General features: G+C 39.0%; 1 long non-coding RNA gene across 3 annotated transcripts; it reads right to left on the minus strand.

Annotated features, from left to right (window-relative positions):
* Positions 1-8,987: 8,987 nt before the first annotated feature.
* On the minus strand, positions 8,988-51,614 carry LOC128106187 (uncharacterized). Of its 3 annotated transcripts, none has more exons than XR_008216619.1 (5): positions 51,186-51,614; positions 45,269-50,423; positions 33,305-33,426; positions 12,411-12,512; positions 8,988-11,926 (listed from the first exon to the last, which is right to left on the minus strand). It is a non-coding gene; the product is annotated as an uncharacterized LOC128106187 (long non-coding RNA). The 3 variants fall into 3 exon arrangements; XR_008216620.1 differs by having other exon boundaries at positions 45,269-45,375; positions 49,265-51,611; XR_008216618.1 differs by having other exon boundaries at positions 45,269-51,610.
* Positions 51,615-72,089: the final 20,475 nt, after the last annotated feature.

Raw genomic sequence — 72,089 nt, forward strand, 5'->3', positions numbered from 1 at the left:
GGTCTATCTGTGTTTATTTACTTAAGACAGAATCTGGAACTTGCTATATAACCCAGGCTAGCCTTAAAATCATGAAAATCTTCCCAACTTAACTTCCTTAGTGTTAGGATTCCAAATATAAGTCACCACACTAGGTTCTAGGGAAGATAAAACTGGCATTTTCTGAATAGAGGTCATGGGAAGAACTTTCCATTGAATTCAAAGCTAATCCTTAGGGTATGTACGGGCTGCAACTCCCAGAAAAAATGGATTATTCCTATCACTGTCTTCGTTCAAATTTCAGGACAACATTGCTAAGGAAAGCAGAGTCAGGTTCAACAAGTATATTATTAAAAGATCTGTTTACAAGATATGCATTCTTAGTGCAGCAAGTCCTGCCCAACTTGTAGGGAGGACTCAAATATCCCTACACTGTAATGTGAGATACTCCCATCCTCTACAGCCCTCAAAACTCTGCATCCTACAAGGCATCTGGAGGAGTCTGAGTGTATAGTAGGATGGAAGAGGAAAATTTCCCACTACAATCAGCCTTCTCCTCTGATGAATTTGTACCCTGACTGTGAAGACCTGCTTTCCTTTATTGCTCAGAGTGAGTTGTGCACCAGAGCTGGGAGGTGGAAGGAGCTCAGAATGTTGTAGGAGGCACAACAGACAAGTAAGCTAAAGTCCTGACTATTGAGCACAGGAATCTTTGTGTTCCCATTTAGCATGCTGACCTCTACCCAAGAACATTTCCTTTTGAAAGCATATAAATAGATTTAATAGACTCAGAGACAAGGAATATTCTTGAAGCATGACAGTCTCCTTTATCATGATGATTCAAAGGTTTCTTCTTCCCCTCCAAAGCCACACTGGTAGGGTTTGTGTTAGCTCACTGGACTGAAGTTCCTGCTGAAGTTATGCAGGCAATAAAACTATAATAATCATACCAATAGCCTTCATGTAATAAGAGGGAAAATCAAAGAGCATGTCTCTGTACAACACCTTACCTGTGTCTATTTCTGGTGTTACTGACTTGACATGAGACACTTAATAGTTCTGGGTCTATGATCCTCATTCTGTAGCATTAATAACTCAGAAGTGTTGAAAGGCAAGGTCTTTCTCCTATGTAAGGGTCCTCATGTCTATATTCTACCTCCTTTCTTCCATTCAACCCACTGTTCCTCCATCAACTTTCAATGGCAGTAACAATACCTCATTGTATCACTGTATATGCAGCCTCCTTCTACTTACTTCTAACAGTATACTTATGAACTATTTAGCCAAACATATAATCTGCCAAAAATGCAATGTCTAGCCAGATATAAGCAATTTGTTTGAGTCTTTAAGACACAGCAGGCAGACTAATTTGTCTCTGAATCTGTCCATTTATCTTTGAGATCCATGTTATTAGGCCTTATGATATATAACCTCTAGCTGGAGAGTTTTCTTTCTGGGTCCCGCCAAGCCCTGGCAGATCGACAGCCCACTTATAAAATAAACACACAGATGCTTATATTATTTAAACTGCTTTTCCTAATGGCTCAGGCTTCTTGTTAACTGTTCTTATATCTTAAATTAACCCATTTCTATAAATCTATACTTTGTCACATGGCTCGTGGCTTACCGGCATCTTCACATGCTGCTTGTCATGGCGGCGGCTATTAGTGTCTCACTGCCTCAGCCTTCCACTTCCCAGAATTCTCTTCTCTGCTTGTCCCACCTATACTTCCTGCCTGGCTACTGGTCAATCAGTGTTTTATTAATAACCAATCAGAGCAACACATTTGGCATACAAAACATCCCACAGCATTGCATCACTGTATATGCAGCCTCCTTCTACTTACTTCTAACAGTATACTTATGAACTACTTAGCCAAACATATAATCTGCCAAAAATGCAATGTCTAGCCAGATATAAGCAATCTGTTTGAGTCTGTAAGACACAGCAGGCAGACTAATTTGTCTCTGAATCTGTCCATTTATCTTTGAGATCCATGTTATTAGGTCTTATGATATATAACCCCTCTTTCTTTTGATTAGTTAGTATGTTTTTAATCTGTATAATTTCCATATGGAATATATCAGTGTGAAAATGAGTGATGCCAAACCCAAATATAGCTTTATCTGTTTTGATTAGGTCTACTAAGAGCTATCAGGAGGATGATGACTCCACACACTGAAAACACAGAAAGAACTTCAAAATATTTATCATATATCTATCATTTATCTATGCACTATCTATCTATTAAACATCTATCTATCATTTATCTGTCTATCATCTTTCTATTCACCTATCTACAAACCTGTCATATATCATCACTATCTATTTCGTATCATCTACCCATTTACCTCTATCACCACCTATCTATATTTATCTATGCACATCTACCCTCTATCTTTTACCTCTCATCTACCTATTTATCTGTCATTTATCCATAGCATGTCTGTATCATTTATCCATCTACACATCTGTCTGTATCATATATCTGTTCTCTATCATCAATCTACATCTCTCATCTTACTATGTCATCTATCATCTGCTGTCTATCATTTGCCTACCATTTATCATCTATCATCTATTTTTGTCTGTCTCTCAATTTATCTTTATAATATATCTATATGTACTGGTTTTGTAATCTATTTGTCATCTGTTTATCATCTATCTATCATTCATCTCTCTATAATCAACCTATGTATGTTCAGTATCAATACATCACCAATTTATTAATCTATTATCTCTCTAGCTATATCAGTTAATATCTTTATCAATCTATCTATATCATCTTTCAAATTATCGATTTATATGTGTGTATCTGTCAACTATCATCCATTTCTCTATTATCTGTCAATCATCTATCATCTATCTCTTGATCATCTGTATATATATTCATCTGTCTTCCTCATCATCACCATCATTATCATCATCGTCATCATCACTATCTATCATTTTCTCTTCATCTCTGTTACAGAGGTATTTGTAGTGTCTTAGTAGAGTAAGAGTTAGTTACGAAATTGAGTGAATAAATACTCTTTTGTGAGTATACTGGTTAGATATGTAGATTATTTAGATAATTTAATGTTTGACTTTCCAGAATAGATTCAAGCTTAACTATCTGAAAAGAAACTAGAATCTTGTGCTAAGACCTACATTTTTTTTTAGGTCAAAGATTTGGTCATGTAAAACTAACTTAAATATTTAACAATCCTAATAAAAATGCTTTAAAAATTAAACATATTTTCCTTATAATTCAGAAAAAGAATACAGATAGATATCATTGTTAATCACAATAATTTCAGAGAAGAAACGACATTTGTTCAAGACTAGTGAGAACAAATGCACACTATTACCACAGGAGAGGAACAATAGAGCCTTAAATTTCTACAATATGCATGCTATCCTCTGACCTTATCAGTTCTATGAGAGCAGGGAAGAGACCCCCTACATTTCTACATCCAAAAGTATTGACTCAATCATTCAGGAAGATGTGTTAGAGCATCATTTCACAGAATTATTTCAGCGCTACTGATTTCCTTTGTAAATACCTTTTTGTTGTGCCCTTTAACTTTTTACCACATTTGTACATTTTGCAGTAAGGACCAGATATCTTATTAACTACTATATTTCTCAATAAGAAATATAAATAAGTTGAAGCAGACTAATAGATATCAGATGCATTCTTTGTGTCTGCTTTTCTCATTCTCAGTAAAGAGAGCATTATGCTATCCTGTGGATCTGTGAGAAGAGTCACTGTCAATGACATTTATTGATGTTTTGTAAGTGCCTACAAAGGTGCCCCATACATGATAATCACTCAAAAAAAAGAAAAAAGAAGCAGAATAAAACATTATTCCTCCTAAGTCATTTTATACCCAAGAAGAAACTTGGAGATTTCCTATATTTAGAAATTTCTTGCTGTATAAATAAAGAAGTCTTTTCCTAACATCCTGTAGTCAAGCTGTCACCAAATCCAAATGACCATGCCACTCAGGTACTAATTCTTGAAGGTACTAGAATAGTAATCGGTTCCTATGTTTCATCCTTCCTGCCAGCACAGAAAGTCACTGGCATCTTTTCTCCATAGAATACTATATCTGGGTTCATTTTGATGCAAGTTGAAGAAACTATCTTCTAGCTTAAGAAAAAGAAGAGATTTTACTTCACAGTCCCAGAGGCAACTTAGAGCAAATAAGGGCAGCACACATTGCCATTCATAGCAGCTTCAGTAGTCAGAGCTGCCTCTGGAAAGCATGAAGTAAGTCAACTGTTTTCTCTCAGTTGCATGGCCTATGCTTAGTGTTTATTCGAATGCCAAATATAGCATGGAGTGGGTGCTATAAATATTTGAATGATCAAATGAAAGGGTTACCTCTGTCTGTGGAGAAAGATCAGCTACACCAAACAGCTTCTCAGCTGCTTTTCAGAACTGCTGACTCACTAGCTTATCTTTGCTTTACAATTTAAAATTCCTAGGAAAAGAATCTGGTTGACCCAACTCTAGCAGTAGGTTGATTATCTCTCTATTGTCTAATCAACTTTTTCTACATGGCTGGGGTTATATACGCTGAGTGACAAAGGCAGATGACAGGGAAAGGACATTTCTGAGCAGGGTCCAAAGATGTATCTGCTAAAACTGTGATTAAATGCTCACCAAAACTCTTCTAGATATTTAAATCCACAGGCTCTTTTGTAGTGTAATCATGATACTCTTCTCATTAGAAGAGTCCTTTATTGTTGATTATATCTGGGCAGGAATTATGACTTCCTCAGAGTAACTACAGTTTCTAAACCAATATCTCAAGTGGTCTTGAGTATGTTGTCCCATCATTGGAGGAATCTCCTCTACATGTTAGTGCTGTGGGATGTTCTGTATGGCAAATGTGTTGCTAATTAGTCAATAAATAAAACACTGATTGGCCATTGGCTAGGCAGGAAGTGTAGGCGGGACAAGGAGAATAAAGCTGGGAAGTGGAAGGCTGAGTCAGAGAGACACTGCCAGCTGCCACGATGAGAGACAGCACAGCATGTGAAGATGCCGGTAAGCCACGAGCCATGTGGCAAGGTATAGATTAATGGAGATGGATTAATTTAAGCTGTAAGAACAGTTAGCAAGAAGCCTGCCACGGCCATACAGTTTGTAACCAATATAAGTCTCTGTGTTTACTTGGTCGGGTCTGAGCGACTGTGGGACTGGCAGGTGATAGAGATTTGTCCTGACTGTGGGCCAGGCAGGAAAACTCTAGCAACAAATGGCGTCCAATGTGGTGGCAAGAGTTTCCATCTAAAAACTGAGAAAAAAGATTCTAAAACGGAGCTAAAAACAGTTCCTAATTGTCTCTCTCAAATGAGTGGCAGCTGCTGGTTTGAGCTACTTGTGGGTTTCTGGTGTGCGCGCTCGACCTGCCTTATGGCGGGAATGAGGCCTCTGCAAGTGGCACATTAAGCTGTGTGGTGGATTTAGACTTTGCTAGTACAAAACAAAAAAAGAGGTTTCTGGACTACACGCTGCTTGGATAAAAGCATAGACCCACGATAGCTCCCAGAGCTGGTGGTAAACGTAGCCATGCTGGGAAGCTGAGGTGGGCGGAGCCAGCAGCCACAGCTGCTGCAGTTTAAGGCAATAGATTCACAATAAGACAGATTCAGATGTAAGAGTTTACAGTGTGTGTAAAAGATACGTAGGCTTTAAAGAGATAAAAAAAAGGTGATATATACAGTTATAGAAACAAACACATAGTTTTAAAAAATAAAGTCTTTAAAGAGACAGTAAAATTAATATAAAAAATAAGCCACATGAAGATGAATATTACACAGAGAATCTGGATTGTGTTGTTTTTGGGATTTTTAACTGCAGAAAAACATTTGATCATAAAAGATGTTGAGTTAAACCAGTATGTATATTTTAAAGATACCTTGACTTCAAAATTTGGATGTAAGGATGTGTTGCTTTGGAAAAGAGTCTCTGCTTTTGTTTCCACAGAAAGCCAGAGGCTATGGATTTGTTCAAGATTAAGATACATCAGGTTTGACCAGCCAAGACCCCCTGAAAGGTCTCCGAAGACACCATGGCCCAGATGATCCAACATCCAGAACGGTTTGAAGGCATCTGGCTCAGACGATACAGCCTCATGGACTATTCCATAATCCTAAAATTTTCTTTGTTTCCCCATAAGATACAGTGCCCCCCTCCAGCAGGAAGTAGTAAGAGAAGCTACGCCCAAATTCCCAAATTATATGTAATTTTACTTTGTTAAGGTTAAAACCTTCCTTTTTGAAAAAAAAAAAGGGAAGTGCTGTGGGATGTTCTGTATGGCAAATGTGTTGCTAATTAGTCAATAAATAAAACACTGATTGGCCCTTGGCTAGGCAGGAAGTGTAGGCGGGACAAGGAGAATACAACTGGGAAGTGGAAGGCTGAGTCAGAGAGACACTGCCAGCCGCCACGATGAGAGACAGCATGTGAAGATGCCGGTAAGCCACGAGCCATGTGGCAAGGTATAGATTAATGGAGATGGATTAATTTAAGCTGTAAGAACAGTTAGCAAGAAGCCTGCCACGGCCATACAGTTTGTAACCAATATAAGTCTCTGTGTTTACTTGGTCGGGTCTGAGCGACTGTGGGACTGGCAGGTGATAGAGATTTGTCCTGACTGTGGGCCAGGCAGGAAAACTCTAGCAACATGTTAGCTACAGGGAGTCCTAAGTCAGTAAGCAAATATTGCTAAATGTGACAGCAAAGCTCTACTGAATGTTTTGGCCATAGTAGAGCCTCACATGTGAGTGCCCCAAGTAATATCACCAAATGTATAGTAGATACACAAAACAGCTTAGATTTTAGGTCTTTATACTTTGAGGTAACTTATTATGAAGAGATGGATATACAGTTTTCATAAAGTTTAGCAGGTTCTTTTGTTCTTTAATTGCCCAAGAAGATAGTAAAAGTTGCGACTTGAAATGGCGCCAAAGATTTTAATATGTTAACTGCTTACCAAAAAATATTCCAAAGCCAACTAGGCTGAAAAGAGAAAACAATGCCCTGGGAAGGACTTGAAATTCTTCTTAGCATTAGAGTAGAAAATTAGCTGTGCTGTTGTTTAAGCTAATTGACCTCAGTTTAATAAGAACTGAAACACACATATAGAAAGAGTTTGGGGCTGGGCAGTGGTGGTGCAGCCACATTTAATCCTAAAACTCGGGAGGCAGAGGCAAGTGGATCTCTGTGAGTTCAAGGGTACACAGAGAAACCCCACCTTGAAAAAAAAAAGGAAAAGAAAGAAGAAAAAGAAAGAAAGAACATCTTCGGATACCATTTACTGGATAGCATACATGACTATCATTTATTTATTTATTTATTTGCTTATTTTATTTGTTTGTTTGTTTGTGTATGTATATATGTGTGAACCTGCATGTCTGTATGTGGGCCATGCAAATACAGGTGCTGTGGAGGCCAGAACAGGGCATCAAATCCCCTAGAAATAGTCACAGATGGCATGAGCCACCCAATATTGACTGGACTCAGGTCATCTAGAAGAATGTGTGTTCTTTCACCACTAAGACATTGCTGCAGCCCCCCCCCCCATGTATCAGGTTTTTGTGGGAGTTAAATTAAATGCAGTAATTTATAGATAACTGTTATAAAAATCTGTGGTGTAGTGAATGTCCTGTATAAGTCCAAACTTTATTTCTCAAAGAGCAATGTGAAGCTTAATTTGTGGCAAATTTTCCTACTTACTAAGTAGGAAAATTGTAAACACAGCTATGTAAAGAACATCTAAATTAAGACAACACATAGACTTGTGTCTTTTGATCCATACATGCCACCCCAGAAGGTAATTTTGCTCTACCATCCATTCTAGGTGCGTTCTAGCAAGCAGAAGTGGCAGTCCAGCTTTCTCTTCCATAACAGTCTAGCTCTTCTGCCAACTAAGAACCCCAGTCACCATTCTGAGCTGTTCTGGAAAACTCCCATAGTAAAGCTCTTTGACAATGAGGTTTGGTGAAGTGTGGAAATGCTATCAAGCATCATATCTCTGATAGCTGAGCACTTGCTATGGCTTATCTTATTCATCAACTTGATTGGATTGATAAATGCCTAGATTAGTAAAGAGCATCTCTGAGTAAGTCCGCTAGGTGTCTCCAGAGATAACTAGATCTGGAGTTATACGCTAATGTTTTTCCTGGTATGTGCCGAAATGTAAGAGATGGGGCCCAATTGCAGGAAAGTCACCAGGGGCAGCCTCTTGCGTGATATTTCTGGTCCTGGCTCTTTCCTGTATTGCTTCCTGACTGTGTGTCATGTGACTGACACTTCTGAATCCAAGAGCCAAAATTAATCCCACCTCTCTTAAGTTGTTTCTGTCTTTCATCACATAAACAATTAGACTAACTAGTACAGTACTTTATACTAGCATGTTATGGCCTTGAGAAATCATATAATAAAACACACAGAGAGAAAGACACCAACAGCCCTTTTATGTAAATGAGACGTATCTTTTTTTATTGTTGCTTTTTTATTGAAACAGATTTTTTTCATACAATATATTCTGATTATGGTTTCCCCTCCACCAACCTCTCCCAGATCCCCACCCCTCAACTCTCCATCCAAATCCATATCCTTTCTTTCTTTTTCTCATTAAAATACAAATAGACATCTAAAAATATTAATGAAATAAAACAATAAAAAAGAATAGGAGTAACAAACAGAAGAAAAGGAGTCAAAGATAACACACAAGAAACTCCTATAGAGACACGCTTGTTCCCACACACAGAAATCCAATAAAAACCCAATACTAGAACCATAATATATTTAATGAAGTGACTTTCTTTCTTTCTTTCTTTCTTTCTTTCTTTCTTTCTTTCTTTCTTTCTTTCTTTCTTTCCTTTCTTTCTTTCTTTCCTTCCTTCCTTCTTTCTTTTCTTTCTTTCTTTCTTTCTTTCTTTCTTTCTTTCTTTCTTTCTTTCTTTCTTTCTTTCTTCTTTTTCTTTCTTTCTTTCTTCCTTCCTTCCTTCTTTCCTTTCTTCCTTCCTCTCTCTCTCTTTTTCTCTCTCTCTTTCTTTACTTTTTCTTAAATAGAGTCTCATGTACTCCAGGCTGACATCAAACTCCATATAGAGCCAAGGATGATTTGGGTCTTCTCATCTTCCTATCTCTACCATTCTAGTGCTTAGATTACAGATAGGCAGTACCACACCAAGTTTATGTGGTAATGGTGAGCAATCCCAGAGCTTCAGGCAAGGTACACAAGCACTCTGCCAGCTGTCATCTCTAGCCCCAGTATATCCTTTTAGCATGCCACAGAACTAGTGCATATCAGGATTCACAGTGAAAAGTATGGAGGAAAAGTTAGCCTCATACTTCCTTTACTGAAGGAAGATAGCAAGATTCCAGGGGTGCAAGGACTCACAGGCTGTTTCCAAACTTCACTTTGTCATCCAGCTCCTGTTCTATTTCTCCTTTCTTTGTTTTTTCCAGTATAGTGTGTAGATGTAACCAACCATCTTATTAAATAAGAAACACAGAGCCGATTCAGAGAAGAAAGCCAAGAGGTCAGAGCTAAGAGCCTTACCTGCTCAGGGATCCTCTTCAGCCAAGAGAGCTCTCTGAAAGGGACCTACTTTCTGTGTGTTTGTCTTTATATAGTCTTTCTGTTCTGCCTTCTCATTGGTTGTAAACCCAAACACATGACTGCCTCGTCACTGCCTGTCTGTAGAGACTTCCAGGTCTTCTATGGTTGGGACTGAGATTAAAGGTATGTGTCTCCAATGCTGGCTGTATCCTTTTACACACAGAGATCTACCTAGCTCTGTCTACCAAGTGCTGGGATTAAAGGTGTGCACCACCACCGCCACGCTCTTGCTATGGCTCTAATAGCTTTGACCCCCTGGGCAACTTTATTAACATACAATTAAAATCACATTTCAGTACAAATAAAATACCACCATATTTCCCCTTTTCTATTTTATAAAAAGAAAAACAGAAAAAGGTTATAACTAACAAAAGAAAAACTATATACAAAAGTACAATAACTATAAGCAATATATGCAAGTAATAAATACCTAAACAATGTCTGATCCATTTGTAATTGACAAATTCAGAGAAAATAATTTCATTATCTATCCTATTATGTTAAGTCCAAAATGTATCTAATTCACTTTCTATCCTAATTAATCTTCAACTATAACTAACTAACCTTCAATTATAACTAACTAATCTTCAACTCCCTCAGAGACCCAAGAAGGAAATAATATTACCTAATAAAATTAAAAACAGGAAGTACATGCAAGCAACTTCCAAAAAATTTGTGAGTTGACAGAAACACCCAGCTGCCTGGACAGTCACCTGAGGTTTCTCCGCAGTGTTGGGGCATCATCTTCAGCCTATAGGCTTAGTGTATCTGACAGACTCATTTGTGAAGTAGGATGTACACAAGGTCAACAGTTCAACCTCACATTGGGTGAGAGCAGTCCATGTACCAGAAACACCTGAAATCCACTAGTGTCATGTCATGATTCAGGATTTTAAATTCTGGAAATTGTTGATGTCTTTTGAATTCATCTGTCCATTGTTCTTGGCTGTGTATATATGGCTTCATCTCAGCATTCCGTTCTTCTCCACATCCCTTTATCAAAAGCCAGTCTACTTTTGAGAGGCATGAGCTTAGTTACTCTTCAAGAATAACTATTTCAGCTGCTGTTCCATAGCACATCAGAAGCCATTGTCCCACTGCCTTTTCAGCTGCCTTCGAAGAAAAGGGCACTGTACATTTTCCAAATTGAGAAGGCCACTTCAGGGATGGTGCCATATTGTCCTGGCCTCAGAAGATGACTTTTGATAAAGCCATAACCACACTTGTTTTGGAAAGAATCAGTAGTCCTTTGTTTCATGTCCTGTCTGTCCATTTTGTCAGCAGTTGATTCAAGGATACTTTGTTGTCCAGTGGCTAAGTTTTGCCACAATGAAAGTAAACTCCATATGCAGTTTCTTCAATGCCCATATTTTCTCTGAAGAGGATTGGTACTGCCAGGAGCCGACATGTCTCATAAAAGAAAAATTTTCAAAGTTATTAAAACATTTTAAATGCCATATTCTGTAGATCTCTGAAGGGTTTGAAGATGACCTCTCTAAAATATATCTGCTCAATTTTTTAAAACATATCTAATATGACTACAAGTTCTATTGTAATGTCTAACTACTTTCATTTCTTTATATCCTAATAGTTGGTAATAATAACATTCAAGGATCAGAAAATTGCATTGTTAAATGAATGGTATAAGTACAATTAGAAATATACATATAGCATTTTCTAACAATATCAATTTCAATATATATAATTTGTATCCAATATAAAACAATCCAATCCAATGTAAAGTATTTAAAACTAGTAATTGTCTTTTTCTTTTCTTTTTTTTCTCTTTTTTTAAACAAGAACCCTAAATCTAATCTCCTTTGCTTAGCCTTTTTCCTAACCCTTGACAACAACTTGTAACCAACCCCCCTAAACAATGAAAATTATCCCAGACCCCAAACCCATTAAAAAGACCAAAAAAACCACCTGCCCCACACCACCTCATTGGGAATGGGGGCATCGTATTCTTAAAATTGCTTCCTGCTGGGTATGGGCGAAGGTATCTTTATCCTGAAAAGAAAAATTTTAGGTTAATTGTCAAATTCTAGGAAAGGTAACTATATCCTTCGTTATCCAGTCTGTGTATAATGCCAAAGTTCAGGGTTTATCTTGTTCAAGTAGTCTTTGAGACTGGATCATCTCAGCTAGTCATCTCAAAATTTCTCTGAGCACCTTGTAGTTCAAAGCTGATCTGTAGATGATGTTTGTTAGCTTAGTGATATTATTATTTTCCACATGGAATTGTTGTTGTTGTGGGGCCCCATCATCTTCCTGGAGACTTCAGTTGATGTTAGGCCTGGCCGTGATTTCCTGCAGAAAACTGATAAGAGACTCGAACAAAAAGACATATATATGCAGCTAATTGAAGCCTTTTTTCTAGAATTAGTTAGTACTCTATATGACCATTCATATCTTAACAAAGTTTAAAATGTATATATATCTATATATCTATATATATTAATCTTGTAAATTTTGATATAAATTTATACTTTAAGAAAAGTTTAAAGAATCCGAATAGAATCAAAGAGTTGAGATTAGTAATAGAATAGTCCCTTAATTAATTTGGCTTTTCTCCTGTCCCATAGCAGAAGATGGCTTTTTATTCTGGCATGATACAGGGAGTTTGCATTTTCCTTTTAACAACATGCTTGAGTTTAAAGAAGGAGAGAGCCATTCTCCAACTCCAAAGTCAGCTTTAAATTTTAATTGAACTGGGATTATTAGAAGACCAATAGTGTTAAATCTTTAGAGAAAAGCAGAAACAAACATTTAGGAAGACATAAAATGTTTTAGATAATACATACCCATACACCTTTTCTCTCTGCTTCCTGGGATAGATGATTTGTCCCTTTTCTTCAGTTGTCTCATTTGTTCAGTGTTCTTCAGATTCCTTAAACTTCATTCTCCTAAAAGACAAAAACAGCCGGGCGGTGGTGGCGCACGCCTTTAATCCCAGCACTCGGGAGGCAGAGCCAGGCGGATCGCTGTGAGTTCGAGGCCAGCCTGGACTACCAAGTGAGTTCCAGGAAAGGCGCAAAGCTACACAGAGAAACCCTGTCTCGAAAAACCAAAAAAAAAAAAAAAAAAAAAAAAAAAAGACAAAAACAGAAACCTTCCCCCAAGACTAATTTTGGAGATGTTCCTTTTTGGCAAGTTATTATCTGATTAAATGAAAAGGCATGTGTTATTGGTATAAGTAAGTTTAAATTGGATGTTCATGCTGGTTGATGAATTATCACCTCCTCTATTTAAGAGGTTTTTCTTGTTCAAATCGAACCTTTATCAATTTTGATGGTACCCACCATCTTCTCCTGTAGAAACAAAAGCAAAACCTTGTCCCCAACGTAACACATACCCTGGTTTCCATTCTGAGGTCAGCACATCCTTAAAGTATATAGGCTGATTTAATTCTGTAGTTTTTTCTATTATCCAATGTCTCTCTGCAGCTGTTGTTCCTTTTTCATTGGCATTGAGAAAATTCAAAGTTAATAGAGCTTTATGCAGTCTATTTCTGGGTTTTTTTGTTACCCCTTTCTGTTTATTTAGCATATTCTTTAGAGTTCTGTTTGATCTTTCTATAACTGCTTGAACTGTAGGATTATGTGGTATGCCTGTAATATGCTTTATATTGTAATAAGCAAAAAACTGTTTCATTTTAACAGGGACATATGCTGGAGCATTGTCAGTTTTAATTTGTGCAGGTATGCCCATGATGGCCATAACTTCTAGCAAATGAGTGATTACAGAATCAGCTTTTTCAGAACTCAAAGCAGTTGCCCATTGAAATCCTGAATAAGTATCGATGGTATGGTGTACATATTTCAATTTTCCAAATTCTGCAAAATGAAACATGTCCATCTGCCAGATTTCATTTATTTGAGTACTCTTTGGGTTACATCCTGCTGGTAATGGTGTTTGATTGTAGAAGGAACAAGTAGGACATATCTTTACTATTTCTTTGGCTTGTTGCCAGGTAATGGAAAAATCCTTTTTTAAACCTTTACTATTGACATGATGTTTTTATGAAATTCTGAGGCCTCCAGCACATTTCCTATCAATAATTTATCAATCTCATCATCTCCTTGTGCTAGAGGGCCTGGCAGACCAGTATGGGATGGAATGTGAGTTATATATAAAGGATGACTCCTTTTCCTGATTGTATCTTGTAATTGAATAAATAGTGAAGTTAATTCTGAAGAATCAGGGATAAATTCTGCAGTCTTAATATTTAATACTACTCTTTCAGCATACTGAGAGTCAGTTAGTATGTTGAGAGGTTTTAAAAAATCCATTAATACCAACAGAATAGCATACAATTCTGATTTTTGAACTGAATTATGAGGACTTTGAACCACTTTACTTAAATTTTCTGATTTGTAACCTGCCTTTCCTTGTTTGTTGGCATCTGCATAAAATGTATGAACTCCAGATATGGGCTTTTCCCATACAATTCAAGGCAGGATCCAATCAGCTCTCTTTATAAGATCAATTCTATTGCTTTTGGGATATTTGCTGTTAATTTCTCCCAAAAAATTACTGCAAGCTCTTTGCCAAGGTTCACTTTCTGTCCATAATTTTTCAATGTCCTCCTTAGTTAAAGGTACCACAATTTCTGCTGGGTCTATTTCTGCTAATTGACGAAGTCTCAATTTTCCTTTCCAAATCAAGTCAGAGATTTTTTTCCACATAAGTTTTTAAATTTTTATTTGGTTTATTTGGTAAAAATATCCATTCCAATATAATATCTTCCCTCTGCATTAATATTCCTGTAGGAGAATGCCTAGAATGTAAAATAACCAAAATGCAATCCAGCTTTGGATCAATACGATCCATGTACACTCCATGTACTTTCTTTTCTACCAAGGCCAATTCTTTCTCAGCTACAGGTGATAATTCTCTTGGACTATTTAAGTCCTTGTCACCTTCTAAGGTTTTGAACAAATTATGCAGTTCATCATTTTTTATCCAACAATAGTTCTTAGATGAGAAATGTCTCCAAATAATCTTTGAAAGTGATTAAGAGTCTCTAGTCTATCTCTCCTAATTTGCACCTTTTGGGGTCTAATTTTTTGTAACTCTATTTTATATCCTAAATAATTAATAGAATCTCCTCTTTGTATCTTTTCAGGAGCAATTTATAATCCCCAGCAATGCAAAATTTTCTTTACTTCTTCAAACATTCTTTCTAAAGTATCTGCATTTGAGTCAGCTAGAAAAATATCATCCATATAATGATAAATTATAGATTTAGGTAATTTTTTACGTATCACTTCCAATGGCTGTTGTACAAAATATTGGCACAGAGTTGGGCTATTCAACATTCCCTGTAGAAGGACCCTCCATTGAAATCTTTTAACCGGTTGAGAATTATTATAAGTAGGTACTGTGAAAGCAAATCTTTCTCTGTCTTTTTCTTGTAAGGGTATTGAAAAAAACAGTCTTTTAAATCAATAACTATGAGAGGCCATCGTTTTGGTAACAGCGTAGGCGAAGGAATTCCAGATTGTAGAGAGCCCATTGGCTGAATTACTTTGTTAATTGCTCTATGGTCTGCTACCATTCTCCATTTACCAGATTTCTTTTTAATAACAAATACAGGAGAATTCCAAGGGCTGGTTGATTCTTCAATATGCTGAGCATTTAACTGTTCTTCTACCAGCTCTTCTAAAGCCTGGAGTTTCTCTGTTGTTAAAGGCCATTGCTGGACTCATACAGGCTTGTCTGTTAACCATTTTAAAGGTAGAACTGTTGGTGTCTTTTACAAGATCATAAGTTGTTGTGCCCTGTTCTTGAATAATATGGATGGCTGGTGACCAATCAGAATAATGCCTTCTAATACTTCTCTCAGAAACATGTGCTAGTTTATGATTTGTTTCTGAGATTGGAGGGATGTTAATCTGAGCATTCCATTGTTGCAACAGGTCTCGACCCCACAGGTTCATAGCTATGTTAGCCACATATGGTTTTAATTTTCCTCTCTGTCCTTCTGGACCTATACATTCGAGCCATCTTGGACTCTGTTTCACCTGAGATAATGTTCCAATTCCTAACAGTTGAATGTTTACCTCCTGAAGAGACCAAGTTGGATGCCAAAATTATGGTAATATCCACACCTGCGTCTACCAGACCAGAGAACAAAACACCATTTATTTTTATCGTTAATTTTGGTCTTTGTTCATTAATAGAAGTTTGCAAAAAAATTTCCTTTATGTTTTCTCCTGAATTTTCTATTCTCTCTGTTTCATCATCCTGACCAGCATGATTTATTCCATTAGGCATTTTGTTATTTAATTGCTCTGAGTAGGGGTTTCCTCTATGACTGCAGGAAAGGTCTGAACTGGATTTGCTATGGGGGCCTGCATGAGGCCCCTCTGGGAGTTTCCCGAAGACTGAGGCAAAGGATTACCCTGTCTGTCCCTTGTTGATTACATTCGTTGGTCCAGTGTTTTCCCTTACCATACCTTCTGCATACTCCAAAAGGAAGGGGCATTCTGTTGCCAGTGTTCCTTGAAGAAACATTGTTTCTAGGAATGACCTGTTTACAGTCCCCTTTCAAATGTCCTTGCTTTCCACATGGAAAACATCTAACATTCCTCAAACCTTTTGAAATTGCTTCTCCTACCCACATATCATCATGGTCATGAGACTCAACATTAACTGTGTCTCTAATCCAGTCTTCTAAAGGTGCAGATCTTGCCTTTAATGGCCTGATTATTCTTTTGCATGCTGCATTCGCATTCTCAAAGGCCAACAATTCAATTATTATCTGACTAGCTTCTGAATCCGAGACCATTCTCTTTACTGTTGAAGCCAGTCTTTGTAAAAAATCTGTGAAAGATTCTTTTTGGGCCTTGTATAACCTTTGTAAATGACTCGGTTTTTTTTCCTGGTTCCTCAACTCTGTCCCATGCATTCAAGCCTGCTGTTCGACATAAAATTAGGGTTTGGACATCATATAAACATTGTGTTTGTACTGAAGCATATTGACCTTCTCCAATAAGCTGATCCTAGCAGACTTGTATTCCTTTATCCCTCCATTGTTTTTCAATGTTTTTAACTTCATCCTTGAACCAAGTTAGCCACTGAAGCCTTTGAGTGGGTTCAAGAACAGCTTGTTCCAGCTCCCGCCAGTCCTGTGGTACAATCCTATTATATGTTGACCAGGAGTTTAACATTTGCTTTACATACAGGGAATGTATGCCATAAGATACTTTTGCCTCCTTAAACCTTCATATATCTAATATTTCTATTGGAGCCCAAATATTTTGTGTAGTCATTTGATTAGGCAACTGCTGTACAGTTCCTGGACAAATTAAGAGTGACTGTGTGTAAACAGGCTTTCTTTCTGTAACCTTATGATCCAATCTTGAAGCAACTTCACTGTTAATTTCTTCTGTCTGAATTTTTACAGGTTTAACAAGTTTTTCTAAAGCTGTCATCCTGGCACTTAAATTGACTATCTTTTTAAATAGGTAAATGAGGATAAATGTAGTAATAAACTGCATAATTTGATCAACATTAATCTTCTCATATTGTTGTTCCATTGTTAGATTGCCTAAAATTGCAAACAAAGCCCAATTTTCTTCCAATGTACACAGAAAACCCATTTTTTTTAATGTGGAAAAAATTTCTCTTTTAAATAGTTTTCTTTAAAATATCTGATATGTTAAGTGACTTACCAAGTCTGTGTAGAAATCTGAGAGAATTTCAAAACAGTCACCTAGTGTTCGAGGTGTGAATTCAGAGAAAGGGAGAGAGAGAGAGAGAGAGAGAGAGAGAGAGAGAGAGAGAGAGAGAGAGAAATGCAAGAAATCGTAGCCAGCTAAAGCTTAAATCCAGCCACGTGTTCCCTCTTGAGCCGAGTCAAGGCTTGGCTCTGGCTTCCTTAAGCTCCTACCACGTGCATTGGCTTTACAAGCAGGGGCCCTGTTCAGCAGGGCAGGCCTGAGTTGTTTGTAGCACTGGCTTTAAGCTAACCACTTGGGGCTATGGTCAGTCTGGCCTGAGTCCAAGTCAACCTGGGCCTGGGCTAGGGACAGGGCCGCCCAGGTGGGAAACTGGACCTGCCGCCAAGTCAAGTCAAGCAGTTTTTAATGGATTCTTGTCACGTTGGGCGCCAAATGTAGATGTAACCAACTGTCTTATTAAATAAGAAACACAGAACGGATTCATAGAAGAAACCCAAGAGGTCAGAGCTAAGAGCCTTACCTGCTCAGGGATCCTCTTCAGCCAAGAGAGCTCTCTGAAAGGGACCTACTTCCTGTGTGTTTGTCTTTATATAGTCTTTCTGTTCTGCCTTCTCATTGGTTGTAAACCCAAACACATGACTGCCTCGTCACTGCCTGTCTGTAGAGACTTCCAGGTCTTCTATGGTTGGGATTGAGATTAAAGGTGTGTGTCTCCAATGCTGGCTGTATCCTTTTACACACAGAGATCTACCTAGCTCTGTCTACCAAGTGCTGGGATTAAAGGTGTGTGCCATCACCATCACGCTCTTGCTATGGCTCTAATAGCTTTGACCCCTGGGCAACTTTATTAACATACAATTAAAATCACATTTCAGTACAAATAAAATACCACCATAATAGTATTTCTCAGAAACTACCCTGCATTCCATTCCCCCATGTGAAATCATCCTCTTAAGGCATACAAAGGGATTGGTTCATCATTCTGATCTACATGGACAAGCATTGCAGAGCAGCCAGTGACTGACAAGAATGGGCCATTGGCTGTGATGACTCCATCTATCTATGCTAGCAGCTTGAGCCTACTGCCATGTCTTATTAATTACAATCAGGGTGCAGAGGAAACCACAGCCTTCCTCACAGCCTGGGTATTTGCATAAATCCCCAATCTCTCTTAGCAGCAATGCTTTCTTTGGCCCAGCTGGCTTTTCCAAAGCAATCAGACAAGATAAGTTCCTTTAGCCTATTAGACATAAACTAGGAGTGGTAGCTTAGATAAAAAGAGTTTAGGGGATATTTAAAAGGCAGAACTGGGCCAGGCGGTGGTGGCACACGCCTTTAATCCCAGCACTCGGGAGGCAGAGACAGGCGGATCTCTGTGAGTTCGAGGCCAGCCTGGTCTCCAAAGCGAGTTCCAGGAAAGGCGCAAAGCTACACAGAGAAACCCTGTCTCGAAAAACCAAAAAAAAAAAAAAAAAAAAAAAAAAAAGGCAGAACTGGAAAGTGATGAAGCAAGTTCTGAAGTGAGACACACTTAGATTTGAATTTATCTCCATCTGGCACTTGGGCAAGTCACCTACCATTTCTAATCTGTTTCTTCATCTGTGAACTGGAGATCACTAAAGATGTCTACCTCATGCAAAATATAATGCCTAACACAGTATCTAACTCAGCAAATAACAGCCATTGTTATTATTAATGAATTTATTATTGCAAGGAATTTTTAATTTCCATAAACTTTTATTCATTCATTCAACAAATATCTCATTCTTTTCCATGTGCCTGTCATGGTGTTAGATACTGAAAATATGGACAAAGTAATACATTTCCATTCTGTTCAGAGTTTATTTTATACTAAAGATGGAAACAAGTTGACAATACCCCTAGCTGAGTTCAGAGACTCTGACAATGGCGATCTAATTAGAAAAGAATACAGGGTTGCACATGAAGTGGGCAGCTTTCAGAAGATGTGGCTCTGCAAGTGAGTACCTAAAGATTTAGTTTCAGTATAGAGTGATGGTCTGGCAGTGTAGATGGCATTTCATACCTAAAAGTTGTATAGAAGAGAAGAAATTGGCAATTATGCCTTATCAGGGAGACAGTCAGTTTGTGAGAAGAATAAAGTTTAGAAGGACAAGAATGAAGTTGTTTCTACAGCGGGCCAGAGTAAGACTGGGCAGCCACAGAGCCTCAATAAGATGGAGACTTTTATCACATTCAGAAGGGGGGAGCATTTAATTTAAAGGATTATGGAGATTGTTAAAGGATTCTAAACAGGTGCACATTTTGTAAAATGGTTTTTGTAGAAGTACAGAGCTTAAACTGTGAGATGGGCATAGAGATATGAAGCTGAAGTCACATCTCTCCTGAGAAGCCTTCCTAGCATCCAAACGAAGTGACTATTGCACTTCTTTGCTCTTCCACTGGGCTGTAAGCCAAGAGGAATTAACTGACACAAATATATTTTCTACTTCACAGTACTGTGGATAGAATGTTTGTCACCCTACTAGGATGGTTGTTGAATAACTGAAAAGATCCAGTAACACAAGTTTGTCCCATCTTCAGACAACCTCTTTAAACAGAAGTGTGTCACTATCAGTGCTAGCCAATATCTCAAGTTATTGACCACTAAAAATGAAGCAGAAAAAAATAGAATGTCCAATTCTTGAGATGTACTAAAATTATATGTTGTTCATCTGAAATTGTATTTGGCTTGATGGCTTTTATTTTTATTTGTAAAAATCTTCCCAATACTGGCCAAATTATATGCTTTGGTTTTAAAGTATCCTCAAAACTTATGTTAGAACCTAAATTTCCTGTGAATAGTTTTAAAAGGAGGGGGCTTTCAGAGATGTTTGTGATCAGAAGGCTCTGGCATCATGAATGAATCCATGTCCTGATCAGGGAAACAGGTTCTGTTGTAAGAGCAAATTTGGCCCACACTTGCCACCTCACCATTTAATGTCTTCTGCCCACAACATGGAGACATGCTACACTAAGACTGTCACTGGATGTCAATGTTTGATTTCCCAACATTTAGAGCTGTGGGAAAATGTATTTCTGTCCTTTATATATATTTATGGTATTCCACTATAGTAGCACAAAAACTAGGAGACTAAGCAAGAGTGCTGTGCTAATACTGTTTGTCTGAATAAATAGTTCTCACTTTTGTCCTCCTGGATCCTTTATTCTCTCTCCTTTACCCCTGTTCTGAGTGCTTCCTTTCCTACTTCAGAGTGACTAATCTCACATTTCCAGCACTTATCCTGACATGCTACATGGTATGTGAGTTAGAATAGAAGATGTTTTAAGTTATACCATTTAGGAATCTGATATAAGTTTTCTCTGAATGTCATTTCTAGCATTTATAAAATTAGAGCAATATTTCATACAGCTATGGCAAAAATTACAAATAATACAGCAAAAAAACTCATGTGGGAAACAAAATACAGATAATCTATTCAGCTAATGTTTTCCAAACATTTATTCTATGCTATAATGACACTGAGACTTTCTCTATTCTAGTGGAATTTGAGATTTGAAGTACAAATGCTAGGGAAAAGCAAACATGCGCAGACAGTGAAACCATGACACTTGTAAATTATTTGGGCCCTTTGATCACTGAACCTCTGACTTTCCCTCACAGACTCTTGTGCTATTTTTGGATAAACCAATAAATGCTTATATATACACATGCATACATACATGTACCATGGCAGATACAGAAGCTGTAAGGATATAGAGAAACCATGCAGAAAAAAAAAGAGTACATGAAAACAACAGAGGAGGAACCATCTCCCTCATCTTGGTACCCAATTTCCATCTGTCTCCAGCTCTGAGGAATCAGTACTCTGTCCATATTGCTTCCCAAGCATCAGCAGTTTGTGCCTTACCCAGCTCTCCAACACAGTACCAAGCACCATGCTACTGCCTCCTGTGTTATTGCTGTCAGAATGGCATCTTAGTGGCTGGTAGCTCCTGGCACAGGTGGAGGCGTGCAGGCTCCTGACAACGGCCATATATTATTTTCTCACACATCTACCTGGAAGACTGACCTTCTCTTTGGTGTCTTTGTCTGCTCATTCATAAGCTCTCTGGGATCCATGCCCAATTCTGGACCACACTTGATGGAGATAGGAAGGCTGTTGGTGGCTACTGACCTGCTAGCTCAAAATGTCTAAAATCTGTCTTTGTTGATACAAATGCCTCAGGAGCCCTGGCACTGTCTTTTATTGGCTCTAATCACAATCCCTACATGTTTAGCCTTGCTATCTGACCTGTACTTCATTTCCATTCCTAAGTCTGGAATATCGACTACTACCTACTACCCACCTATAGTCTCCAGTCTCGCCTGACTTACCCCTACCATGTAATTTGAATTTCTGTCTTTATTGACAGTTCCTGTTTGAGGTGTCTGATGTGTATCATCATATTCAAGTCTCATCACAACCAAATGAGAGTCTCTTCTATTTCTATAGGAGGAATTAAAGGTTCACAGAGACTAATTATTCCAAATTATAGAACTAGAAATTAGAACCTCAACATCCAAACTCTTTTTCTTTGTGATGAATTTACCTTTGGCTAGCATGCACTTTGGCTAGCATGTATCTTTAATCCCAGCACTCAGGAGGCAGAGGCAGGTGGATCTCTGTGAGTTTGAAGCCAGCCTGGGCAACCAAGTGAGTTCCAGGAAAGGCACAAAGCTACACAGAGAAACCCTGTCTCGAAAAACCAAAAATAAAATAATGTTAAGGAACTGTGGGAAGCAGAAGGCTTTGATTGCAATGTAGCAAGGTAAATAGGACACAGAGAAATTACTATGGTATAAAAATGATTATATAGGACACTTGGGGTCTGACTCATTGGTAAATGGATCCAACCTACAAAATATAGTGCTATTTTCTTTTGAAATTAGCACCAGGAAATGTAGTGCACAGAAGAATTCTTCCTTTGAGTTCATGACAAACTCAATTCCAGAGTTCGTAGTTATATGAAGGTCTCATGCAGTCAAGTCTATAGTTCTTGTGGTGATTAGTCCTGAGCACTAGTACCACAATATGCAGCTTATAGTACTGGACTGCTGCCTGCTCTGCATAGAACAGAGGGTTCTATGAAGGGACACAATTACCATTAGCACTTCAGTGAGACATAGAAATTATGCCCTGAAAAGTTAATTGCCACTTTATTCACTAATCAGCATTATCATAGAGAATATTTAAAGCTGCAGTAGATAGCACAGCAGCCAGGATTAGGAAGCAGTAACTTCTAGAAAGCTACAAAATTGAAGTCTACATACTGTACCTGGCTGAGTTACTACAGACCCTCCCCTGTGGCACCACATAGGGGAAAATAACCACTCTAGTTGGGTTGGTCCTTGAAGAGGTATGTAGAGACCAACAGCTTTTCTGACTCCCCATACCTGAAGTCATCTGAATTAAACTCAATAAACTCAGTTATACTAATAATTAACATTACACACACACACACACACACACACACACACACACACACACACACACAGTCAGCACCACTATAAGGAAGATATAGCCCATGTCTTTGTGGAGTTTTTTGGTGTGTTATCAAGCATCAAAAATTCAAAGATATTTGCTTACAATCAAGGCTTGTTTCAATTCGTGAATCTAGAATTAATAGTAGTTTGTCTTTTGTTAGTTACCCAATTTCTTTGAGTTTCACTTATAAACTCTTTGCAATAAGAATAAGATCATGGAGTCAATAAGAATATCAGAGTATGAAATATATTCATATATGATATCTTAGAGTGTTTGGCATATACTGAGTCTTTGTTAACAGGTTTAAGACAAAGAAAATAAACAACGTGTCATAGGAAAACAAAAATGAAACCCTGAAGAATTTGATAAGAGATGACCTTGCTTTGCAAAGATAAGACAACCTTCCATGTGACACAGACCTGTGAGAGACTTTGGAAATCAGAGGATTTGTTAAAAACATTGCTAAATGATTAGTTAAAGGTGTGATGATGTGAAATTTGTTACAAGAATAGTAGGATTCATATGTCTGAAAAATAATTTAAGAATAAGAAGTTAGAGAAGCCACACTGGACACACAGTTTTGAACATGAACATTGCTTGTGTAGTTGATTCACACATGGCATAGACAGATGAAGCTGTTGAAAATTTGTAAGTGAGGACATGTATGGAGTAGCAGAGGTATAGGAAAGAGACTTGTGTGATGGAAGGTCAGGGGCAGGGACATTAGTGGGGGGAGTGTCTGATAACCCTATTCAGGCAGGAGATAACAAGGCTGACAGCAATAAAGACATAGTCAACAAATGTGAAGATGCTGAGCAATAGACCTGTTAGGCATTAGTAAGCTGGTTATAGAATTAATGTAGTCTCTGGAAGTCCTGTGTGAGTCTTCAATGATGAACAGAAAAAAGAAAAATAACAGCAAGCCACTGGGTAGAAAGCTGTTAGAGAATTATAGCTTTACAGACAAAGAACAGCCTGTTAAGAAATTATTAGGAACCATGCCAGAAAAAGAGTCCCACTGACCTTGAGAATTGAGCATCTTTGTAGGTAGATGCTACCTAAAAATCACCATCACATCAAGGCTGGCCAACCCATTCTGGCAATTTACAGTGTTACCTGAAAATGTGTATTTGAAAAGCTTGGTTTTCAGATGCAGTGCCCCATGTATCAGAGACTTCTGATCACTGAGCATCTGTATCCTCTCAAATGTTCTCAAACAACACAGATCGCTCAATCCAATATAGACTATGAATTCTATGGAAGGTAGGGGAACTGCCTGTCAAGTCCATCATAGCTTACAAATGAAATGCTCAAGATGAGCAATTAAGGGATGGGAGATGAATATAACTTTAATTTTTAATACAAAAGAATTCAGGATAAAAAAAATACTAATATAAAAACCCAATCTAGATGAGGAGCAGTCTCTGCTCTGGAATCTGTATGTCAGAAAAACAATCTTGTACTAAAAGAGTAAGACTTGGTGGGAATTGAAGCAGTGTGATCCAAACTCCAGACTTGCCTTGTGGGATGTTGCCCTTTTTAGTCATTTACTTAGAGCAGCTCTATAAAGTGTTTCTAGATACTGAATGAACTAAACCTTACATGTGCTCCTGGGGCTTGTGAACAATGCCCTCTGAGGAGCTGCAGAGCACAGATAATACAAATAATTTATGAAGTATTCAACTACAAGAAAATGGTACAACTAAGACTTCTCTTATACCTGACATACAGTGTTCAAGAACCGTATAAACAAGTATAATTTGACAACCAAGTCAGACTTGTTAGAAAGCTGGTTAAAACTATTGAATTGTCAAGAAAACTATTTGAATCTTGCATTCACTATAGTTATTAATATTTTTAAGTATATATTGCAAACACAGTTCAAGATTATACTGCATTTTACAGCTCATATTGATACATTCATGGGGGATATAATATTTTTGAGTTTACTCATTATTTGCATAGGTATAATCCAAAAGGCTTGAAAATCACAGTTATCAGTGATTCCTCAAATCTGAGATCTTGCAGTTATTTCGTATTACTGAGGTTGCACTTTTTATATATATTTTTTTATTTTTAAAAAAGATTTTCTTTCCTTCAACACACCAATCCATTCCCCCTCCCTCCTGTTCTCCTGCTCCCCCCCACCTACCCCAATCCCACCCCCTTACCCTCCTCATAGAGTGTAAGGCCTCCCTTGGGTAGTCAACACAGGCTGTTATAACATGATGGGGCTAGACCTAGCCCTTCCCTCCTGCATCAAGGCTGAGTAAGGCTTTGTACCATAGAGAATGGGTTCTAAAAGCCAGTTTGTGTACCTGGGGTAAGTCCTGGTCCCATTGCCAGGGGACCCACAAACACAGCAAGCCACAGAACTTTCACCCACACTTAGAGGGCCTAGTTTTGTCCCATGCAGGCTCCCCAGCTATCAGTCCAGAGTCCATGAGTTCCCATTAGCTTGGGTCAACTATTTCTGTGGTTTTTCCCATCATGATACTGACCCCCCTTGCTTTTAAAACCCTTCCTCCTTCTCTTCAACTGAACTCCAGGATCTTGGCCAAGTGCTTGACTGTGGGTCCCTGCATCTGCTTCAATCAGTCACTGAATGTAGGTTCTATGATGACAATTAGGGTAGACACCAATCTGAGTACAGAGGAAGGCTAGTTCAAGAACCCTCTACCATTGCTATGAATCTTAGCTAGGTACAATCTTGTGAGTTCCTGGGGTTTTCCCTAGCTGCAGATTTCTCCCCATCACCTTAATGGTACAGTCTGTCAAGATATCTTTTTCATTTCTCTCCCTCCCCATCTCTCCCCCATGTCCCCACCTCCTATCCCCTCCCATCCATTCCTCTCTATTCCCCCCTGGAAGTTTGCCCAAGAGATCTTAACCCTTTCCCCTTCCTGGAGCAATCCATGTGTGTCCCTCTTAGTGTACTCCACTTTACCTAGCTTCTCTGGGGTTGTGGGTACTTTCATGAAACAAAATTTTGCTGAAGGGAAAATGGCTGTATAGAAAATATGTGTCATGCAATGGATAAATGAGAAAGGCTTACCATTATTAATATGGTGGGAAAAGAATGCAGAGAGAACTGGAAATAGTGATACTAATGAAATATCATTCTTAATTTTATCCAGGACACCTAAGAGGCAAAGAAGTAATGATCTTTCCTGTTATAACTGAGATGCTTTAACAAGCTGCCCTTTGCTATGGACTACCAGATTCCCTATGCTCTCAAGAGAGTGAGGGCTGGGGAGGAAGTCCTCCAGTGGATGATACTTCAAATGGTGCATCATGCTCTTCTTTTTTACTCCCACAACCCAATAGCTGTTGCGATGGGCACATTTTTAGAATATTTAAAAATAAATTACAGTTAGTGGCAAAATACGTAAGCCAAAGAAATGCTGGGCAAGTGTTTGCTTCAAGCTACACAGTCCAAGGCTTGCTGTGTGTAAAAATACCCATGTCTTCAATCTGACTAAATGGGGCTTTAGCAACTGGTAATTTTTGCATGTCATAGTCACTGCTAATTGTTGAATTAGAACATCTGTCAAAATGGGAATATATTTCCCAGAATACAGAACAGGGGATAAGCTCTTCTTTAGGACTGTGTGGCACAGCACAACTCCCCCCACAGTCAGCGCTAAAGCCCGCTTATTCTGGCCATTGTTTATACACAGTTGGGGCTGCCTTGCAACCTTTCTTAGAAGCAGTCAGGGTATATGTAGACTCTTTGTCTCCTTCCACAGGAATGTCAATTTTAAGTGTGTGATGAAATATATGATTTAAAAGTTGCTTCCTCCAAACAATGGTATGCAGACTGTCCCAGTTGAACATTGCCTCAAGAACCATGAGTTCAGTCCACTGCTTAGCTCCAAGGAGGCAGGGACTGTTACTGTATGTGGCTTTGTGAATGCGTATACCTCAACTGGTCTCAGTTTTTATTTCTATACAATAAAGAGATTGGATGAAACCAGTGCTTTCAAAACTGACTCCTTTGGAACACTGAAGACTCCTCATGGATGTCTGAGATGAGGACCCTTGCCTCTCAGAGAAGGAACAGGACTACAACATCAGAGTGAGTTCTTCTTTTGTCTATGTGCTGGACTTTATTTGGCTCAGAGAAGAAATGATTTCACATGTAAAATACTTAGGACATAAAAGTTCTATAGGAATTTCCTGTAATGGATCAAAGAGTTCCATACAAAAATTAGGCCAGCCAGCATATCACACCATGAGCATATAGATGGACCAGTGTCTCCATACCCAAATCCATACCATCTATCCTTTGGTTTCTTTCATCTTGCTTCTATTATTCCATCTTCTACTCTGTCTGACATAGCATAATGTATGGTGCACATTGACTGCTCAGGGAGTGACAGCAACCACTATCAGCAAGCATAGGGTCTGCATGTCTCATAATCACTGTACATCTGCACAGTGATACCAATATAGTTGGCAATCATCATATTCATTTTGTTTCACAGAGAAAAACTTATTCTGGTGCTCTCTGAGATTCATGTCTCAGAATGACTCAAGAGTAAGTGTGGAATGTAATTATTTAGGGTCTTACCCAAGACATCTGATCTTTTTTGTTGATATTCTGTTGCTTGTTTGCTGGCCATTCTAGAACTAATTCGTTTTTATTCTCTTGTTTCCTACTTCTTTTCTTATTTTATAATTGTCTTTGAATTATGCCTAGAAATGAGAAACACAGAGACTTTGTCACATATGACTTTGTGCTAAAGGTGCAGTGGAGTGTGTGTGTGTGTGTGTGTGTGTGTGTGTGTGTGTGTGTGTGTGTGTGTGTGTGTGTATTTGTGGGGTCTTGAAAAGCAATGTGGATTGAGTTCTGGTAAAAAAAAAAAGTCTTATTTTAAATGCTTAGAAAAAGCTCCATTTAAAAATGCTTCCTCTGGGATGTATTTTATGAAATCTAAATCCACTCCATTCTCTATGTGCTGGTACTTGGATTTTCAAATACATATCTTAATTGGTGTGTTCTAAAGATACATGTTCAAAACTAAATATTTATAGATTATCTGCTATGTATCAAGCATTTGTTGGTGGTGAGCATGCAACACTTGATGGGGTTCACACTCTATTGGGGTAGAGAGAGCAAACTATAATCATAAAATAGCCAATCAATTAGTTACCAGGGTATATGTTATGTACAGGAAAGTATCACGTGTTCAAAAAGTTAGTAAAAGGAAGTCACAGCCTTCTTAGAAGTGTTACAGAGGATAAAGAGTTCTATGTACAGAGAGAGGTGTTAAGGCAGGAATGCAAAAGAAGTGGGACTGGTTGCTGGAAGTATCTGCTTTGGGATGTTCTGTAAGGCAAATGTGTTGCTCTGATTGGTTAGTAAATAAAACACTGATTGGCCAGTAGTTAGGCAGGAGGAAGTATAGGTGGGACAAGGAAGAGAATAATTCTGGGAAGTGGAAGGCTGAGTCAGAGACACTGCCAGCCGCAGCCATGACTAGCAGCATGTGAAGATGCCGGTAAGGCACAAGCCACGTGGCAAGGTATAGATTTATAGAAATGGATTAATTTAAGATATAAGAACAGTTAGCAAGAAGCCTGCCATGGCCATACAATTTGTAAGCAATATAAGTCTCTGTGTTTACTTGGTTGGATCTGAGAGGCTCTGGGACTGGCAGGTGTCAGAGATTTGTCCTGACTGTGGGCCAGGCAGGAAAACTCTAGCTATAAGTGGCACCCAACATGGTGGCAAGAGTTTCCACCTAAAACCTGAGAAAAAAATTCTAAAATAGAGCTAAAAATAGTTCCTAGTTGTCTCTCTCAAGTTTAGCGGCAGCCTGTGTGTTTGAGTTACTATGGTGGGTTCCTGGCGTGTGCGCTCAATCTGTAGTATGGCAGGAATGAGGCCTCTGCAAGTGGCACATTAAGCTGCATGGTGGATTTAGCCTTTGCTAGTACAAAACAAAAAAAAAATAGGTTTCTGGGCTACATGCTGCTTGGATAAAAGCATCGACCCATGATAGCTCCCAGAGCTGGCGGTAAACATACCATGGCCATACACTTTGTAAGCAATATAAGTCTCTGTGTTTACTTGGTTGGATCTGAGAGGCTGTGGGACTGGTGGGTGTCAGAGATTTGTCTTGACTGTGGGCCAGGCAGGAAAACTCTAGCTACAAGTATCAATGAGCCTCACTCACATCTTAGCTCGGCATAGTTCTATCATGAAGCAGTGTCCAGATATTTAAGCCAAACCTCCCCAAACAACATAGGCAATCTATGACAGCTTGGTGTAGCTCCAGCTTGTCCATCATCTAGTTAATGTGCCTGACTAATACAATTCTGGGAAGAACCTCAATGCAAACTTTACCTTTCCATATAGCTCTATTATCAAATAGTAAGTTGTAGGCCAGGACTGATGAAAGCAGCCTACTAGCTGGTACTAATATATTCTAATATTTGGATTTAAATCCATTATCTGGAATGCTATATAAAAATCTGATCTAAATTAGTAAGATAATTTATTTTAATATCCACTTGTCTTAAAACATTTTCTGAGGCCATATAAGATATTTTGAGTTTCATAACCACATATCAGAATTCATAAAATAAGGTGGATGTGGTGATATTTTGTGTATGCTCTAAGAAATAAAGCTTGCCTGAAGACCAGAGGGCAAAGCCAGCCACTAGTTAGCCATAGAGGCCAGGTAGTGGTGGCACACACCTTTAATCCTAGCATGTGGGATCTCATGCCTTTGCTCCAAGTACTTGGGAGGCCCGCAAACCTTTAATCCCAGCACTAGGGAGGTTGAGACAGGAAGTGTGATGGCTGGGTGGAGAAAGGAATATAAGGCGGGAGGAGACAGGAGTTCAGTCTTTTCCATTGAGGAGTTGATGAGGTAAGAGTGACTGTGTTTTGCTCCTTTATTGCTCTCTGATCTTTCAGCACTTGCCCTGATATCTGGCTCTGGGTTTTTATTAAAACCAGTTAGGACTTATGCTACAGAAGGATATTTCTTATTTGTAAATTTATACATTTCTATTTCACATTGAGAGAGAAAAAGCAACCTTTGTTGAGTATGGCACATATGTCTGTGATCTACTTCACACCCTTTGACCTTCTTTCCCACTCTGTGCCCTTGACTATTGGAGCCCTAATTATTTCTTTGGTGATGCTCCGTCTATCTTGTATAGATCACATATTGATTATTCTACACAGGGAGACATGTGACTCAGCTCTGCCCAGTGACATATAAAAGGTTACTTTACTAATAGACAGTGCTGTTTAGAATACAAAGCCAATCTCAGAGAGAATTTTAAGTCTCATTTTTCTTCTTTGCTTTTTGAAAGTCTGGTGCTGTTTAAGTCATTTTGTCATTACAAGTGACCAAAACTAGAATGAGAATGGAAGATAATATCAAAGATTAGTGGGACATAGTTTCCGACATAACTATTGAACAGTTGATTTAAAGTCAACCACTATCATCCTAGGAGTGTTTGTTAAAAAACAATTAGAATCTCATCTGTTGTGGTCTGAATGTTTGGTTTCCTCCAAAGGCCTATGTTGAAATTCTTCCCCATGATGTTGTGAGGAGGAAGGGTCTTTGGGAAAGTAAAAAGGTCAGAAATGAATGTGACTCTTTCATGCATGAGAATAAAGCCCTTCACTCCTTTCAACATGTGAGGATGGAGCAAGAAATAGGAAATAAGCCTCTGCAGACATGTAATCTACTAGGGCACTGATCTTGGCCTTGTTGGTCTCCAGAACTGTGAAAAGTTTCTAATTAAAAGCTATTGGGTCTTGGGTATTTGGTTATAACAATTCAAGGAGACAAAGACATTATTCATTTAAGCTCCTTGTGTCTCTTTTGCTTCTCACTAAAAACATTTAAAAATTACATTTCCACCAACTGGTAGGTGGTTCACATACTATTAGATCCTTTTAATAATAGATCTTCACAACTACTAGCATAGATATTATTAACTGCTTTTATGGCTAAGAGCTTCATCTCATAAATTATGTAAATTCACACAGCTAGAGAATGATAGTAGAGGCACTTGATCCAAGTCCTCTATGAATTAAAAATCCAGAGCTTTTCAACAGCAAGAGTCTGCTTCTATGGCAGAATAAAAGCAAGCTACTTTTAATCATGTAGTTAAAAATCACATTTATCAAGATCATTAAGTCATATGGAAAATATAAAATATAAAATATCATTAATATAAGGAGGAGATGGTCTTGTTTTACCAAAAAAAAATTAATAAAAAGGCTGAGAATCTGAAGCTTCACACTGTTTTCAACCTGGGGGTGAAATTTCACTCTCCTTGCTCTACACAGAGTTCTCACATATATTAGAGCAGCCCTATATTTTAACATGTGAATAAGTATTGTAATTATATCCATTTTACTGATAAGAATACTATGGCTTAGTGAACCTAAAATAACTTTGCTGAGGTTAACTTTACTGGCCTGTCCTTGGAGACAATGATGCTCGTTGTTGTAGGCTCTGTGCATATAACCTGCCATCTCCCCACCCTCAGGCCAGCATTGCTTCTCCACAGCTGCATTTTCCTTAGAGTGCATCACACTACCGTTAGTATTTATGGTAGCAGAAACAAATTTGAATAGTTATTACATAATAAGATTTGGGTTAAAAAGACATGGATTTGAGATTTGATGCTGTCACAACATGACTAACAGGTACTGATATTTACACTAAGAGTCAAGTCCTGTGTCTAAATGCAGGGATGATGATGTTACATGTTATTTTGAAGGTCTGCAAAGATAATGTAATTGAATCATTCCCTCTTCTCACATTCTCTGTATGTGCCATAGCAACTGTATTATCTCTACAGAACTGAAATGCTAAATGTCATCTGTCTTTGTGTATTGAATAGTTATCACAACAACGTAGATTCATGTCTTGCAAACAGCAGAAATTATTTTTCACAGTTTTAGAGGCTGAGCAGTCCAGCGTGGTCATGTTAGGAAGGACCCTTTTGCAGGTAGCAGATAGTCAAATTATCCTTGCATCTCTACATGAAAGATGAGGCAATTTGACTTCCTTAGAACTATTTGATAAAGACTTTGCTCCTCTTGTCCCTGACTAGTAGGCCTACCTCTTTACACCATAGCATTAGTAATTAGGGTGGAACACTAGAACTTGAGGGAACAAAGCTACTCAAAGCAAAACCATCTACCATGTCACCTCAAATTTCATGTCATCCTCAGATGCAAAATATATTAATTCTGTTCTCCACATCTTGACTTGGTTCACCCTCAACTAAAATGTCAAATGTCCAGTCTTACTTAAATTTCATCTTAATCATATGAAGACATGACTCAGGATAAAATTCACTCTGAAACTAATTCCCCTTCATCTGTGAACTTTCTCTGATTGGGAAGGTTTTCCCCAAAACCCTCCTCCTAAAGGCTTGATCCTCATGTTGGTGTTACTGGAAGTGGGTACTGCTGGAAATTGGAAGAGATAGGCCTTATTGTGTGGTCTCTTCCCTTCTTACTTTCTCACCCTTATTCAACATGCTCCAGATAGAGGCCAACTGAAGGTAGAATGGGACCTCCAAGACCATGAGCCATAATATACATTAGTCTTTTTAAGTTGATTATCCCTAATATTACACTAACAGAAAGCTGACTTATGCAGAACTTGTTAAATCAAACAAATTGTGAATTTCTAAAATACAATGGTAGTATAAGCAAAGGAGAGGTGTCACTGTCCAAAAGGAGGAAACATGAAAGAAAGGGGTAGAGAGTCACAAGTAAATCTACAACCCAAATCTGACTCTAATGACCCATTTCTATATATTCTCTGTGGGGCACTTCTGAATATTATTACATTGTCAATAGTTCCTGAGAAGAGAATTTTCAAATTAAAAATATATAGACCACAGCACCTTCTTAAATGTGCAACGTGCAAGAAAGACTATAATTGGTATATGTGCTCCTTGAGTGTGGTTTTCTGTAAACCATACTCTTGAATTTTTTCTGTACACACACACACATAACATACACACACACCCATGCAAACACACACACACATGCAAACACACACACACACACACACACACACACACACACACACACACACACACGAGAGAGAGAGAGAGAGAGAGAGAGAGAGAGAGAGAGAGAGAGAGAGAGAGAGAGAGAGAATAGGCATGGGGGAATGGGAGCCATAAAACAATACAAATGTAAGTAGCAATTGGAAGATGAATACTAAGCTTAGGCTGTTCTTGATTGTCCATGTCTTTGGGTGTTGACAAGGGTCCCTAGCCAAGTGTGTCAAATAAGACTGCACACAGGTGCCATGGAGCCTAAAGCTGTGGTTTACAAATGCCCCAAAATGAAATGACTACAACGAATCCCACGGGAACTAGCTAAAAAGACAAATTTCAGGTGTTGCACTGGAAATGTTAATTTGGGACTTCTAAATCTAGAAATTTTCACAGATATTGTTTTGTGTATGATTTATTAACCAAGCATATTTTGAACATAATTACCTGAATTACAACAACGTTTTTCTTTTGACTCCACCATTATCACTCTGGTAAGTGCATAGTTGTCTAAACATCTCCATATACAGTTGTTTCATGTTTCCTCCAACACCTTCTATAGAAGCATGCTAGAACAGGGAGAGCAAATATTGTTACATGAATGAAAACATTTACAAAATATCAGGAGACCAATAAGACAAATACCATGTGAGCTTTAAAATTGTTGGTACTAATTACCCAATGGTCCTTGCAAACAAAGTAAAATATCCATGAATACAGTATCCAGTTAGAAGGATAACCTATTTACAACCACTACAAAGCCCTTAGGAATCATTGTATATAACCTGTTCACTAGGAGGTAACTATGTTTATGTCTTATTTGAATTTTCTCTATGAAAACAACATCCCAGAATTACTGCCTCACAAAGGAAATTTCACTCTAACAAATACAGAACATGTAAGTTGTGACTGCAACTACAAAGAAACCCCATTAAATGTGCCAAATCCTTGATTTCTGTTTTTATGTTTATCTCCATGTGGCAAAATTACATTTGACTCCAGAATATTCTTAGGTAATGAATTATCACAAAGAACTAAATATATGGAAGGCTAATCAAAAGAAAAGCAACACTGAGTGAAGTAAGTGAAGGGGGCCAAAGTATTCCTCTTTCCCCCAAGTAATTCCCATCATGTCTCAGTATGGAAACAGCTGAAGTGGACCTATCAGCAGCATTTTCATTTCATTTCTCCTGAAATGGCACATTTCTAATCAAATTAATTGGGATCAGCCTGAACTTCCTGTTAGACAGTTCTTCTTCTTTTCTAAAACCTTGGTTCCAACATCTTGGAGAAGTAGTAATGGAACCTATGAAAACATTCACATAATTTCCTATATTATTGTTGTTGAGACAATTTGATAACCATCTCCAGTCCTCATTAAAGCTTTGTCCTTTAATGATGAATCTTTGACCCCACTTCCAAGATTCTTCTTTAATCAGTTCCTAAATCACAGGCCCTAAGAGTGTGGTCCTCAATATAGTGTGTTCAGAAGAGAATTCCCAGGGTATACCCTTGCTTATTAAACCAGAAACCCAGTTGGTATAGCCTAGAATGGCTGTTCTAGTGCACAGAGAAGTTGGGAGCTGTTGCCTAGAATCATGTCCAGCATGGGTTCTCCACACCTGGAAGACAAAACACTTCTCAGCACTGGAGGCCAGCCTGCCAATGTGTTTCCTTTACAGACTTAGTTTGCCTATCATGGATAGATTCCTGTGACCATAGTTGAATCTGAGCATTGGGATAGTGTTTGATCTATCTTCATCCTCTTAGTCCAAAATTATAATACAGTCATTATCTCAGTTTGCTCCACAGCAATGTTCATTCAGTTATCATCAGAGGAGCTTCTTCCTGCAGCTGATGGGAACAAATAGAGAGACTCACAGCCAACCATTATGCAGAGAGTGAAAGACTTTGTAACACTCAGCCCTAAGTGGGATGTCTCCATCTAATCCTTCCCCTCAGAGCTCAAGGAATTCTATAGAATAAGAAGTCAGAGGAAGTGGAAAGAGTGTAAAAACCAGAGGGGATGGAGGACACCAAGAAAACAAGGTTCTCTAAATCAACATAAGCAAAGCTCATATGAACTCACAGACTGAAGGATCATGCACTGGGCCTGCACAGGTCTGCACCAGGTCCTCTGGAGATATGTCATTGCTTCCAGTTTAGTATTTTTATGTGTTCCTACATGTGCAAATGAATGAGTCTCTGATTCTTGTACCTTTTCTTGGGCTCTTTTTCTTCTGTTGGTTTATTCTGTTCAACTTCAATATGATAGTTTTGCTTTATCTTATTATATTTTGTTATATTTTGAAAAAAGAAATGAATGAATAAATGGATGAATGACAACCTAACCACTAAGATAAAGGTTAACAACTAAACTGTCACTTATACCTGCTGGGAGAGGGAAAAGCAATTTCTCCAGTGGAGTGACACTAGGTATATCAACCACTTCCAGACAGACCTCATGTTCAGGAGCAGTTGATCAACACATAATGGACTCCACAAGTTTTTTTGTGGGTGATTTATTTGGTTGTAATTTGTTTTCTTCTTTTTTTCTTTGTGGGTGGTATTTTATTATATTTTCTTGGTTTTGGGGGAGTTTGTTGTTGTATTAGGTTTTTGTTTGTTTCTTGAGAAAGAACTTAAAGTTTGGTGGGTAGGAAGGAGGAGATGTTCTTGAAGGTCTCAGGGGAGGGGAAGAATATGATGAAGATATTTTAAATTTAAAAATTGTTTTAAATAATAAAAAAACATAAATTTAAGAAACAGACTTATGCTCATTAATAATCACTATCATTGAGGTTTAGTTTCCACTAATGTGGTAAAGAAGTCAGCCAATCATTCACCTTCCCATTGTATAGTCAGAGTTAATCATAAAATACATATTTAAAATATTCTGGGAGCTAGAATTACCATGCAAAGAGATGTGTCTTTATTCTTTTAGACTATTATCTGGGGAAAAACTTTACTATTTCTTCAAAACTGAAAAGGTGAATGGATAAGTTCAAAGGTATGTAGATTAGATTTCATGCTGTTTTTGGAATTGATATTCTGCTATTATTATCTCTCACCTGATAATATGAGAAACTGCACAAACTGAAAATATATTTTTCACCTAAGTTTTGTGAGTTTGCAACTTTAATATGAGCTGCAATGTTGCAAATATCTCTGGGTAATCTTAAAGTATAATATTGTGTCTTCAAAGTGAGCTATCATATAAATGTTTGATGAAATTAAGTATCAAACTAGACTTCCTCTGAAAATCTGAGAACAAACAGCTTAAAGATTTAAGTCACAATTGGAGGCTGGGGTTAAATAAGGGAGATGATCTTGATTAGGAGGGAAAGCTCTAGAATTTTTCTATTGGATTTTGTAGAGGAAGAGAACTTTACACCATGTCCCTTTGTTGCCTGTAGAGACCATCAAAGTGTCACCAACATAGTTCTTCACAAAGTGTGTCTCTAAATAATTCTGCAGTTAGTGCCACCTCTGGTGAGAGGAAAGGATGTGCTGTATTCTCTGTTCTAATTCAATCCTGTAAGTATTGATTGAGCTCCTGAGACACATTCAGCCAAGGTTGACCTAACTGGAAGCTGTAGCAGCCAGCTGCCTATACTTTCTGCTTTAGATAAAGCAGCAAAGCTTCTGGGTTCTACATAGCTATCTCCCTCACCTTCCTCTTGCCGATAGCACCTGAAATTCTGCTATCTCCCAAGCTATATAATGCATTCTCCTACAAGATACATTTCATGAGTATATGTCTCAAAAGTGCTCCCAGGTTGGGAAATATGCCCTCTGTACTTCCTCTTAGAGATTTTTTATGTTTGTTAGTACAAAGACTAAGAATGCCTTCTACAATGGGATAGTTTTAGCATTTCCCAGGGTTATTTAGCCATAAATCTCTTCCCCTTCTTCTTAGTTTCTCTTTCCTCTTATATTTTTTGTTTTTCTTTATTATATATATTTTTTGAGGTGGGATTTCACTATGTAACCCTGAATAGCCTCAAACTCTGGGATTAAAGGTGTGTGCCACCACACCTGCCCCCTCTTATATTTAAGTATTGATCCATACTTTGAGCTACAGTTGGGCATAAGAAATATCCAGTTCTACAAGACATAGAATTAACTTTTCTCCCTGTACCAGTCATCAGGAAGCATACAACTGACAATTCTCTTCTAATCATTTACATCAGTCTTGCTTAGAGAACCATGTTATTTAAAGGGCATTCATTTTAGAAACTCAGATAATCCTGGGTTTTATCCTCCTTTATTGGAATGATCCACACTGTCCCCAATCCATGGGAATCAGATTTTAGCACCTGTCTGAACACTTCAAGAGGCTAATCTCTTGAAACCTCAGCATGGAGTCCCAAGGTGCTTTCCTTTTCCCGAGTTCTATCAAATCCACATATTGGATACCTGATCTGATATGTCTATTTTTATATTTCTTACTACAAATGATACATCTTCTGATTGGATTATGAGGTTAACAAAGAAAAAACTTACCTGCATGTTATCTAACATAATGCTTGGAAGAACAAGGAAGCCCAACAGATAATGACTGTTGAATGACTACAGGCGTCCTGGATTCCCTTTACTAGTTTTTCTCTATTTACTTAGTCATGATCTACTTACTGTATGGAGGAGTGGAATCTGTTTGTTGTGGTGAGGAACCCTGAGAAAATGGGACAACCAGGATCTGGCAAGGTTCAAAACTCCCAGAAAGACATCATTTGGAGAAGTAGAAGGTAGCTGTCTTAGAGTACAGAGAGTGAAGGGAGAATAAAGAATGCTACACAATGGGGCAAAATAATATACGTTTTCCAGAGGGGAATGCCATATCAGGACTTAGATGAATCCTTGAACAAGGCTGTGTCAACCCTGGGAGGGCTTATGTCTAGTTTTGAGTCATGGTTTTATGGAATTGGTAATCTAAGCAGTTTGATGTTACAGACAAAGCATAAGCTCTGTTCCCATTTTCACAGGTTCTAACCCACATTCTGCCATAGTGTGCCATATGTGGGATGGCATATAAGAATGAACTTTAAGCTCACTGAGTCTCAATTTCCTTATATAATTTCCTGGGTGTTAATTACACTGTCATATTCTAATTCTGCTGCTATAACAGAATACTGAGGTGATCTAATACTTACATTGGGTAATAACCACATTGCAGAAATTTATTTCTGAAAGTTCTGAAGGCTAGAAAGCATAAGGTCAAGGCACAAGATGTTTGAGTGTCTAGTCAGGGTTTGTTTTCTGCTTTAAAGATGGTGACATCTCTGTCTTATCATGTACTAGAAAGGCAAGCCAGGGATGAAAACTCTAGCCCCTGTATAATACTTGTCTCATTAATAGAGGCACAAGGCTCACAACCTAATCACCTTGAAAGGTCCCAAGCACTTAATATTATCACTTTGAGGTTCATATCCAAGTATGGAATTTCAAAGGCCACATTCATTTGAGCCATGGTGCATACTTACTACATACCCTACTTGTGAATATCAAATGAGCTGATATGCCATATGCTAAGACAAGTATATTCCATATAATGGTCATTCCATAGCCATTATGTGGTATTATATTGCCATTTTGTTTTTATGGTGTTTCCCTTACAACTGTTCATTCACAGTCTCACCTGCCAGTGAGTACAATTGTATGTAGCATGAATCTTAAAGGTACTTATTAATAAAATCAAACCTGAGGCCAGTTATTGGGGTGAATGCTGGAAGATCATAGAAGCAGAACAAGCCACAACTTCTTCACCTTGCCAGTTCCTCAGCTGATTCTGTTTCCTCAGACTGGAAACCTCTGAGTCCTCATCCAGAATGAATCTCAGCTGAACTGCTGCTAAAAGCCTAAAAGCTTAACCAGCTAAATGCTTCTAGTTTCTGGTGTTCATGCCTTATATACCTTTCTGCTTTCTGCCATCACTCCCTTAAATTAAAGGTGTGATTCACCACGCCTGGCTGTTTCTAGTGCGGCCTTGAACTCAGAGATTCAGACGGATTTCTGCCTCTGGAGTGCTAGGATTAAAGGCGTGTGCTACCACTGTGTTTAATATTGTGGTTATTCTGTTCTGTGACCCCAGATTAGTTTATTAGCATGCACAATATTTTGGGGAACACAATACCACTACAGTTGTATGAAAATTACAGAAATGTTCCAAATCCCAATTGCCTGAGATGTCAGTCTCTCGACATAAGAATTGCCATATATTCTCTCATCAATAACTTTTAGGCATAGTAAGAACTAGTTCTTGTATCCCCTTCTTTTTGATAGCTGTTTAACTCTGCGGTTCCTCTGCTCAATAGTGACAGGTTGCTTTGATGCTTCTTTTATAGACCTTTTCTGGACATATGACCCCTGATGTTTTCTACCAGCAGGCAGCAAGTTTCTCTTGCTTCTAGAGAAGAGTACCTATTCTGGATAAGGTCTCAATGATAAGAACTGTGGATTATCCAACAGTGGTTTTTATCTCATATCATCATTATCTCCTTTACCAAACATCTGGACATGAGCCATCAGCATTTCACATACAGCTGTCCTTAGGGCTTAATGTTCAGGAGCTTCAAAATAAAAATCATAGGGATGTTACTCCCATCTGTGTAGATTAAGACCACTACCACTGTTTAAAACCAAACTTGAAGAAAGCTTTAAATACTAGCTAGGTGAATGGGCTCTGGCCAGGTCCATACCCATGTTCCCAGGAAATGTCCCCAAGTCAAGTTTTGCATGGGCTTATGAAGGCAAAATCCATAATTCACTGTATTTTCCATGAGGTCCAATCAGGGGCAAGCATATGTCCTGATGTTCTTTCTGCCTGCATACTTCCTGCCTACACCCAATCAGGGGCAAGCATATGTCCTGACATATTTCCTACCCATATACCTCCCACCTACATGTGTTAAGTGCATATGGTGCATAGCGATCAATCAAACTTGTTTAGGGGAGTGAAAACACGTAGTTTATCATCTTAAACAATGGACTCCAGCATTTCATGAACCATCTGTCCTTACACAAAGGGCTTGCAGATCAAAGGCATTTTGTTTCGTGGATCTCTCAGGCCTAGTAATTAAAACTTAAAACATAGCTTTTGCTCCCACATTTCCCCCTTGAGTTGTATCTTTAGTCAAATCCTTAACTCTGTAATGGGTACCTGTTTATTTTGGGATCAAATAACCATCAGCTTAATGGTACCAGATATCAATTATCATTTAGTTAAGGTATCAATGATGAAAGAGCCAATAGTGATTAGCAGAAGCACAATGGCCAAAGGCCCTGTGATGGCTGACATTAGAATTACTTCCCAGAAGGAGCCTGGAAATGATAGTGGGGACCAGTTATTTGTTTTATTTCAGGTCCTCATTTTTGCAATGTGCTTTTTTAGTATAGCCAGATTATCTCTAATGTTTCCTGACTGGTTTATATAGAAACAATAGAGCAGGTTGAACACCCTATTCCACTATAGAACTATTTAGCTAATGAATCTACAACTTGATAGATCTGGGTCTATTTGGTTTTAACAGATACCTTTCCTGGTATGCCAATAGGCATTATAGGTAGCTACTTTGTCCCCTATGCCAGGGAGTTTCCTTTGATCTAACATCCCAGCCTGTTGGGGGATAAGGGATAACACACTCTTTTCTGTAACTGCTTTCTGCTTAAACCAGGATGTTGTCAGGGCCCAGGAGAGCTGGAATGCTAGTCAAAGATAAGGAGGGAATTCAGACAATGGAGCATTCATCAGAAGCATGTAGTTCACTGATACAGCAGAATAGACAAGGAGAAATCACATTGACTGGACTGGTCCAAATCAGCTTACAGTAAGTCAGGGGTTTGCAGTCATTTGGAACAGATTGTAGTCAGTAGCTGATGCTTGGATGGTGTCTGCCAGCCAACTGGAAATCTTCTGGGAAAGATATAGACTAGGGACAGAAGTTAAAGTTTAGGAACTTAAAGGAAAATCCTCCCTTTGGAAGTTTCAGGCCCATAATCCTAGTAATTGGGGAATGGGAGTAGTTCCAAGACCAGGGGAGAGAAGAGAGATCTCATCCTCAGAAATAGACAGGTGGGAAATCTTAGACTCTACTTATCTGGAGTTCTTTTGACCTGTGAGTGGTGGATCCAAGTTTTATGACTCCCTAGATTCTTTGAATGAAGCTTACATGGATTTTTTTGTTTGGTTTACAAAAAAGACATAAAATTTTTAGATGTATTAGCATTAGCAATCTGTATTGAAATCAACATTGTTGAAAAAGCAGGTAACAGGTGTCTGTAAAACACCTGAAGTAGACTCATACCTTTGAGTCCTAGCAAAAGCTATATATTTGGGTTAAAAAGCATGAATACTTTTCCTCTGTCCAGAGAGCCAGATACCGATTGGACAGAGATGTCTTTAGTCCAACAAGAATCATTAGGTCTATACTTAGAAGATAATCAAAGGAAATTTACACTCTTGAGCTTTTGACTAACCAGTAAGTAGTCACTGCTCTATCAGCTTATCAGAACTTTATTGATCAATATTAAAACTCTGAACTTTTGAAATCTTAGTGTAACAATAGCATAGAGGGGGAAAGAAGTCCAAAACATTTTCTATTTTTCACATACCTTAAATCACTTTCTTATAACTTTACAACTTTCATTTAAGCTTTCACATCCTCAGACCTTTATATATCTTAAGACATTTTCTTAAATCCTCAAAACTTGTGTAGACTTTAACCCTTTTTCTTTCCATCTAATCATTTCTGCCTTTTCTCAACAGGAAAAAGCAAGGCCTAATTTTTACACATGAAATAGTTAGCAAGGTGGCTGCAGCCTTCGGGAAGAACCTGGTTGCTTGATGTTGCTAAGCTGACAAAGCTATAGTTAGCCTAGCTATCAATACTACCAGAGAACTGAGAATGATAAATTATAGCAAGAAATATAATCCAAATGGCCTCTGAAAATGACAGACTAGACCATTGGCCAGATGGTCATTCCAGGCTCCTGTGGTCTCCATGCACTGGTGGGCAGAGGTACCAGGATAAGATCAGAAGTTGGCTGCCAGGCCCAGAAAATGAGATGTTTTCCTATGAAGGAAGAACATGGTGGTGGTGGTGGGGTTTACTGACCTTACTTTGCTTAGGCAAAGTGAGGCAATCAAGTCTCCAGTGTCCTGCTTGTCCGCAGTTTGGGACAGGTCCTGGCAGCAGGTGCAACATTGGGGCAGTCTTGTATTGTATTACCACAATCCATGTGGAATAGTCATGGTGACCCATCATTGTCTTTGGAGACCCCAGGGTCACATCATAGTAAGCTTTTCCCATTAAACCTTTTAAATGCCATATTCATCAGATCTCTGACAAGTTTGAGGACCATTATCTATTAAGTATATCTGAGCTAAACAAACCTAGACTTAACCTTGAAAACACAAATAGGAGGCTAACTAAAGCTTTTTTCTGTAATTAATTACATTAGTACTTAGCATGACTACATTTATAGTTCTGAAGACATTAAAGAATTTGGTCCTTTGGGGTGACTTTAATGGACAGTTATATCTGAAACCTCATTATCTTTTAATATAAAGCCTATTAGCAAAGCAAGCCTGTCTTAATCATCTTTAAAAGTTTACAATAAGTTAGCCTTAAAAATATGACAATTTCTGAACTGAAGTTCCTTTTAGTATCAAAGTGAAATTTTTAACTCATACAGTCCACAGAGACAGAAATTTCCTAATCCTTTTATAGTACACCACTACAGAATATAACAGATTCTTATATGACTCAGTTTATCAAAATAGCTTAAGCTTAACAAAGTTAGCAAAGACAAGAAGGCTAGTTACATATTCTTAAGCATGAATAGACCTTATGTAAGGAGAGACATTCTCTCAGCCAGTAGTTCTCAACCTTCTTAATGCTGTGACCTTTCAACACAGTTCCCCGTGTTGTGGTGACCCCCAACCATAAAATCATTCTTGTTGCTATTTCACAACTATGATTTTGGCAGTGTTTTGCACCTCAGTGTAAACATTCCACATGCAGGTGGTTCTAAGCTACCCCTGTAAAACGGTCTTTCAACCTTCAAAGGGTTGAGACTCATAGGTTGAGAAGATGCTCCAAGTCTTTTGCCAGACCACTTAAGGTATTGTCTTGCTGCATTGTCAGATAGGGACAATGGTGCTCATAGCTATGGCCTTAATTTTAACCTTTTGATTTATTTGTTTTTTTAATTCAAATATTAATAATATAAAACATTTTATAAACTTAAAGTTTATAAAATTTAAATATTTTAAATGCTGTTCCTTAAAAAATCCATTTTTTAAATTTAAATGTTTTTTAAACTTCCAAAATTTCCTCTTAAGAAAGTTTAAAATCTCTCAACTGCTTGTTCCTATAATATTAAAAATAAAGTGCCATTTTTTTACTTCAAGAGGGAAAATGAAGGCACAACAACAGTCTGCACAAGGCAAAACCAAGCACCAACAGTGCAAATAATACAAAGCTCAATATCTGGGACTTATTCACAATTCTTTGTGTTTTCTCAAGGAGCTTAGATCACCTCTTTGGCCCTACCCTTGGCAGCATATACATAATCTGTCTTCCAGGTACCAGCTTGCTCCATTTCATTGTGGCTGGTGCTTCTGATGACTATCACGTGGCACTTTCATTTCCAAAACTGCTAAGGTCCCCCATTGCAACTGGGCTTTCTTTGGGGAAATCCAGCCCTCCCACACACTTGCAAGCCTCAGTTGCCCCTATGACCCCTTCACGTCTTTGACAGCAGTATCACCTAGGTGACTCTTACGTTACAAAGTTTGGCTGCCAGCATATGAAGCTTTAATACCTTATGAGACAAATATTCTTTTTAAATCCTGTCTTTCATAAAACTTGTTTTCAGAATAGAATAGGAATTATCATACAAAAATCCATCCTAAACTAAAATAATTTAGAGACCTGTTGTTGCCTCCTTGATAGGCCCACACCACATGGTCACTTTTAATCAAGATGGTGATGAAGTCACATGACATCCACTCTCTCCAATCCTAGTAAAGATAACTGCCAGTCACACAGCTGCTTGAATATAAGCAATCCACATGTTCTTTAAATCCCAAAATGGAATCATGCCACATGGTTCCTTTAAAATTATCTATGCATAGATTCAATTCCTAGGGTTAATAGTTTTAAATTAACTTTTTTTCATAGATGTCTTAAGGTTTCTATTGTTGTGAAGAGACACCATGACCATGACAACACTTACAAAGAAAACATTTAATTAAGGTTGCTTGCTTACAGTTCAGAGTTTCAGTCCATTATCATCATGGCAGGACCTGGCAGCATGCAGGCAGACATGGTGCTGGAGAAGTAGCTGATATATGTTACCATGCAGGCAACATGAAGTGGTCTGTCACACTGGTCAGTATCTTGAGCATATATGAGACCTTAAAGCCCACCTCCACAGTGACACACTTCCTCCAACAAGACCACATGTACTCCACAGGGCTACCCCCTAATAGTGCCACTCTCTATGAGATTCTTGGGGCCAATTACATTCAAACTACCACAATAAATTTTATATATATATTTGAGACAGGGTTTCTCTGTGTAGCTTTGGAGTCTGTCCCGGAACTCATTTTGGAGCCCAGGCTGGCCTCGAACTCACAGAGATCCGCCTGCCTCTGCCTCCGAGTGCTGGGATTAAAGGCATGTGCCACCACTACCCTGCTTAAATTTTATAGATTTTTAACCATATCCAATAAAATTAATGCATAAATCTTGAGGTGCAATTTGTTCACATAAACCAAGTCTAAATTTTTGGCTGTTCTGCTTTGCTTTCTTTTCCCTGTCACAGGATCAGGTGAATTAACTGACACAGGACATAGAGAAAACTTTTGGGTCTAGAGAATCTCTAGATCCATAATGAAGCTCTAGAGCCAGCTTTCCAATAAAATAGAATAGCATAAAACACCTTTCATGTTATTTACACACAAAAAAAAAAACCATCTGAACTCCTGCTAACTTGAATCTAGTGATCAGAGAGCTCAGAGATAAATTCTGAGCCCCAGCCACAAAAGCAGCCATGGCAGTAGTGGTGACTGACAGCTGGTGGCAGCAGAGACAGCAAAAATATCTGACCCATTTCTTTCCCAGTTCCATGTTTAAACAATACTTACAGACACACCAGGGAACACAGACAGACAAAACTTTCCAAACAACCAGAACCAGGTGGGTGGATGTCATGCTATTTGCCCAGATGGGAGAATACCTGGGTCTTCTCAAACCCTCCATGTCCCAAACAGAGACTGCACAAAACAGAACCAGACTATGACTCACCAGGAGCCCTCTATAGATGCTTGCTAAATTTCTCAGTAAGGCACTTCAGTCTGTGAACTGAAGGTAACATTGGAACCTTGGAATATCTCAAAGTACATACCTCTTGAAGTAGTTCCTCAGCCTGGAGTTCAAGAGTAAAGGTCCAGCTTTAGAATTTGAGTAGGTGGTCTAACTCTCTGTGGGGGTCTCAGAAAATGTTAATCCCATCTGTTGAGAATAAGACAACTACCACAGTTTAAAGTCAAATTTGAAGCAAGCTTTAATTAAATACTAGCAAGGTGGATAGGCTCTGTCCAGACCCATACCCATGTTTCCAGGAAATGGTCCCAAGTCATATTTTGCAGGGGTTTAAGAAGGAAAATACCCATAATTCACCACATTTTTCATGAGGTCCAATCAGGGACAAGCATACATCCTGATATGGTTCCTACTCACATACCTCCTGCCTACATCCAATCAGGGGCAAGGGTACATCCTGACATATTTTCTGCCCATGTACCTCCTACCCACATGTGATCAAGCACACACAGTGCATATGGGTCAAACAAACTTGTTTAGGGAAGTGAAAACACAGAGCTTGTTATCTTACATAAACAATAGCCTCCAGCATTTCAGGAACTAACTGTCCTTGGTCAATGGGCTTGCAGATCAAAGGCATTTTTGTTTCATGGATCTCTTAGACATAGTAACTAAAACTTAAAATGTAACTTTGGCTTGTGGCGATATTTTATTTGTGCTGAAATGTGATATTTTATTTGTATGTTAATAAATAAAGTTTGCCTGGAGATCAGAGGTCATAGAGAGCCATAAATAGAAGTCAGGCAGTGGTAGCACATGCCTTAATCTGATCACATGGCAGGCAGGTCTCTGTGTATTCAAGGACACAGCCAAGCATGATGACACATGCCTTTAATCCCAGTACCAACCATAGAGACCTGGAGGTCTGTATAGACAGGCAGTGATGAGAAAGTGATGTGGCTGGGCTTAGAGCCAATGAGAAGGCAGAACAGAAAGGCAATAAAGGTGCAGGTTAGACAAGAAGAAGCTCTCTTGAGAAGCTACAGCGAGGTGGTAAGCTAAGGTTAGTTGGCGGCTATTGCTCTGATCTCTACAGCTTGCACCCCTGTATTTGGCTCTGTGGTTCTTATTTAATAAGACTGTTTAGAAATTTGTCTACATTGGCTCTTACAGGAACCCAAGGAAAGTTTCCTTTCTTCCCCCCACCATTGTCTTTCCCTCTACATGCCTGAGCTCCACAGAGTATGAAATGAACCAATCTCTATTCCATGTTAAGAAAGTGTGCCTCTCCAGGTACCTATTCTCTCTCTCAAGTGTTTGAGCCCTATACAAACTAGAAAATGGACATCTTCCTCTGTGTCTGTGAATATTCTTTTACTGTAGGAAAGATGGTGACTCAGCATACTGTTCATTGGAGGGGGAAAGTGGTCTACTTACATTGGTGACCATCAATTCAGTCTGCCCATATGCAGGCACTTGAGTGGACCCCACAACAATGAGAGAAAAATATATTTTGAGTTTGTGACTTACCATCTGGCACCTTTGTAATGGCTGACAAGCTTCAGGTTAATGCAAAATAAATGTAGAGATAATAAATAATAAATGAAAAGAAAGAATAAACAGAGAATGGAAGGAGTAAAAGAAATATATTTGAGTCAGATTTTCCAGGGAAGTCTTTTGGGAAGAGGTACACTGTGGGCTATACTTAGGTTTAAAAGAATGATTTTTCTTTAGTATGTAGAGTTATCTTGATTTTTAATCCATTTTTTGTATACCTAAAGAATGAAAAGAAATTATGTCCTTGAGTTAAACAAATTTTTCATTGACATTTGTGACTTTAGGCAATTCTGCCCCAGAGTTATCTCTCCTGTGCTCTGTAGCATATTGGGCTGCTAAAATCTATTTACATTAACAATGCCTCTACAGCCTTAGATTAGCATGTGAATGTAGGGATGGATCAAAAACTGACTACAAACATATCTTAGCACACAATTGCAAATTTTGTGTTAGGAGTCATTCATTCATAAACTATTTACTGAGCATTAATTTGGTATAAACAGTGTATTGTGTAATGGTCACTGAAATGATGAATGAAAAGGTATACATTCTTTCTTCAAGGAGCTTTTATGTAAAATTAAATATGAGACAGTTATTTTATGGATCCATGAGTTAGTAATGAAACACAGGGAAATACATTGAAAATACTTTGCAGAAATATTTCCCTTGTTCACACTAAAGAAAGGACTTCACTACCTTCATCATCAACTCTAGTTACATTCATCCATCATTGATCTGTACTATGTCACATGTTTGACATCAATTAGATGGTTTTAATTTAACACTAACTGGCTAAGAAAGTATCATGCCCATTTTAGATGGAGAAGTGCAGCATTAGGGTGGTTAAGTAACTTTCTCAAGATATTATTGCTACAAGAACCACCTTAAACAGAGAAATCACTGTAAAATACAATTCTTTAATTTACAAATCCTATCACCAATGTCTTTTTGATATTTTTAGCCATATAACACCTAACATACTCCTGTAAGTCACACATGACATCTAGGGTAAAAGAAAAACAGATACTAAGAAGGAATACTTGGGAATTAAAATGATGATGGATGTAGCTGAAAGTTTTCCTATGTTCCACCTGGTCCACAGCCATTCAGACCCAAGTAAACACACAGAAGCTTATATTATTTAAAACTTTTCAGCCTTAAGCTCAGGCTTACTACTGACTAGCTCTTAAACTTAAACTCAGCCCATTTCTGTTAATCTATATGTTGCCACATGTTCCATGGTTTTACCTGTGGGACATTACATGCTGCTCCCTGGATGGTGGGCTGGCATCTCCTGACTCAGCCCTCCTGTTCCCAGAATTCTCCTTATCTGCTTATCCCACCTATACTTCCTTCCTGGCTACTGGCCAAACAGCTTTTTATTAAACCAGTGTACAAAAGCATATGAACAAGATTAAAGATTTAAAAATAGCTGGAAGGTGGTTGTGCATACCTTCAATCCCAGCACTGGGGGGTGGGGGCAGATGTGTAGCACGAATCTTAAAAGGTCTTATTAATAAAAAACAAAATCAGGAGCCAGGTATTTGGGCAAATGCTGAATGATCAGAGAGACAGAACAGGCCACAACTAACCTCACCTCACCAATTCCTCAGCTGATCTCATTTCCTCAAACTGGAAGCCTCTGAGTCCTCATCTGAATGGATCTCAGCTGAACTGCTGCTCAGAAGCCTAAAAGCTTAACAGGCTCTAGTTCCTGGTCCTCATGCCTTATACACCTTTCTACTTCCTGGGATTAAAGGCATGTGTCACCATGCTTGACTGCTTCCAGTGTGGCTTTGAACTCACAGAGATCCGGATGGATCTCTGCCTCCAAAATGCTAGGATTAAAGGTGTGTGTGTGCTACCATTTTCTGGCTCCTACTTCTGTCTAGCAGCTATTCCATTCTCTAACCCCAGATAAGTTTATTAAGGTGCACAATATTTCGGGGAACACACTATCACCACATTTCCCCGTTTTCGTCTAAAATTAGCTTATAACTAATACAAGAAAACTGTACCCAATAAGCATATATAATATATACAGTCAAGAATTACATTAACAATGTCTAGTCTATTACCATTTGATAGATTCAGACAAAAACTGCATTATATACATTAACAATGTCCAGTCCATTATCATTTGACAAATTCAGATAAAAATTTTTCATTACTTATACTATTTAAAACAAATGGTTCCTTTTTTAAAGTAGATTCAATAATCTCCCTTTTTATCTTATCATATCCATATTCTCTTTTTTCTCTTCATAGTAGATTCAATAATCTACCTTTTATCTTATCATTTTTATATCTTCCCTTTTTTTTTTTCAGAGTAGATTCAATGATCTACCTCATATCTATTCTTTTTTTTCTTTTCCTTTCCTTTTTTTAAATGAAAAGCTGGAATCTAATCACTTTGTTTAGCCTTTTTCCTGACCATTAACAATTAACCACTTGTAACCAACCATCATAAACAATAACAATATCCATAACTCATTAAACAACCAAAAGACACCCACCCTACCTCTTGGGAATGTGGGCGTCATGTTCTTAAAATTACTTCCTGCTTTCTGGGGGTGCCAAAGACATCTTTCAGGAATCCTGAAAAAAAATTTTGGGTTAATTGTCATGTCCTGGGAGAGGTAGCTGTATCATTTGTTGTCCAGTCTCTGCATAATGGGATAATGTATGGCTTGTCTCAAGTCCTTGCTTGAGTTGTCTGTGAATCTGGATCATCTCAGCCAGTCATCTCAAAATTGTCCTAAGCAGTTTGTAGTCCAAAGTCAATCTTTGCATGGTGTTAATCAGCTTAATGGCTTTACCATAGTCCATGTGGAATCATCATTGTGGGATCCTGTCATCTTTTTGAAGATTTAAAAATTGCTGTTAGGCATGGTCATGGTTCTCAGCAGATTTTTTGTTTGTTTGTTTGTTTGTTTGCCTCCTCTGTGGTTTGGAGCAATCACAGTCTGATAAACTGATAAATGTCTGTCTCTTGGAACCATGAACGTTCTTCTCTAGAAGAGAAAATCTTCATAGCAATTTCTCCCCACCATTTGTCTTGCCAAACTTTTCCAAACTGACCTTTGCCAATGCTTTCTTGTAACATGATGGTCCTGGCAATCATTCTCTGAAGAAGCAGCAGTAAACCCTTCATCCCAGGTAGCAGCATCACTGCAGTCACCAACAGGATGAGAAGCAGGTCCCACCACTACCGTTTTGGCTGGGCCCCAGCCTCAGCTTCTCCTTAGCAAGCCTCCTAGGCTGGCCTCAAACTCGGGATCCTCCTGCCTCTGCCTCCTTTAGAAAATCCTACAGGCCTGTACCACCACAACTGGCCAAGTGTAGTTTGGGCCTGAGCTGGGGCCCACAAGGCCACAGGAAAGTGGCTTTTTCATGAATTTGTACCATGAACAAAAAGGTATATAAGGCTTGAGGACCAGGAACTAGAACCCCTTAAAACTTTTAGGCTTCTGAGCAGCAGTTCAGCTGAGATTCATTCGGATGAGGACACAGAGACTTCCAGTTTGAGGAAACGAGATCAGCTGAAGAATTGGTGAGGTGAGATTAGCTGTGGCCTGTTATGTCTCTCTGATCCCAGATAAGTTTATTAAGGTACACAATATATTGGGGAACACAATATCACCACACAGATGCAGTGGGATCTCTGTGAGGATAAAGAACTGAGAGATGTGTTAGTATTTTTTATAAACTATTAATGCACAATTAGTGACAAAAAACACCACACAGTAGGTTTAATGTTTACAACACTTTTCACATTATGTAATGGGGACTGTGCTCCTAACATGTGAATGCCTAGTGGCAAATACAACCATCTGAACCACAGAACTTTGATACCACTGGTAGTGTCATGTACCCCTCACCTCATTTAGCTCAAAAATCCAAATAACTGATAGAAAGTTGTTTACTTCAATTCTATTATTAAAAAAATACAATTATAGAAAAGAGGAAAGAAACTTGGCAATAGCATTTATTGTGTTCAGTTACTACACAGTAGTGTTACACTTACTTTACAGTAGTGTTACTACCAGTTGTCAGCTGGTACCCATGTAAAATTTGAGGGTAAGATTTTTGATAGAGTGAATTTAGGTTTCTGGATTTGGAAAATGGAGAAAATTTTAGATTAGGAAATTGGGGAAAATAACATTTTTAATCCATGTCCAAAGGTGGTTTTGGTAGTCATGAGTTTGGAAGTTAATAGTTTTCAAAAGACATAGCAAGAAAGTTTCTTAAAATATTCAGGAATAAAGGCAGATATTCAAGGAGTAAACCTCAATGACATTTGCAGTTAAACTACAAGTTTAGTTTGGGAGACCTTAGTAACTGAATTTACAGGAAAAACAGTTTAAAATGCAAGTCATTACCATTTGTTAACCTGGGTAAAAATATCAAGACATACGCAATAGAGGAGTTGAGAAACTCACCAGTCGTGTGATGAGGTCCTGAGATCCAGCCATTCTGCCCCATATATTCATAATCTATCAATTTGAGAAATTACACAAAATTCTAAACTCTGATAACACCAACTGAGCATGAATCAGGAGAAATTATAATGGCCTTGAACAAAGTCAGATCAAACTATCCAACCAAGCAAACATGGTAGCAGTCCAATTAAAGACCATTTGGAGAGAAGCTGCAGCTCTCTGAGAGTTATGAGCTTTCAGAGACAGGTTCACAGGCTGTAAGGAACAGCAGAGTTTAGACCTTCATAGAACTACCTAAAATTCTGCTTCTGACCCAAATCCCCATGGACAGGTTGTGTCTGCCCAGCAGTAACCTGCTGCTTTTCAGAATGCCATTTCTTCTGCTGCTTTTATCTCACCAGGTACAGTGTCATCACAGAGTTTGAGAGAACAAGAAGCTGAAAATATCCCTTAAGAGCATTTGCAGTGATCAGGACAGATATTTTTAGTAAGCAATTGTCTGTCAAATATGAGTCACATGGCATGTCACCTTAATGATCTGAGAATTTGCAAGTCCCTGAAAAGTGACAGCTGCAAATGACAATTTAGGAGGTTCCACCAAATAAGCAGAACATTGATCAAATATATTGGCCGGAGCCATAATCAAAGCAAAATGTCAGTAGAGACATTTAGAATCCTCTAGGTAATGAAGCAGTTTCTGGCCAGGCATCAGACAGAGCCATTTCTGTAGGACTCTGATTAATGCTGTCAAAAGTAGTAGCCACAATTTTGTTGTTTACTACACTTAAAATAGTTGCCCTCATTATAAATATGTGACTGAATAACATTTTAAAAAATAGATAAAGTGGTCGTCTCTGCAGGTTTCCCCATCATGATCCTGATGCACTTGCTCATAGAATCCCTCTTCTCTCTCTTTGACTGGACTTCTGGAGCTCTGCCTGGCATTTGATTGTATATCTCTGCATCTGCTTTCATCAGCCATTGAAGGAAAGCTCTGTGATGACAGTTAGGGTATTCATTGGGATAGGGATCAGTGGCTGTGGAGTGTGCATGGGACTAGACTAGGTCCTCTGCATGGTAAGACAGTTGTGTAGCTTGATCTGCTTAGGGCCCCCCCTGGCAGTAGGATCAGAATCCATCCCTGGTGCATGAATGATCTTTTTGGAGCCCACTACCTCATGTAGCCTTGAGGCAGAGTGAACGGCTTGTACTTGCCTCTACTGGATGTGCCTCCTCACGGGAGGCCCTTGCCTTCTTGTTGGGAGGAGTTGGGGGTAGGGTGGGAGAGGGAGGCTGGGTAGTGAGAGGAGGGAAGAGAGGGATCTTTGATTGGTGTGTAAAATAAATGAAAAAAATTCTTAATAATAAAAACAAAAAAATAGATAAAATGATAAGTAGATAAAATGTGAATTTTTGTATGCTATGTTCTTTATAAAAAATTAAATGGAAGTTCCTGGTTTATCTATGCTCATTTGCCATTGACATCCTGCATTACCCACTAGAGGTGCTCCCCACTCCCCTTGTCCTGTCTTATTCCTGTGACATTGCTCATGTGGCTGGTTACCCACAGTCTTAAAACAAGATTTCTTGTTATCCATACAGACATGTGGAGAAGTTTCCCTGGAAAATCTGCCTGAGGCTGGTTCTGTTTGATGAGGATATGGTTGACTGGGTCAAGACTGACAATGGGAGGCCGGCCCCCAGCTCCCATCTTGCTCCGGACTTCCCTTTTGGAACACTGGTGAGTACCCTCCCTTGCCCCAGACCCCATCCCTGGGCACCAGCCACTCCAGGGAAGACCTGCCCAACTCGGCCCTAGGTTCTGGCCACCGGGCAGGTTCCCTGCTAGCCCCACGGGGAAGGATCCCCTTCTCCAAGACCCCTGGCAGACCCTGCAGTCTCCACGCCCTGCCCCCACGCCCATCTGCCTGAACCCCAAGCCTCTTCCTGAGACTTAGAGGCCGGCCCCCAGCTCCCATCTTGCTCCGGACTTCCCTTTTGGAACACTGACTTCCCTTTTGGAACACTGGTCTGTCTGAACCAAGTGTGCGGATAAGGCCAAGAACGAACCACAAGGAGATGGGCAGACGTCAAGGCAGAAACATATACAACAAAATGAATAGCAATACAGCATCACCAGGCCCTAGCCCTCCTCCAACACCTAGACCTGAACATCAGAAATTGGAAGAAGCAGAAGAAAACAGCTTTATGAATGACATCATGAAGAAGCTAGAGGCTTGTGTAGAGGAAAAGACAAAAAAATGTGAAGAACGCTGTAAACAACTAGAGGAAAAGGCAAACAAATTAGAAGAAATCAATAAAGTCCTGGAAGAAAACAATAAAATACTGAGAGAAAATCAAGAAAAATCAATGAAACAAATGAAGGAAACAGTCCAAGACCTGAAAAGGGAAATAGAAAAAATGAAGAAGACACAAACAGAGGGAATGCTGGAAATAGAAAATCTGAGAAAACGATTGGGAACTTCAGATGCAAGTATAATCAACAGAATGCAAGAGATGGAAGAGAGGATCTCTAGCGTTGAAGATACAGTAGAAGAAATACATTCATCAGTCAAAGAAAACACTAAAGCCAACAAAGTCATGAACCAAAATGTCCAAGAAATTTGGGACACCATGAAAAGACCAAACCTAAGAATAATAGGGGTCGAAGAAGGAGAAGAATACCAACTCAAGGGCACAGAAAATATATTCAACAAGATCATAGAAGAAAACTTTCCCAACTTAAAGAAGGAAATGCCTATGAAGATACAAGAAGCTTATAGAACACCAAACAGACTAGACCCCCCAAAAAAGTCCCCTCGCCACATAATAGTTAAACAACTAAACGTACAGAATAAAGAAAGAATATTAAGAGCAGCAAAGGAAAAAGGCCAAGTGACATATAAAGGCAAACCCATCAGAATAACACCCGATTTCTCAATGGAGACTTTGAAAGCCAGAAGAACCTGGACAGATGTAATGCAGACACTAAGAGACCATGGATGTCAGCCTAGACTAATATACCCAGCAAAACTTTCAATCACCATAGATGGAGTGAACAAGACATTCCATGACAAAGCCAGATTTAAACAATACTTATCCACAAACCCAGCCCTACAGAAAGCACTAGAAGGAAAATTCCAACCTAAGGAAGTCAGATACACCCTCGAAAACACAGGCAACAGATAAAGCCACAGCAGTAAACCCCAACGTATAGAAGTACCCACACATCACCACCAAAAAATAACAGGAATGAACAATCACTGGTCATTAATTTCCCTCAATATCAATGGACTTAATTCACCTATAAAAAGACATAGGCTTACAGAATGGATACGAAAGCAGGACCCATCTTTCTGCTGCATACAAGAAACACATCTCAAATTCAAAGATAGACACTACCTAAAAATAAAAGGCTGGGAAAAGACTTTCCAATCAAACGGTCTTAAGAAACAAGCGGGTGTAGCCATCCTGATATCCAGCAAAATAGACTTCAAACTAAAATCAATCAAAAGAGATCAAGAAGGGCATTACATACTCATCACAGGAAAGATCCACCAAGATGAAGTCTCAATTCTGAATATTTATGCCCCAAACACAAGGGCACCCACATATGTAAAAGAAACATTACTAAAGCTTAAATCACATATAAAACCCCACACATTAATAGTGGGAGACCTCAACACCCCACTTTCACCACTGGACAGATCTCCCAAATTGAAACTTAACAGAGAAATAAAGGACTTAACTGATGTCATGACTCAAATGGACTTAATCGATATCTACAGAACATTCCATCCTAACAAAAAAGAATATACCTTCTTCTCAGCACCCCATGGAACCTTCTCTAAAATTGACCACATACTTGGCCACAAAACAAATCTAAACAGATACAAAACAATTGGAATAACCTCCTGTGTTCTATCAGACCACCATGGTCTAAAGTTGGATTTCAACAACAACAAAAACTACAGAAAACCTGCAATCTCATGGAAACTGAATAATACCCAACTGAATCACCAATGGGTTAAGGAAGAAATAAAGAAAGAAATTAAAGACTTCCTAGAGATCAATGAAAATGAAGACACCACATATCCAAATTTATGGGACACTATGAAAGCAGTACTAAGAGGGAAATTCATAGCACTAAATGCCCACATAAATAAGTTGGAGAAATCTCACACTAGAGACTTAACAGCATACCTGAAAGCTCTAGAACAAGAAGAAGCACAGTCTCCCAGGAAAAATAGACGCCAGGAAATTATCAAAGTGAGAGCTGAAATCAATAAAATAGAAACAAAGAGAACAATACAAAAAATTAATGAAACAAAGAGTTGGTTCTTTGAGAAAATCAACAAGATAGACAAGCCCTTATCCAAACTAACCAAAAGACAGAGAGAGAGCATCCAAATCAACAAAATCAGAAATGAAAAGGGGGACATAACAACAGACATTGAGGAAATCCAGAGAATCATCAGGTCATACTTCAAAAACCTCTATTCCACAAAACTGGAAAACCTAAAAGAAATGGATAACTTTCTGGATAGGTACCACATACCTAAGTTAAATCAAGACCAGATAAACTATTTAAATAGTCCAATAACCCCTAACGAAATAGAAACAGTCATTAAAAGTCTCCCAACCAAAAAAAGCCCAGGACCAGATGGTTTCAGCGCAGAATTCTACCAGATCTTCAAAGAAGAGTTAATACCAATACTCTCTAAATTGTTCCACACAATAGAAACAGAAGGAACATTACCAAACTCCTTCTACGAGGCTACAATTACCCTAATTCCTAAACCAAACAAGGATACAACAAAGAAAGAGAACTACAGACCGATCTCCCTCATGAACATTGATGCAAAAATACTCAATAAAATACTGGCAAACAGACTCCAAGAACACATCAAAACAATTATCCACCATGATCAAGTAGGATTCATTCCAGGGATGCAAGGGTGGTTCAACATACGAAAGTCCGTCAATGTAATACACCATATAAACAAACTCAAAGAAAAAAACCATATGATCATCTCACTGGATGCAGAAAAGGCATTTGACAAAATCCAACACCCCTTCATGATAAAGGTATTGGAGCGGTCAGGAATACAGGGAACATACCTAAACATAATAAAGGCAATTTACAGCAAGCCAACAGCCAACATCAAATTAAATGGAGAGAAACTCAAAGCAATTCCACTAAAATCAGGAACGAGGCAAGGCTGTCCACTCTCCCCATACTTATTCAATACAGTACTTGAAGTTCTAGCCAGAGCAATAAGACAACATAAGGAGATTAAGGGGATACAAATTGGAAAGGAAGAAGTCAAGCTTTCCCTATTTGCAGATGACATGATAGTATACTTGAGCGACCCCAAAGATTCCACCAAGGAACTGATACAGCTTATAAACACCTTCAGCAACATAGCAGGATACAAGATCAACTCAAAAAAATCAGTAGCCCTCCTATATACAAGGGACAAAGAAGCGGAGAAGGAAATCAGAGATACATCACCCTTTACTATAGCCACAAATGACATAAAATACCTTGGGGTAACACTAACCAAGCAAGTGAAGGACCTATATGACAAGAACTTTAAGTCCCTGAAAAAAGAAATTGAAGAAGATGTCAGAAAATGGAAAGATCTCCCATGCTCATGGATAGGCAGGACTAACATAGTAAAAATGGCAATCTTACCAAAAGCAATCTACAGATTCAATGCAATCCCCATCAAAATACCAACACAATTCTTCACAGACCTGGAAAAAATAATACTCAACTTCATATTGAAAAACAAAAAACCCAGGATAGCCAAAGGAATCCTGTACAATAACACAACTTCTGGAGGCATCACGATCCCTGACTTCAAGCTCTACTATAGAGCTACAGTAATAAAAACAGCTTGGTACTGGCATAAAAACCGACATGTGGACCAATGGAATCGAATTGAAGACCCTGACATTAATCCGCACACCTATGAACATATAATTTTTGACAAAGAAGCCAAAAGTGCACAATGAAAAAAAGAAAGCATCTTCAACAAATGGTGCTGGCATAACTGGATATCAACATGTAGAAGGCTGCAAATAGATCCATATCTATCACTGTGTACAAAACTTAAGTCCAAGTGGATCAAGGACCTCAACATAAATCCAGCTACTCTGAACCTGCTAGAAGAGAAAGTAGGAAGTAGTCTTGAATGCATTGGCATAGGAGACTACTTCCTAAATAGAACACCAGTAGCACAGACTCTGAGAGAAACAATCAATCAATGGGACCTCTTGAAACTGAGAAGCTTTTGTAGAGCAAAGGATGCGGTCAACAAGGCAAAGCGACAGCCTACAGAATGGGAAAAGATCTTCACCAACCCCACATCTGACAGAGGACTGATATCCAGAATATATAAGGAATTCAAGAAATTAGACATCAAAATGCCCAACAGTCCAATTAAGAAATGGGCTATAGAACTAAACAGAGAATTCTCAACAGAGGAAACTCAAATGGCCGAAAGACATTTAAGGAACTGCTCAACATCCCTAATCATCAGGGAAATGCAAATCAAAACAACTCTGAGATACCACCTTTCGCCTGTCAGAATGGCTAAGATCAAAAACACTGAAGACACCTTATGCTGGAGAGGATGTGGAGGTAGGGGAACTCTCCTCCACTGCTGGTGGGAATGCAAGCTTGTACAACCACTTTGGAAATCAATATGGCGCTTTCTTAGAAAATTGGGAATCAATCTCCCCCAAGATCCAGCTATACCACTCTTGGGCATATACCCAAGAAATGCTCAACCACACCATAAGAGCACTTGTTCAGCTATGTTCATATCAGCATTGTTTGTAATAGCCAGAACATGGAAACAACCCAGATGCCCTTCAACTGAAGAATGGATAAACAAAATGTGGTACATATACACAATGGAATACTACTCAGCAGAGAAAAACAATGGCATCATGAGGTTTGCAGACAAATGGATGGATCTAGAAAAAAATCATCCTGAGTGAGGTAACCCAGACTCAGAAAGACAAACATGGTATGTACTCACTCATAGCAGGATACTAGACATGAAACAAGGATGACTTGTCTGCTACTCACATCACCAGGGAGGCTACCTGGAAAACAGGACCCCAAGAAAGACACAGGGATCGCCCAATGACAGAGAAATGGAATGAGATCTACATGAACAGCCTGGACATAAGTGGGGGTAATGAAAAGCGAGGGTTGAGGGAAAGAGAGCTTGGGGGAGCGGGAGATCCCAGCTGGATCAACAACAGAGAGGGAGAACAAGGAATAGGAGACCATGGTAAATGAAGACCACATGAGAATAGGAAGAAGCAAAGTGCTAGAGAGGCCCACAGGAATCCACAAAGATACCCCCACAACAGACTGCTGGCAATGGTCGAGAGACAGCCCGAACTGACCTACTCTGGTGATGGGATGGCCAAACACCCTAATTGTTGTGCTAGAAACCTCATCCAACTACTGAGGGATCTGGATGCAGTGATCCATGACTAGGCCCCAGGTGGATCTCTGGGAGTCCAATTAGCGAGAATGAGGAGGGTTTATATGAGCGAGAATTGTTGAGACCAAGGTTGGATAAAGCACAGGGACAAATAGCCAAATGAATGGAAACACATGAACTATGAACCAATGGCTGAGGGGTCCCCACTGGATCAGGCCCTCCGAATGGGTGAGACAGTTGATTGGGTTGATCTGTTTGGGAGGCATCCAGGCAGTGGGACCAGATCTTGTGCTCATTGCATGAGTTGGCTGTTTGAAACCTGGGGCCTATGCAGGATTGTTTGGCTCGGACTGGGAGGAGGGGACTAGACCTACCTGGACTGAGTCTACCAGGTTGACCTCAGTCTGTGGGGAAGGCTTTACCCTGGAGGAGATGGGAATGGGGGGTGGTTGGGGGGAAGGTGAGGGGGATGGGAGGGGGGAGAACAAGGGAATCCATGGCTGATATGTAGAACTGAATTGTATTGCAAAATAAATTAAAAAAAAAAAAAAAAAAGAAAAGCAGTTAAATGCTTTAAGTGGGGCTTAATGAGCCAAACTAGTGGAAGCCTGGAAGACAATGGTGCTTAGGGTAATTTGAACTGTGGGCTTGGCTCAAGAGGTTTCAGAGGAGAAGAGTTTCAGTATGTTGCCTAGAGATCATTCTTGTGATATTTTGGTGACGAATATGGCTGCTTTTTGCCCTTGTCCAAAGAGTCTGCCTGAGGCTAAAGTGAAGAGATTTGGATTAATTCTGTTGGCAGAGGAAATCTCAAAATTGCCCAGTATAGACTGTCATGTGGTTGGTTATTAGCGGTAACTCTAATGAAAATTTATAATGAAAAGAAACAAACTGAGCAAGTAAAATTATAAAATGTACAGATTGAGGAGAAAATGTGTATCAGAAAGTGGAATGGAGCCAAGTCCCATGTTCAAGGAGATAAACAGATTAAAGAAGAACAGGATGTTAAATGGAATAAAGGGAGTGGTGACCTCAGGGCAGACTCCATCCAGCTAAGCTTCCAACTTGTGATAGGGAATTAAAGAAAAGCTTAGAGCCAGGTATTGTGGTACACACCTTTAAACCCAATACTCAGAAGGCAGAGGCTGGCAGATCTAAGTTCAAGACCAGTTTAGTCTACAGAGCAAGTTCCAGAGCAGTCAAGTTTAGGCAGTAAAGGAACCCACTGAAAACAGAAGAGCTGGTGAAGATGTAATTGAATGAGGAGGCCATGTTCCAGTCAAAGCAAGCAGCAGAAATAGTTAGCTTTGGCCTTGTGGTTCTGGTTTTAGAGTCAAGGATAGAAGAAAGAGGTTATGAAATCTCTCTCCATAACTAAGGAAAGCCACTAAGGCCAGACATGTGTCAGGAGTGTCCCTGAATGTGTGAAGCTGTGAAGTTGAAGCCTGGATTGCCTTGGAGACTCCAAAATGTTAAGAAATGCCAGAATCATGGGATAGAACCAGCTCAAGAGAAAGAAGTGTACTGCAGCCAACAAAGATAAAAGGAGTTGGAGATCTGAAGAGAGTTTTGACATCAGACATACAGATGCAGAATTTCGAGTTTGGTCAGCTGGTTTTCGATCTTGCTTTGGTTCAGTATTTGCTTATTGTCCTCCCTTTCCTCCATTTTGGAACAGTTATATATATATATATATATATATATATATATATATATATATATATATATATATATATATATATATATATATACTGTGCCATTATATGTTAGAAGTATATGATCTTTTTTTTATTTTATATAGATTACAATTAAGAGATTGCATGAGTCTCAGAAGATATTTGAACTTTGAAGTTTAGAACAAGTTTGAGACTGTTATAGACTATGGAGATTTTTGAAGCTGGATTAAATGGATTTTGCATTATTTTATGGCTACAAGCCTATGGGGGTCAGGGAGTGGAATGTGGTGGTTTGAATAGTTATGGCCCCCATAGACTCATGTGTTTGAATGTCTGGCCCATAATGGCCCATAGGTGGTAGCATTATTAGGAGGTGTGGCCTTGTTGGAGGAAGTATGTCACTGTGGGGGTGGGCTTTTGAGTAATATATGCTGAAGCTACATCTAGTGTCACAGTTCAATTCCTGTTGCCTGTGGAACAAGATGTAGAACTCTCAGCTCCTCCTCCAGCACCATGTCTGCCTGCATGCCACCATGTCCCACCATGATGATAATAGACTGAACTTCTGAAACTGTAAGCTACCCCCAATTAAATGTTTTCTTTTATAAGAAAAAAAAAAAGACTGACAATGAATAGCCTTGGATATAAAGCTCTGTCCTATGTTTTGGTTATCCCAAAAGGCAGTAAAATGATGTTAGAATTACAACAGCACAATTGTGGAGGAATACACTTGATCTATATTCCCTTTTTATTCAACTACACAATGCAATGCTGCTAACTAGTTTTTGCTTCAGTATTTATCATCTTTGGTTCTTGGATCTACCTACAATTATATCAAATTCCCACAGATTCTGCCTAGCTTTCTTCCTCTAACTTGGTTTTACTATCTTATCTTGTAGGGTTTGTAGATGTAACCAACGGTCTTATTAAATAAGAAACACAGAGCCAATTCAGAGAAGAAAGCCAAGAGGTCAGAGCTAAGAGCCTCACCCTTCCTGATTCAGGGATCCTCTTCAGCCAAGAGAGCTCTCCAAAAAGGACCTACTTCCTGTGTGTATGTCTTTAAAGTCTTCCTGTTCTGCCTTCTCATTGGTTGTAAACCCAAACATGTGACTGCCTCGTCACTGCCTGAATGTACCGTCCTCCAGGTCCTTAAAGGCATGCTCCACCGCCGCCATGCACTTGCTATGGCTCTAATAGCTCTGACCCCCAGACAACTTTATTTATTAACATACAATTAAAATCACATTTCAGTACAAGTAAAATACCACCACAAGGGTTATATAAGTGGTTCTATCCAGAAATCTGGTTTCAAGTAGCCCTCTTCAAACCCACTGGACAAATATCTCTGCAGAATTCTTACCACTGACTCATTACCCTGTCATTGTGGTGGATCTCCTAGTAGTAAACATTTTCTGAAGCTCCTATTGATAGTTATTGCTTATACAAAATGATTTTCTAGACAAGCATATTAAGGAGGTGTACTTGCTACTTAAAGTAACATTAAAATTATATAGCATTTCCAACAAGGCATTCATACATTGAAAGTATGCAATTATTTCCACAAAAAAGGGATTACTGTCCATCCTATCATTTTCTAGAACTCTTAATTATATCTGAAATATTAGAACATAGGTTTATAAAAAGCTTAATTACTGGAATTGTTATAGAGCACACTTATCAACACTCAGCATATGTGAACTGTTGAGAGTTCCTAATGGTCCCTAGGCCTTCTTGGTTAAAAATTCAAAAACACACAGCATGTGAACTGCATTGAGATGCTGGTAATTCCCAATGGTCCCTAGGCCTTCAGGGATAGACATTCAGGATCTGGCTTCTCCTGATATCCTGGGCTATAGGAAAAAATTCTTAATTTTTTTTCCTTCCCTCAGATTTTTCAAATGAGATCTTTCTTTGCATTTTTGAAATACTTGTTTCACACAAAGAATGCATAGGCGAAAATCCCCTCTGACTCCCCTATAACTTGCTCCTGTGTCCACACTGCTATTGCCTAGTTCAAAAAGGAATATTCATACTTAGTGTTTGGGAGGCCCAATTAGCTATGGAATCACAAAATCCACATTACAACCCAGGTTCTATAGCAAGTGTCCCTGATCACTGCACCTCTGACCCTGAACAACCCTGAACCCCCAAGTTTACTTTTTCTGTTCTTTAGGTTTTCCTTAGACTCCATTTCTGATCCCTTTTTCTCTCCCTGCCTATGACTCCATGGGGCCCATGAAATTAAATCCCATCAATGTAACCAGAGAGATATACTACTATTTAGTAACAGGAGTAACTACAAACTGGAGAAAGGTTTAACAAGAGAATCACACAGAGCATGTTGGTGCCCTCTCTGCAAGCATGGGCACATATCTGGAGATCATTTTATTTCTCTTTCATCATGAAGTCAAGGTATCTGAGAAGATAAACTTGTTTGTTTTTTGAATATTTTTATTCTTTGATAATTTCATACATGTAAAAAATCTTGTTCATTTTTATCCCTATTACCCTCTCTCAGCTGTATGTAACTGACTGAATTTAATTTTTTGTGCTTACATGAACATGGACAGGTGGGGTGCTATCTACTAGAGTATAACCAAATTACTGGTGGCTATATCGCTGAGGAAAATCAGTCCCTCCAGTCCCAGCAATTAACTGCTAATAGTTCCTCAGAGAGGGATGGATTCTCATGATCCTTTCCTCCATCCATAATGAATTGTAGATGGTCCCAATGTTGTGGAATATTACTTGGTCAAAGATGTGTTATATTTGCTTATGCTGAAGAATATTACTTTAACTGTATAAGGGTGTATTACATATGTTTATACTGCAATTGTTTAATGATATAAGCATGTGTGTTTAATTATGTAAAGATGTGTTGCATCTGTTTCACCTTTTCTGCCTAAGGTACCTGATTGGTCCAATGAAGAGCTAAATGGCCAGTATCTAGGCAGAGAAAGGATAGGTAGGGCTGGTGGGCAGAGAGAATAAGAAGGAGGAGAATAGGAGGCTAGAGAAGAGAAAAGGAGAAATGAGAGAAGAATGAAGAGAGAACAAGGAACACACACCCTGGTCAAGAAGCCAGGCAGTCATGAGAAGAAGTGAAAGTAAGATATACAGAAAGAAAGAAAAGTAAAAATGTCCAAGGCAAAATGTAGATAAAGAGAAATAGGTATTTTAATTTTAAAGAGCTAGCCAGAAACATGCCTAAGCTGGGCTAAGCATTCAAAACTAATAATAAGTCTCTGTGTCACGACTTGGGAAATGGTTGTGGCCCAAAAGAAAAAAACCTGTAACATCCCAATCTTATGCAAGTTTTGTGCAAATTACCATAGGTGCTGTGAGTTGGTGAGTGTAACACCTATATCATGTCCTCAAAACAGCATTTCATAGGACTACTTATAGCTAGAGTTTTCCTGCCTGGCCCACAGTCAGGACAAATCTCTGTCACCCGCCAGTCCCACAGCCGCTCAGACCCAACCAAGTAAACACAGAGACTTATATTGGTTACAAACTGTATGGCCGTGGCAGGCTTCTTGCTAACTGTTCTTATATCTTAAATTAATCCATTTCTATAAATCTATACCTTGCCACGTCGTAGCTCATGGCTTACCGGCATCTTCACATGTTGTTTGTCATGGCGGCGGCTGACAGTGTCTCCCTCCTCCTTCCTGTTCTCTCAATTCTCCTCTCTGTTAGTCCCAGCTATACTTCCTGTCTGGCTACTGGCCAATCAGTGTTTTATTTATTGACCAATCAGAGCAACACAATTGACATACAGACCATCCCACAGCTTTTTTTTTTTTTTTTTGCTTAATAATATAAGTGTCTGTGTGTTTATTATAAATGGGCTGTCAGACTGCCGGGGCTTGGTGGGACCCAGAGAGAAAACTCTAGCTACAACTACTCCCCAACTTCTGGCTCTTACTTTCTTTTTGTCCTTCTTTTCCCTTGAAAGGGTAAACAAATTTATTTAAAGGTCAAGGATGATGATGTGAAATCAACATCCAGGAAGCAGTATTTCAGATGGAAAACAATTTCAGTTATCTGAAGCTCAGAGGAGAGCAAATAAACCACATCCAAAGAGCTTGCTCCTGAATACAGCTTCACAGCTTTGTAACAGGTTGGCATTTATCATTCTACCCTTTCCATGTGGCTTCTTCATTCTGCATGTTTTTAGGTGATTCATAATTTCCTACAGTTTTTTTTTTTTAAATCAGGAATGGCAATGGCACAGGCTGAACTGCTAAAGCAGTGTTAAGTCCTATAATCCAGTTCACAATTTAATTCACTAGGAAGATTTCTAGGAGTTACCTTTTAAAGCACTTGAGAACTCAGTGCTTAAGAGAAAAACTTCTTTTGGATTTTCAACTAACATAAGATGAAAGAGGAATGTAATGTCTATGGATAAATTTTGGTCTTTCATTGGAGCAGAAGAAAGAGGTATAAGTTGAAAAGTATGTCAAAAGATTAATTCCTACAGCTACATTTAAAATTGTTTTAGAAAGAAAAGGAAGGGTAGGCCTAGATGAGCATTCACAACTTTTAAATTAGAAGCTGTCCTTTTCTCCTACATAAAGTTCTTTAGACATTTTCTTGCTACAAAGCTTCATTTAACAACAGGAATCTTGGCAGCAGGTGGACTTTCAGGGTAATATTAATAAGCAGTAACAAGCCACAAGCTATTTTACATAGCTGGGTCAGCCTCCATGTTTCAGAGACAACACATTTTCCTCTTTGAATTTTATAACAGACACATGAAGGGATGAAGCAATTTGAGGAACTTGATCAAACAATTCCTCTTTTTGAATAGTACAGTGACAGTTGCTAAGCACAAAGAACTGAGCTTATTAAAATGAAGGAAGAATGTTTGCCAATAAATGCATCAGAATTTATCAGTTGGCTTGGGAAGGAATAGCACACCAGAATCAAGCTTCTTGTCATCAGTTTTCTAGCTTTGTAAACACACGAGTCATTCCATCACATAATTCATGTGAATGCTGAGTTGTAAGAATTTCTGGAAGTTTGGAGATGACAGTAGATAAGGAGAGGAAGTCAGAGCTGCAACAGCACACAGGGGTATTGATCTATGTTCTTCTGAGACAATCATCTAAGTAATGTGGTCAAATGTAGAGCAAGAACTAGGTTTTGAGATAACTCAGCTAGGCATACAAGAGACCAGATCTGGTTCTCAGAGACAGAGTCTGTCAAAGTTCTGATCACGTACAGAAAATTTGTGCTGGGGGAAAGGTGAGGGGGTGGGAGGGGGGAGAACAAGGGAATCCGTGGCTGATATGTAGAACTGAATTGTATTGCATTCTGTACCATCCAGGGTACAGAAAAGAACACCACATGTGGGGCTGACAGAAGGACTAGAGAACTAACAGGCTGAATGACAACATTCATTAGTTCTTAGGATCTACTAAACACTCACTACGTTTTGATGGAAATTTATAGCACTGAACATTGATCTCTATCCTGATATTACAACTGATTCCATAGCAAGTTCTGTCACGGCTGTGGGCTCTAAATGAGCTGCAGTGAGGCAAAAGGTGAAAACAACCTTCTCTTCATTACCAGTCTGAGGAAATTTTCAGTGTCTCTATAAATTGACATGATAGTATTGACTAGCAAGTGCTGGCTCTACTTAACTTTGCATTTTGACCATTTTAATTTATTATCTTATGCTCACAACTCCACAGACTGTTTATCATAATGTCTAGTTTTTTATCTTAGGGAAGTGAAACAAAGGTTAAGTGATTAACCCAAGGATAAGAGGTGAGGCCTCAGAACATGAATATTCTAACTAGAAACTAGGCAAAATCACTATATGATGAACCGCTACAACTAGATACATATCAAAATGACAAAGGGAATAGCTATTCTTTTTTTTTAATTTTTATTTTTATTTTGCAATACAATTCAGTTCTACATATCAGCCACGGATTCCCTTGTTCTCCCCCCTCCCACCCCCTCACCTTTCCCCCAGCACAGCCCCCATTACCACCTCCTCCAGGGCAAAGCCTCCCCCACGGACTGAGATCAACCTGGTAGACTCAGTCCAGACAGGTCCAGTTCCCTCCTCCCAGGCCGAGTCAAGCGATCCTGCATAGGCCCCAGGTTTCAAACAGCCAACTCATGCAATTAGCACAGGACCCAGTCCCACTGGCTGGATGCCTCCCAAACAGATCAACCCAATCAACTGTCTCATCCATTCGGAGGGCCTGATCCTAGTTGGGGACCCCTCAGCCATTGGTTCATAGTTCATGTGTTTCCATTCCTTTGGCTATTTGTCCCTGTGCTTTATCCAACCTTGGTCTCAACAATTCTCGCTCATATAAACCCTCCTCATTCTTGCTAATTGGACTCCCAGAGATCCACCTGGGGCCTAGTCATGGATCTCTGCATCCAGATCCCTCAGTCCTTGGATGGGGTTTCTAGCACAACAATTAGGGTGTTTGGCCATCCCATCACCAGAGTAGGTCAGTTTGGGCTGTATCTCGACCATTTCCAGCAGTCTGTTGTGGGGGTATCTTTGTGGATTTCTGTGGGCCTCTCTAGCACTTTGCTTCTTCCTATTCTCATGTGGACTTCATTTACCATGGTCTCCTATTCCTTGTTCTTCCTCTCTGTTGTTGATCCAGCTGGGATCTCCCACTCCCTCAAGCTCTCTTTCCCTCAACCCTCGCCCTTCATTACCCCCACTCATGTCCAGGCTGTTCATGTAGATCTCTTCCATTTCTCCATCATTGGGCAATCCCCGTGTCTTTCTTGGGGTCCTGTTTTCCAGGTAGCCTCCCTGGTGGTGTGAGTAGCAGTCCAGTCATCCTTGTTCCACATCTAGTATCCTCCTATGAGTGAGGACATACCATGTTTGTCTTTCTGAGTCTGGGTTACCTCACTCAGGATGATTTTTTCTAGATCCATCCATTTGTCTGCAAACCTCATGATGTCATTGTTTTTCTCTGCTGAGTAGTATTCCATTGTGTATATGTACCACATTTTGTTTATCCATTCTTCAGTTGAAGGGCATCTAGGTTGTTACCATTTTCTGGCTATTACAAACAATGCTGATATGAACATAGCTGAACAAGTGCTCTTGTGGTGTGATTGAGCATTCCTTGGGTATATGCCCAAGAGTGGTATAGCTGGATCTTGAGGGAGATGGATTCCCAATTTTCTAAGAAAGCGCCATATTGATTTCCAAAGTGGTTGTACAAGCTTGCATTCCCACCAGTAGTGGAGGAGAGTTCCCCTAGCTCCACATCCTCTCCAGCATAAGGTGTCTTCAGCGTTTTTTATCTTAGCCATTCTGACAGGCGTAAGGTGGTATCTCAGAGTTGTTTTGATTTGCATTTCCCTGATGATTAGGGATGTTGAGCAATTCCTTAAATGTCTTTCAGCCATTTGAGTTTCCTCTGTTGAGAATTCTCTGTTTAGTTCTATAGCCCATTTCTTAATTGGACTGTTGGGCATTTTGATGTCTAATTTCTTGAATTCCTTATATATTCTGGATATCAGTCCTCTGTCAGATGTGGGGTTGGTGAAGATCTTTTCCCATTTTGTAGGCTGTCGATTTGCCTTGTTGACTGTATCCTTTGCTCTACAAAAGCTTCTCAGTTTCAAGAGGTCCCATTGATTGATTGTTTCTCTCAGTGTCTGTGCTACTGGTGTTCTATTTAGGAAGTAATCTCCTATGCCAATGCGTTCAAGACTACTTCCTACTTTCTCTTCTAGCAAGTTCAGAGTAGCTGGATTTATATTGAGGTCCTTGATCCATTTGGACTTAAGTTTTGTGCATGGTGATAGATATGGATCCATTTGCAGCCTTCTACATGTTGATATCCAGTTATGCCAGCACCATTTGTTGAAGATGCTTTCTTTTTTCCATTGTGTACTTTTGGCTTCTTTGTCAAAAATTATATGTTCATAGGTGTGCAGATTAATGTCAGGGTATTCAATTCGATTCCATTGGTCCACATGTCGGTTTTTATGCCAGTACCAAGCTGTTTTTATTACTGTCGCTCTATAGTAGAGTTTGAAGTCAGGGATCGTGATGCCTCCAGAGGTTGTGTTATTGTACAGGATTCTTTTGGCTATCCTGGGTTTTTGTTTTTCCATATGAAGTTGAGTATTATTCTTTCCAGGTCTGTGAAGAATTCTGTTGGTATTTTGATGGGGATTGCATTGAATCTGTAGATTGCTTTTGGTAAGATTGGCATTTTTACTATGTTAGTCCTGCCTATCCATGAGCATGGGATATCTTTCCATTTTCTGACATCTTCTTCAATTTCTTTTTTCAGGGACTTAAAGTTCTTGTCATATAGGTCCTTCACTTGCTTGGTTAGTGTTGCCCTAAGGTATTTTATGTCATTTGTGGCTATAGTAAAGGGTGATGTGTCTCTGATTTCCTTCTCAGCTTCTTTTTCCATTGTATATAGGAGGGCTACTAAGTTGATCTTGTATCCTGCTATGTTGCTGAAGGTGTTTATAAGCTGTATCTGTTCCTTGGTGGAATCTTTGGGGTCGCTCAAGTATACTATCATGTCATCTGCAAATAGGGAAAGCTTGACTTCTTCCTTTCCAATTTGTATGCCCTTAATCTCCTTATGTTGTCTTATTGCTCTGGCTAGAACTTCAAGTACTATATTGAATAAGTATGGGGAGAGCAGACAGCCTTGCCTTGTTCCTGATTTTAGTGGAATTGCTTTGAGTTTCTCTCCATTTAATTTGATGTTGGCTGTTGGCTTGCTGTAAATTGTCTTTATTATGTTTAGGTATGTTCCCTGTATTCCTGATCGCTCCAAGACCTTTATCATGAAGGGGTGTTGGATTTTGTCAAATGCCTTTTCTGCATCTAGTGAGATGATCATGTGGTTTTTTTCTTTGAGTTTGTTTATATGGTGTATTACTCTGACAGACTTTCGTATGTTGAACCACCCTTGCATCCCTGGAATGAAGCCTACTTGATCATGGTGGATAGTTGTTTTGATGTGTTCTTGGAGTCTGTTTGCCAGTATTTTATTGAGTATTTTTGCATCAATATTCATGAGGGAGATCGGTCTGTAGTTCTCTTTCTTTGTTGTATCCTTGTTTGGCTTAGGAATCAGTGTAATTGTAGCCTCATAGAAGGAGTTTGGTAATGTTCCTTCTGTTTCTATTGTGTGGAACAATTTAGAGAGTATTGGTATTAACTCTTCTTTGAATATCTGGTAGAATTCTGCATTGAAACCATCTGGTCTGGGCTTTTTTTTTTTTGGAGACTTTTAATGACTGTTTCTATTTCTTTAGGGGTTATTGGTCTATTTAAATAGTTTATCTGGTCTTGATTTAACTTAGGTATGTGGTACCTATCCAGAAAGTTATCCATTTCTTTTAGGTTTTCCAGTTTTGTGGAGTAGAGGTTTTTGAAGTATAACCTGATGATTCTCTGGATTTCCTCAATGTCTGTTGTTATGTCCCCCTTTTCATTTCTGATTTTGTTGATTTGGATGCTCTCTCTCTGTCTTTTGGTTGGTTTGGATAAGGGCTTGTCTATCTTGTTGATTTTCTCAAAGAACCAACTCTTTGTTTCATTAATTTTTTTGTATTGTTCTCTTTGTTTCTATTTTATTGATTTCAGCTCTCACTTTGATAATTTCCTGGCATCTGTTTTTCCTGGGGGACTTTGCTTCTTCTTGGTCTAGAGCTTTCAGGTGTGCTGTTAAGACACTAGTGTGAGATTTCTCCAACTTATTTATGTGGACATTTAGTGCTATAAATTTCCCTCTTAGTACTGCTTTCATAATGTCCCATAGGTTTGGATATGTGGTGTCTTCATTTTCATTGATCTCTAGGAAGTCTTTAATTTCTTTCTTTATCTTTTCCTTAACCCATTGGTGATTCAGTTGAGTATTATTCAGTTTCCATGAGATTGTAGGTTTTCTGTAGTTTTTGTTGTTGTTGAAATCTAACTTTAGACCATGGTGGTCTGATAGAACACAGGAAGTTACTCCAATTGTTTTGTATCTGTTGAGATTTGTTTTGTGGCCAAGTATGTGGTCAATTTTAGAGAAGGTTCCATGGGGTGCTGAGAAGAAGCTATGTATATTCTTTTTTGTTAGGATGGAATGTTCTGTAGATATCGATTAAGTCCATTTGAGTCATGACATCAGTTAAGTCCTTTATTTCTCTGTTAAGTTTCGATTTGGGAGATCTGCCCAGTGGTGAAAGTGGGGTGTTGAGGTCTCCCACTATTAATGTGTGGGGTTTTATATGTGATTTAAACTTTAGTATTGTTTCTTTTACATATGTGGGTGCCCTTGTGTTTGGGTCATAAATGTTCAGAATTGAGACTTCATCTTGGTGGATCTTTCCTGTGATGAATATGTAATGCCCTTCTTGATCTCTTTTGATTGATTTTAGTTTGAAGTCTATTTTGCTGGATATCAGGATGGCTACACCTGCTTGTTTCTTAAGACCGTTTGATTGGAAAGTCTTTTCCCAGCCTTTTATTCTGAGGTAGTGTCTATCTTTGAATTTGAGATGTATTTCTTGTATGCAGCAGAAAGATGTGTCCTGCTTTCATATCCATTCTGTAAGCCCATGTCTTTTTATAGGTGAATTAAGTCCATTGATATTGAGGGATATTAATGACCAGTGATTGTTCATTCCTGTTATTTTTTGGTGGTGATGTGTGTGTACTTCTCGTCGTTGGGGTTTACTGCTGTGGCTTTCTCTATTGCCTGTGTTTTCGAGGGTGTATCTGACTTCCTTAGGTTGGAATTTTCCTTCTAGTGCTTTTTGTAGATCTGGGTTTGTGAATAAGTATTGTTTAAATCTGGCTTTGTCTTGGAATGTCTTGTTCGCTCCATCTATGATGATTGAAAGTTTTTTTTTAATTTGTTTTAATTTATTTTGCAATACAATTCAGTTCTACATATCAGCCACGGATTCCCTTGTTCTCCCCCCTCCCGTCCCCCTCACCTCCCCCCAACCCCCCCCCCCCCATTCCCATCTCCTCCAGGGCAAAGCCTTCCCCACAGACTGAGGTCAACCTGGTAGACTCAGTCCAGGTAGGTCTAGTCCCCTCCTCCCAGTCCGAGCCAAACAATCCTGCATAGGCCCCAGGTTTCAAACAGCCAACTCATGCAATGAGCACAAGATCTGGTCCCACTGCCTGGATGCCTCCCAAACAGATCAACCCAATCAACTGTCTCACCCATTCAGAGGGCCTGATCCAGTGGGGACCCCTCAGCCATTGGTTCATAGTTCATGTGTTTCCATTCATTTGGCTATTTGTCCCTGTGCTTTATCCAACCTTGGTCTCAACAATTCTCGCTCATATAAACCCTCCTCATTCTTGCTAATTGGACTCCCAGAGATCCACCTGGGGCCTAGTCATGGATCTCTGCATCCAGGTCCCTCTGTAGTTGGATGAGGTTTCTAGCACAACAATTAGGGTGTTTGGCCATCCCATCACCAGAGTAGGTCAGTTCGGGCTGTCTCTCGACCATTGCTAGCATGACTTGTCTGCTACTCACATCACCAGGGAGGCTACCTGGAAAACAGGACCCCAAGAAAGACACAGGGATCGCCCAATGGCAGAGAAATGGAATGAGATCTACATGAACAGCCTGGTCATGAGTGGGGGTAATGAAAGGCGAGGGTTGAGGGAAAGAGAGCTTGGGGGAGCGGGAGATCCCAGCTGGATCAACAACAGAGAGGGAGAACAAGGAATAGGAGACCATGGTAAATGAAGACCACATGAGAATAGG

The sequence above is a fragment of the Peromyscus californicus genome, unplaced genomic scaffold, assembly GCF_007827085.1.
Source record: "Peromyscus californicus insignis strain IS unplaced genomic scaffold, ASM782708v3 Scaffold_9__1_contigs__length_137607984, whole genome shotgun sequence".
In the NCBI taxonomy this organism is placed as follows: Eukaryota; Metazoa; Chordata; class Mammalia; order Rodentia; family Cricetidae; genus Peromyscus; species Peromyscus californicus.